Raw genomic sequence first — 72,089 nt, forward strand, 5'->3', positions numbered from 1 at the left:
ACTCACATGCAAGGAAGCCCTCCATGCAGTACAGGGCTGAACTAACAATCCTTTGCCAGCTACCCCTTAGCCAGTTTAATCTGGCTCAATTAACACATATGCTAAATATTAAAGCGCCTCATGTTATCATTGTACTACCACAATGATACAATAATACTTATGACACCAGGCTAATGTTTAAATAACAAAGTGCTATGGAGAGTCGGAGAGGTGAGCAAATAATACTACAAAAATAGAGAAGGAAATTAACAAGCACCTGGTACTAAAATAAACATTTGTTTACGAAAACCATGTCACTACACTATTTGCACTTCACGTAAAACAAGACAAGATGAAATCATTTGCACAAAAGTAAGCAAAATTTGTGCAATATTCCGCTGATCAATACTCGCTCCATTCTGAAATAGTCTACATTCTAGCCTCAAAATTTATTCTGAAATACTCTACATTCTAACTTTTAGTCAACGACAATACTGAAAACGAAGTGGTTTTACTCTCTCTATTGGATGTTGTTATTTTCCATGTAGCTTGGATTGGTTGTTTACATAGTATCTAAGTAGTACTAATAAATGCAATACTAGGTTGCACTGAAAACGAACTGGTTTTGCTCTCTTTATTGGATGTTGTTATTTTCCATATAGCTTGGATTGGTTGTTTACATATCTAAGTAGTACTAATAAATGCAATACTAGGTTGTTTTATTTTCTCTGAAATGTAGACTACTACAAATCAGAACGGAGGGAGTATAAGTGTACAACCAAACCCCTCACCATATTCTAAAACTAGGGACTGCGAAGGCAGCGAAGCCGGATTCATTCTCCAGTTATCTCACAAACAACAAACACACCCGACTAGTGCTTTGCTTGGGTAAAGGGAATTAGATTGGGAGCAGAACTCTAACAAACAGCATTAATCCATAAAGGCCCTAATCATCAACCTGATTCTGTGATTTACATGAACCATATAATCTGAGGGCGTTCCCATGCTGTAGCTTGTAGGGCATACTCAAAATGGTCGACCAATCTGAACATACTGACTAATCAACGACCGCATATGAGGAATTCCTAAGACGCGAGAAACAAAGAAAAATAACCCAGTATCGGAGAGTGAAATGAGTAGGATTTTTTTGGCAACATCAGAAGTACGTGCGAAGGAGACCAGAAAGTGGACAAGCACACCGGAAACTAGATGTGGCGATGCCGACGGGGCTGGGAGCGTGGCGGCAGGAAGGGCGTTCCCGACATTAGGGACAACTAGCAGCTCTGGTGGTGGAGGCTATGTCGGTCTTGGACGAAACCTACATCACGGTAAAGATTTTAGGGTATTTTCAAAACTAATTCAGATACCCGTGTCTCTAAAAGTATTCGGAGCAATCTGATTGAAGTGCCATAAAAGGTATTTAGGAACACTTTGAGATGTTCCCCTAAAGATTTAATTGAACTTAGAATTGCTTCATGCTATAGAGTATGGCTCTTTGAGCCACGGCATCATGAAAAAAAAAAACGTTATTTTCGAAATTACTTCTAAACAAGTTCATATTGTGTCAAACTTGTTAAAAAGAGTAGTTTCTGTCGAAGTCCTTGTTCGCGGGCCACGAAAATTCAAAAGTATAGCACAGGGTACATGTGTGGGACATGTTCAAGGATGGAATACGAATGAAGTCCCAGATCTGGGTGGGGACCATGAGCACAAAGACTAGGACGAACGGTACTTGAGTAATCTGCGAGACGAAATCCACATGGTGGGCTCTGCTCTGGTACCTGGTGGTGGCCGGCCTGTTTGATTCGAGCTGGTGTCCGTTTGCGCTGTTCCAGCCCAGGCCCCGTGGCCCCTGCAGGTCCAGGTCCAGGTCCAGGCTCTGCCCACATGAGAAAAGTGTGACTTTGTGAGATGCTTGTCAGCGACCGATGGTCGGCGCTGTAAATTCTCTGGATCCCTGCAGGATGTTCTCGCGGGCAAGGCGTCTAGAGCGGGCTCGTCCATTTTGAACACGAAACCTGTTGGGTTTGGTTTAGGTCATCTCCAGCGGCGCGACGCAAACGGACGCTGAGCGACCGTTTTCGTCCGCCGTGACCGGAAATACGTCTGGGGTTTGTTCTAGCGGGGCGACGCAAAGTGATCGGGCCGTCCGCGGAGACGCAAACCTGGCCCAAATATGCGTCAGGTTTGCGTCTCCGCGGACGCTCGGCGGTCGCGGAAAATGTCCGCGTTGGGTACATTCGGCCCGGCACGAAAGTGAGTAGATAAGCAAAATATTTTTTCATTACTATTGATTGGCCAAAAGGACCATCTTTACGGAGATGGTTAGTCGAGTTAACCTAAAACTACAACGGCCGTACCTACTCGCCGTCGCGCGGCCTACACCGGCCTCGGCTACTGCGCAGTCGCGCGCCCTACCATCGGCCGCCGGATGGGCCGGCCGCCGTCGTCGAAGCGGAGCGCTTCGTGCACTCCGCGCGCCGCGCACGCCGGCGAACGAACATCTCGTCCCCGCGCCCGCGCGCGTTCGAGGGCCTCGGCCGGTGAGCCGTCCCACGTGGCCGTCACCGCCGCAATGGCCACCTTGTAGCCTCCGCCTCCGCCGTCGCCCGGCCTCCTCCTCCTCTCGCCGCCGCTCGGACCGCCGCCGCCGGGCCTCCTCCTCCGCCGCCACGGACCGCCGCCGCCGCCGCGTCCGCTCCTCCGCCCGGACCGACCGCCCGGATCGCCGCCACATCGGCGATGAAGCGGGCCCCGTCCCTAGCCGCCGCCGCCACGGCCTTCGTCCCCGGCGGCGATGGTGACCTCCAGCCCTCCCGGTTCTCCTGCTCGACCCGCGCGGGAGCAGGGCCCCTACGCTGGAGCCGAGTCCGGGTCGGAGCACATCAACCCCTAGCCATGGCCGTCCGCATAGCCGGCGGCTTCCTCCTCCGCCACCCAAGCTCCGGCGGCGCCGGGCGTCCCCCGCCGTGGACTCGAAGGACGCGAGCGGAACCCGCCGGTCACCGGCGCACTCGGAGCGCCCGGGCACGGGGGGGGAGGTCATCGTCCGCGATGTCGGCGGATGACGGTGCCGGCCGAGGGGCCGCGATGGCCGCCCGCGCCTCCGCGAGCTCGGCCATGGCGTTGGCGATCTCCGCCCCGGTCGCCGCGAGGCGCCCTTCCGCGCGCTCGCCGCATCCGCCTCCGCGACCTCCGCTCCGCCTCCGCGACCTCTAGGTGCGGCTCGCTGGGCCTCAACGCCGGCGGCGCTACCTCGTCCTCCTCCTCCTCCGGGTGGAGCTGGCGGTACATGTGAACAACGTGCTCCCAACTCATGTGGTCCGCCATGGATGGATGGTAGGGTTAGCTAGAGGTGTGCCCGTCGCACCCGGTGGTGTCCACCATATATAGCCACGGCGGGGCGGTAAACGTCATTGGCGCGCAGGGCGTTTCCCGCGCGCGCGAAACGCCGGCGAAACTTGCCAATGTATTGGGCGCGCGCGGGAACGATCGTCGTCGCGCGGAACAGGACGATCGCCGCGGCGCAAGTCCTCGATGGGACGTAAAACACCATTAGCGACCTTGACGATGTCCCCGGATAAAATATGCGTCCGCACCGCTGGAGTTACCCCCGACGCAAACGATCGCCCTGGACCACAACGCGTCCGCGGGCCGACGCAAACGAACATTTTGGACGTCCGAAATGCGTCGGCCCGCTGGAGATGCCCTTAGGGCACGAGTAATGGTATACATAAGCTGCTCCATGTAAACAAAAAAAAATAACATGGTGACACTATAACTTTAGTCAGAAAAAAGAGAAAAGACCCCTCAAATATGACACTATGTATCTATTTCTCTCTCGAAAAATCATCATTTTAGGGTTAAGATCCCGCTTCCTGAAGAGGAGCTGAAGAGAAGGCTGCATCCTCATCTAAATCTACTTTGAACCACCCTAACATAGCTAAAGGTATAACGCAGTACCTCTAGGAAAGTACATTGAGCATGCCCTTATTTGGCTCGAGCCGCGGACGCAATATTGGCGAGTTCTTTCTCTGGCAGACCGAGCGGCCTAACGCCTATCTTTATATAATTTATATGTAGCAAATTTAATTTACATAGTGCGTAATGCAAATAAAAGTACATAGAAGCTAAAAAGGATCCAAAACCCCTATCTACTATTTATCGTCGTCCCTAGTCAGGTCCACGAGCACATGCATTTTCCACGGCCTTCATAGGACCGCCGATTTGTGCAGCTACGTTCCAAGGCCTTCCACTCGGTGATACCAAGATGATAAGGGGTTGCCCGATCTTCTCAGTAAGCACGGAGGTGATGATGATCACGGGATGAACACATCGAAGATAACTTGATGATGAAGTGAATGATAACTTGTATGACGCAACGAAGACTCTCGATTGGTCCCTGTCGCCAATGCAATAGCTCTCAACCCTGCAGGATATTCGCAACTCCACACACTTCCGCACGTAGCCGCCGACCACGAAGCGGTAAGTTGCAACCATCTAATTCTCAATGAAACAACAGATCACACAAGACTTTCAGTGTATACACCAAATCAATGCAATATGGTGTAGGAATTCGATAGAGTTGCAAAGCAATCAACTATGAACTAGGGTTTATTTTAAACGTGGTCTAAACCTAATTTGAGGGCGTCCTGGGCACTTATATAAGAGTTCAGGACGATCAGAAGTCGAAAATACACATAGAAAACCGCCCATATTGGATCTGGTCAAGACAAACTCGGACTCGACCGGCGTGGGGGCCGGTCGACCGGGACTGGGACCGGCCGGTCCGATTTGGACCGGGCCTGGGACCGGACGGTTCGATTTGTACCGGGCCTGGGACCGGGTCATGACCGGGGCGCCGAATTGTCTTACAGTACATCCTCCGGTTGGCACCAGTGCATGATCCGGTTGAAACCGGGCTCACCCGACGTGGGGGCTGGTTGGACCGGGACTGTGACCGGGTCGGCCGGCGTGGCAGCTGGTCGGACCGGGCCTGGCACCGGCCTGGACAGCTTCTTCTTCCTCCCTCGCGCATGCCTCCCGCTCCTCCCTCGCGCGTCCATGGGATGTCTTCATGCCCAACTTCACGTCCAGCTGCTTCTCTCCTCCTCGTGCGATGCTTGCTCCCTCTTCATATCTGATCATGCACAAGTAAAAGGACTTAGGCAGTATAAAGTTCTCATCAATCAAAGTATCATTTAGGAACAAGTTCACATGTTGTTTGAGTAGCTTCGCACGAGCCCTTGTAATGGGTCCAATCCTGACTTCATTGGACCTGAGCTTCACAGCAGCATCGTCTTCATCTTACAATGACGGAGGTAGCAGTGTAGTAGGGATGTCCTCATCACTTGGGCACCTCCTGGAGCTCGGATGCCTTCACGGGGAGCCTAAATGCCTCCTCCTCGTTGGACCCGAACGACATATGGAGGAGTTAGTCCACCATGCCCTCTTCATTTCCTTGTCCGTCAAGTACATGAGGTAGCCCAGGTAGTCATCTGTGTTGTCCCTGACCTCCTTGCCGGAAAAGAGCTCCCACTTGATCGCTGGCGGCTCCTCCATGTCCTCCATCATCATGTCCCCATATATGGGGCATCTCCTTAGTCGTACTCGTTGTCACCGAGGAACCCGACGAGACACCGTGGATCACTTTTCATGTTACAATAGGTGTCCACATCGACGAGTCCTCAAGCAGATCGAGATGCAACAGAGCTTGATGGCTCCTGATCTCCTCGCGCCGCGCCCGACCCTAGTGCGGCACCGGCATAATAGGAACCCTCTGTGCGCTGAGGTGCCACCCACTGGAGAGGTGGACGTCATCCCATCCCGCGCCCATCATGTTCTGGTAAAGCACCCACTGCTTCTTTGGCTTCGACCCCGAGGACCCGGCCTTGTGGTTGTTCTTGGGGTTCCTCCATGGCGGGATCTCTTGCCCATTGTAGTCTCGAGGGATTGCTGGTGATCTGAGGATAGGAGGGGCCGAGAGTGAGGAAAGGTGGCGTGGTGTGTGCGAGGCAGGCGAAGCCGCTGGGCTTAAAAATGAAGTGGACACAACCGCCATCATTGCGCGCTAGACTCCAAGCACCAGTGGCTTGATAGCGGCTCAAAAGACCATCGACGCCCGCTAGTCCTAGCGCTGGCGCTAAGGACGAAGCGGGTGGTGCCGTAGTGACCAGCGCATGCAGGAGGCGAAGCGATCGCTGTCGCACTTCCAGGAGGGCACATGTGGTAGAGGGAGGACACACGCGTTGTCTGCATTGCGTCCTCAACGAGGTATTTTCAGCCTAAATTTAGGCAGGAAATGGGTCGATGTGAACATGTTGGTTTGTTTGCGTCGGCCTACTAGGCTGTATTTTCCATTCCCTTGTGTCCACTCAGACCAAAACACATCGTTTGCGATCGGGCTACTAAAGATGACCTTACAACAACTCTAACTAAAATCCAAAAAACATTGTTGAGATATGCCGGTAAGGGTTTTTCTAGTTCTCATTGGACCGAGAACTAGCCAAGTTCTTAGTCAACCATTTAGCCGTATATTTATCTTGATTGATCTATCACCGTCTTAACTGAGCGACTCAAGGTTAGGGAGTTGAGTGTGGGTTTGAAGTGAGATTCTTTTAGTTACAAGTGGGATGGCATCTTGGGCTTTTCTACTAGAATTCAATTCCATGACGAGGAGACTCGTTAATCTTTGGTTCCTAGTGAGCAGCTCGATTGTGACCTTATTCCAGGCTAAATAGTGACAAATGAAAAGCTCCTTCCGCCATGGAACTCATCCGAAATATTGAGCTCTCCGGGGTATGAGCGAGCGAGCTAGCGTGGGCGGCAAATCCAAAAAAAATGAAGCACAAGGAATCGAAAGTATCTGAACAACACCATGCAGTGGTGGAGCTTAGTGCAGTTGGGGGGGGGGGGGGGCACCGCCCCCTCCCCCAACATGTTGATATTTAGGCTTTGAAGCCTTATAAACTAGCCTATTTGCCCCTCCCCCTCCCCCAATGATTTGACAAAATACACTCTAATTTTGAGCTCCCCCATGGAGTTGGTCCAAGCTCCACCACATGCACCATGGACATGATCTCTGGTCGGACCAACAAAGCAACAACACCAAATACTAACTGCGGACTAGCAGTACAAGGTCGTGGCGTAGCACGCCCTCGCCTGCGAGCAGGCGGTCGGACACGCGCAGCCATGACAGGAGCGGGCTGGCCGTGGCGCAGTTGACGGGCAGCGCATGCAGGAGGTGACCGTGAGGAAGAAGAAAATAATCTGAAAATAGAGCTGACATGTGGTTCTACGTGATTTTGAGGAGCAGTTTCCAGTATTTTTTTCTGGGGTTCGACTAAGAACTAGTAGAATGATGTCATATTTATTTGATTTGGAGCCATCTAATGTAATAATGCCAATCAATTAGTTAACCTAACATTAAGTGTGCTGTTTTTTCACGTGAATCTTGCTATTGTCGTCGCCTCAGGCCGGTTTGGTCTGCTGGGTCTCTTGCTTTCGCTGGCTTATTGTATTGTATTAGTTAACAGTATAATGAAACCCGTATGGCCTCTTCACAGCGATTAGAGTTTCCTGGCCGTCCGATCGGCCAATCTGACGGACCAGACCGTCTTCAGCGAACAGGACGGGCTTTCCCGTAACCGAACATGCGGCTCTTCCCGTTAAAAAGGCCTCCCTGTCGTCGTAGCGGCCCATTTTCGTTTTTAGGGCTGCTACTCCTAAAATTTAGTTAGGTACCAGCACAAAACTTGGGCCCCGAAACGGTCTATGGGCCTATGCATTTGGGCTTCGAACATACCGGTTGAGGCAGAAAAAAAACTCTTCCTCCTGCGCCTGTAGCCCTGTACTCCTCCGTCCCCCAAATCGTCCTCCACCTGCGCCTACGTTCTTCCTCCGCCTGCGACGCGTGCTACCGGAGCAGATGAAGAGCGACGGTACGTATGAAATTCACGATCTTGCGCTGTAACTTCAGACGCAGATTAAACGATTTTTCGGTTTAATTTAACCTGGATTTGTAGATTAGCGTTGACCAAATATTTTATTTGTCCGGCCTCGCCGCCGGCGAAGGTTGCCTCCCGCTTCAGGCCGTCTAGTGGGCTGCGATCAACGGAATCGCAAAAACGGCACCAAGCCCATCCGGATTGGAAAACCGGTTCTCCTTCTACACGGATTAATTGTACATCATGCCGCCGTAATCATGGATTCATGACACTGGTAACGCTGTAATGATCGATTCATTGCGTTGGTAATTTGGAACCATTAATCCGAGCGTTACTGTCAGTTCTCCCTTCTCTTTCAAGTATAAATATGTGGACACATCCAACGATCTTTCCTCACTACACCCGTCTCACATTCGACGTCCCATTACTCATCCGAGATGCTGCTTTCTTAGGTTGGTTTTTCTGGTTTCCTGATTGCATGTTCTTCATATCTGCTTACACTATAGCGAAAATTTCGCACCTAACCAACATATTCGTGCTTGCTTTCTTCTTCCAGGGATTGTCATCATCCTATTTTCCAGATTATTATTCCCGGACTCATCTCACCAGTGTGACCTTTATTTATTATTATTTCACAATGGCTGCTGGACAGGTACATTTGCTGACATATTCTTTTGAGATTATTTGTTCCTTACTTCTCCTTTAAACTAGCTTCATACTGTCTGCTAATACATACTTTCGAAAAATTAATCAAACATCTCAACATCCTTCTAGGTGCACAACCTAGCTTCCGTTCTTAGTGTATCCGCGCATATATCACAGGATATGCCTCTGTAGAAATAATGACAAAGCGTTCTCAAGCAAACCCAACTTAGCACGCGCACCTCGACTGCTCGAAGAATACTGGGAAAATGTCCATGTGATCTGCGACTACTTCAAGGTCCATGCTTCTGGATCCGGTTGATTATCTTGCATATGTTGTGTCATACTTTCTTTACAAGAATGTCGAAGCTTTATCATTTTTCAGCGTTCAGAATGTTATCCATTTAAATGGATTTTCATTTACTCATTTGGCCAGGACTGCTCCTGGGTTATAATTGTGCACTGAGTAATGATTGGAATTTATCTCTTGTTTAGGCATCCTGGAGACCGGTGCTGATATACAGACCATGGTGGGAGGTTGCATACAGATTGTACAATACTTCTAATGTTATTCAGTTGAAACCGATCCACATTTTTAGTTGGACAATGTTTGTATGCAGAACGGCTGTATTTTGAGTTATGTACAACCTCTGGAAAATACATGTTATGCAATCAATCTAAATGATTAAAAACTGTTGTTTCAACGGCTGGTTTAGAAATTCGTTCGTATTTATTCTTATTCATGGAAGCTAATTAATGTAAATTTTGACTGAATTATAGCATCTGAAGATACGCATCTGACATTACTATTGCATTTGAACTTGGAGTATTTCTTTCATGCTACAGGTTAGTAAGAATATGATGTCGAGAAGGTAAATACTTATTCACTTAATCTCTGAGTGCTTCAAGCTTTGACCAGTGTACAAAGTTCTGCAATATTGTTGAAATGTTGGTGAATCTAGAATCTTGCTTGTTCTTGGCAGTATCAGCGGCTCTCTGCCCTACTTTGCTTTTAAATTTAGAAGAAAAAAAATCATTTGTGTTTAAACGCTGTTCGTGCTAACATTTTTCTTGCCTTGATCTTTTCGATGCCGTACATTCAAGTGTCTGAACTCATGGTACTACCTTTTGCCATTATATGTTGGGTGTTCATGTTGGTTCCTTTGGTGATCTAGGTCGTGTGTGAAATTGGGCAACTCGGTCTAGGGAAAGAGAAGGCCATCAAAGAAGAGTTGCAAGTAATTAAGCATGTATGCAATGGGCCAATGGGACAGTTGTTTTCAGTTTGTACACATTTAAAAGATAGTTGGCTGATACCTTTAGTCTTTATATTACATGTGTTGCCTCTGTTTGCTAGGGCCCATATGTCGTCATATTTTCAGGATTAGATTGATCACCATATTGTTCTTACATTTTTTCTTGGTTGTTCTTGGAGATTTGTGCTTGCCTTTAGTTCTTGTTTTTTGCTTGAAATTCTAGCCTGCCCAACATCTGGGTTGACACCGTATATTTAGATGCCATAGTGCCATGGTGTGCATTGCTGATCATGCATAAAGAAGAATTTAAGTTACTCATTTTCCTCCTATGAGTTGAATCGTCTGAAATTTTGGTGCAAGTTTATTATTAAATGCTATATTTACAATTGAAAATCATTATGTTCTATGTTCGTCAGTGGACCTGTTTTGATATCATTTTTTTTGGGACAGGTAGCTCACCAGAAAATGGGTGAGAGAACAATTTCGTTTATTGGAAGGAGATACAAAAAAATTCTATTACATGACTTTTTTTGCTGGAATGGTGAGACTACTGCAGGTAAATAGAAATGATGTAGGAATATGTAAGAAATTTTCTACTCCCATTGTTGTTTTGAACAGTTTGGTATCACAGAGTGTAGTTAATTTTAATATTAACTATCTTTCTTATTGAATATCACCTTTCAGAATTTTAATTGTATTGAGATATTTATACAGTGCTTAACTTAGCTATTCAAATATTCGAGGTTCGTTGTTATCCATCAGTTTGTCTCTTTTTTACTTACTGCGAGCCTGCAAGGTATATGTCTCTTTATTTCCAGAAGTTTGATCTGGTTTTTGTGTTGGGCTGAGTAATGCTCGTGCCTGCCATTTTGTGGTGTCTGCAGTTATGGGCGAGAAGTACACAGTTTAATTTTTCTTGCGTCTTCCCTAAATGTACAAAAGGTATGCACTTGCTCGAAAATCAATCATATTACAAATTTATTGGTCTATTGTTCCTTGCATTTTTTGTTCCTGGTTTGTCGTGTAACAGTTTCACATGCTGAAGTTTTTGGCGGTTTGCAAAATCTGTGCACATCATGTGTCTGATCTTTTGCCTTGACTAAAATGCATGACATGTTATTTATCACAACACTTTCATACCAATATTTACTCAGCTATCATGTGTAGTTATTTCCTGAACTCCTTATAAGGGCTTTCACCTTCTTGCTTTGAGAAATAGCTTCTGAACTCAATATGAACATACAAGGAAGTGTCATACATCATTCATTCACCAATGAATATATTCCATCAATTAAGAAGTATGATGGTACCTTCAAGATAGACAATACCACTCATATTATCTGAAACTTCAAGGGACCCTTTAGTTTAAATATTCCAAACATATTCCAATTAGATGTCCTGAACATATTCTATATGGTTTGCTTTCATTATCATGCCAAAAATCCCATAGATAATATTTTAAATATGATTAGGTTTTTTTGTAATAGCTTTTTGGTGAAGCTTGTTTATGCTATTTACCATTTTTTTTGGCTTAGTTTTGCCTAGCTAAGCATTTTTTTTGTTAGATCTAGCAGTAAACATGTGGCATTTAACTGACTCATGTGCATGTTTTGTTAGTGATTCTGGTGAAGATTTGAATTGTACAGTTTCTCTTTGATTTGTTGTGGGAACTTTGATTTCTAGGTGGGAAACCTATGATATACACTTGAACAACTTGAAGTAGTGTTGCGGAACTGGAAGAGCAGCATATAGAAGGCATAGTTACTGTGTGCTTGTTGCATCCTTTTGTTTATCTCTCATACTCCAATACTTGGAGTAAAGGATCACATGATCTCAATTTTTTAACAAGTGTAATTTAGGTACTTATTTTGTATGTTCGCAATAATTCTCAAATACGACAAATTGTACTATGTATGTGTTTGTACTTGTCTCAAATTGGCAACAAGTAATAATCAAAGTTGATGTATAAAGTATAATTTGTAATGTACAAGGTTGGAAAATATAGTTGTTTGTCCTATACTAATTAATTTGTGGTTAAAATCCTCAATTGTGATGCAGGTCATAAGCTATGACATAAATATATGATATGATCTCACATAGATGACTATCAAAATATCATTAAAATGGACGGGCGCCGCAACGCGCGCTATCATGATCTAATTTTTTATATGATAGGTTGATGGTTTTGAGAAATGTACTACTTTTTTGTTTCTTTGATCCATATTACTTGTCACTAAAATGGAGTGTCTACAACTAAAATGTATCTACATACATTTATATTAATATTAAATAATATGAATCAGAAAGAATATGTTAATACTAGGATGCAATAGTGCCCTGAACAAATGTTTTTCTTCCACTATTCTTGTCGAAGTCTCCATGACGCAAAGTAAACTTTGCAATACTAGTCGTGCAACAATTGCACACGGTACGTAACTGAGTGCGTATAGGACAATTTCAGTCGGCATGGAACCGATAGAAAAATGTATCATCCCAGCTTATTTCTCAGTTACATCACCAAAAAAATTACCCGAACTCCCATTCAAAATGAATCACGATGCAAAACCGAAAAAAAGATTTTCTTGTGCAACCTCACTTGCAACCGAAAAGTCGCAGTACAAATTTTACGTGTAACTGAAAAATCACAGTTACAACCCCACTTGTAAGTGTGAAATTTCAGTCGCAACCTAACTTACAACTATTAAATTTTAGTTACAACCCCGCTTGCAACTATGAAATTGTAGTAGCAACCCTACGTGCAACTACGAAATCTCAGTTGCGACTCCACTTGCAACTGCAAAATCTCAGTTATAACCTTACTTGCAACTAAGAAAATCTCAGTTGTATCTTAGGTGCAACCCTACTTGCAACTAAAAAAATCACAGTGACAACTTAATTTGCAACTATGAAATCTCTTCCACTTGCAACTATGCAAATATCAGTTCCAACCTCATTTGCAACTATGAAATCTTAGTTACAACATGAATTGTAACGGTGAAATCTTAGTTACAACTTCAATTACAACTGAAAAATCTCAGTTGCACTTCCACTGTAACTGAAAAATCTCGTTGCCATCCCACTTGTAACTAAAAGAATCTCCCTTCAAACCGGGGTTTAGGGACGGTTGGCTCCGCCTATGAATGGAAATTCATCGAGAAATAACCCTGGCCTCGTGAATATCGGCGGAATTGTTCAGTTCAGATAACCTAAGTTTCGTTTTGAATCTCCAAGAAAATACATCTGTTTAAAATCGGTACATTACGTCTGATGACCGGAAAGTTGAAGAATTTGTCTCGCCTTCCTATCTGAACAATGTGTGCGCGCCCGTTTTTATACTTTGTATCTGTACCGTGACTCGTGAATAACCATGGCAACAGAGTCCGCTTTGAGCAAGAACCCCCCTATCAGCCATCGGATGAAGGTACACGAGATGACTACTCCTAATAAGCCTTGATCAATCACGGAGAAGAAGATGCAACAGAGTCGCCAACCATCGACGATGGAGGAGCCCGAGAAGACATGTTGTATCCTTAATCTTGACGACGATCTCATCGCCGAGATCTTCGTCCGCCTGCCGATCAGGACCGTCGCGCGCGCCTGCGCCGTCTGCAAGGACTTCCGTCGCGTTGCCTACGCGCACCGCCGCCCGCTGGAGATCCTCCTGTACACCATCAATGCAGCCGGCGCAGCAGACCGCAACGGCGCGCCGGACACGTGCCGCGTCGTCGATTGCCACCTGGAGGCCGTCTCAGTCTCCGCCTCCACCCGACGCCCGGCGCGGCGGCGTCTCGCGCATCTCCCGGCGTTCCTACCACGGTCGGAGCGTCCAGGCGAGGAGTACTGCGTGGCGCTGGCATCGTGCGACGGGCTGCTCCTGCTCGGGACGGCGGCCGGCGGGCAGTACGTGATCTGCAACCCCGCCATGTCGCAGTGGGCCGAGCTCCCGCGTCTGCGCCGCCGCCGCCTCCACGGCCTGCCTTGCTACGCGTTCCGGGAGTCCGGGTTCTACTTCCACGAGCCGTCGGGCGAGTACCGGGTCCTGTGTCACGTCACGGTGGACGAGGAGTCGCGGGCGGCGCGCTACTACGTGCTCTCCACGGGCGCCGGTAAGGCCCGCCGGCTGGACGGAGTGGAGGCCACGCCCGTCCACAGCAACTGCGTCCCCTCCGCCTGCGACATGATCACTCCGGCCGTGTTCCGCGGCCGCCTGCACTGGCTGCGGCACCCGGAGGCCGGTCCCGGCGGCGGCGAGATGGCGGTGTTCGACTGGGCGGACGAGACGTTCAGTAGGATGGCTTCTCCGCCGACCAGCGACGACGAGCACTTGACCAACCTGATCGTCGCGGACGGATGGCTCATGGCGTCCGAATTCCAGGACGGGGAGCTGGGCCTGGACGTGGACCTCTGGGTGCTCGGCGGTTACAGAGGAGGAGGTGGCGGCGCCGGGGAGGAGATCATAAGATGGGAGCGCCGGCACCGGGTGGAACTGCGGTGGCAGCAGGCCAGGACGATGCCGACGTGGCTGGATGTCGTGGTGGCCGGCGATGTGGAAGGAGACGTCGTCCTAGGAACCAGCAATGGCGTGGCGGTGTACAACGTGCGGAGCGGCGCGGCCAGGGTCGTCGACGTCGGGCCCGGAGCCGTTCGGCTGACGCGGCGTGCGCTCACGATCAGGGAGAGCTTTGTACGGCATGGTTTCTTCCAGACGCGGCCGCATCCCGGCTTGCCGTCCTTCCTACTATACCAGTGATACAGAGTGGGAGGGATGCGCGCGCCGCATCTTTATGTTTGGCAGGTATGCGCGCGCCGCCGCTGCTTTGGTGCGGTGCGGAACACTTGAAGGGCCTTGCGTCTCTGGGTGTCCGTCCTTAATTACCGGTGCGCGGCGGCTTTTTGATTCCTGCCCCGCGCTTCGCATACCGCGCACGTAAATCGGAGCGTCTATTGCGTGCGAGTCTATCGGGATCGCTCGCTCGCATGCTGCCAGCCTGGTTCACTCCACCATTAATTTCTTCTTCTTCTGGTGGATCAAAACATACCTCGATCGCTATCTTTTCTCTCACTCTCCAATCATTTTTTTTTATATTTCTTCACCGGATCCATCGACTTGAGCCCAGCTAGCTGCACGCGGCCTGGATCCTTTTTTTTCGCTCCACACAACACCCCGTCGATCGGAAATTCATCAACACACATACAGTACGCTTTTAATTTTTCCGCACGCTCGCCTCTAGTTGGCCAAAAATTAACACCAAATCAATCCATTCAACCAGAGATCGATTGCTTCTTTGCCTTTTCAAAGCTCCGCGTCTTTAAGCCCTCGTCTCACTACGTACTATGCAACACCACACCGGCCTAAAAGTTCCCTACCACACAAAATCAAAATCATCCATCCCAATTCTAAAACACGACAGCATGCATGCATATTCGCTCAGCTCGGCGCATACTTCTTCCTTTGCTTCTATTATTCATTTGCGGCGTTTTGCACATGATTGTTTGCCGAGTGGCGTTCAGCTCAATATGTAAGCGGCAAATACCAGCTGATGGTACATGTGTCTTCTGCGGGAGAACAGAGAGCATTCTCCATTATCTACCATTATGTCAATTCGCTCGGACGGTCTGGCGGGAAATTAAGCAGCTACTACCTCCGTTTCGAAGAATAAGACGTTCTCGTTTAAGTGCTTTTTGTTTGACTAATGATTACTTCAAATAGATAAAAAATGTTTCTATGAAATTAGCATCATTAAAAAGTGCTTCTCAATACGAATCCAACGATACTAATTACATACTCCCTCCGTTCCTTTCTATAATGCTTATAGATTTTTGGCATTTATTTCAGAATATAAGGTTGTAGCTTGGGCCCTCTACCGGTCAGCTCCCACACGACATGCGTGAAAATAATCCATACAAAAATGAAACAATTAATTGAGATTCCTAATGCATGACCCCAACGATTCCTTAGATTTAGAAAGCAATGTTTTTATTTCCTTAATATAACCTGGCTGCACATATATGTAGAGTCAACCAGAGAGATTGGTGAGATTTGTTATATTAGTTTAGGAAGTTACCGATTTCTCTCATTTTACTCTGATCTCAAATCATTAATCTAGGGGGTCTTGTGTAAAGAACATTTTTGTGCTAATTTCCGTGCCAAAAAACTATAGGCACTATAGAATGGAATGGAGGGAGTATAATATAATCAAGATTTTGTTGCTCAATTTTTATGATCAACGTTCGTCTTGAAATACGCGTGCGCCTTATTCCTTAAAATGGAGGTAGTAGTTCCACTGAATCTGAGCAGGAAGAGCTTCTCCACTGGTGGTGGCGCTACAGGTGAGCTTCTCCGACGAGCACTGCATTTCGCTCAGGAGGAAGGGATGGACAAGGTGATTTTTCAATCGGATTGTCTCTCTCTTATTTGGCGGCTCAACTCGATGACTTTGGATTGATCCACAGTTGGTATGGTGGTGGCTGGTGGAGGCTTCACATCGGTTTCTTTCCGCCATGTGAAACATGTCTTCAATGAAACGGCGCATGTTTTTAGCTAAATCGTGTGAGAATGTAAACTCTAGTTCTATTTTTCATTCTGTTCCGGATTGCATCCGAGGAACCTTTTGTATTGATGTTATTTAATCAGTAAAAGCTGCGTGTTCTGTCAAAAAAATATAAAAAATTCAACATAATAGGCGCAAATATTTCACTGGTAATTTCCTTTGTAAAGAAATAAAAGGTACCAGAAGAGCTTCCTGTTTTTTTTTTTTTTTTTTTTTTTTTTACAAATTCAACATACTGCCGACTTTTTTCCGCACAGTCGCCTCTAGTTCGCCAAAAAATAACACCAACTCGATCCATTCAAGGAGAGATCGATTGCTTCTTTGCTTTTTCAGCCGGACCGATGATCAACTCCAGCTCCGTGCCTTGATCAAGCCCTCGCACTACAGGAATGGCGCGCTGCGCCGACGGCCGTGGCGTACGCCGACGGCCAAATGTCGGGGCCGTCGGCGTACTGCCCGGTCAGCCCAGCTGCTCGAAGCGCCCCTCGGCGTATAGCGCCCCTCGGCGTATGACACGCTATGCCGAGGGTGGCCCTCGGCGTATCGTCGGCCCTCGGCATAGATTGAGGGTGCGACCCCGTCCCATCGCCCCGCGGCCATGCACCTAACTGGACCTTGACGGCGTGAAGCCTATGCCGAGGGCCACCGTCGGCGTAGCTGAAGCCAGTTTCTCCCGCCGAATCCTCCCGCCCCTCCCGCCAAAATGACGTCAGCTGTCTAGCCTATGCCGAGGGGCACCGTCGGCTTAGCGTCCATCTTTTTTTTCCTTTTTCCCGCCCATTTCTCCCGCCCAATCTTTCCCGCCAATTTTTCCCGCCATTTTCTCCCGCCGGCTTTTCTCGCCGTTTCAGCCCTCGCCTCCCTATATATACCCATGTGTTCTTCTCCAACAAAACACCACCACCAGCATGGTGTGGTGTTGTTTGTCTAATGTTGTACCCCCGGGGTCTTTCGGCTACACGCACATGCGCTGACGGCACTTAGGCATGTCCTGGACGTATAGGGCAGAACTCACCGGTGGGGTGAACCGGAGGAAAACCTTAGATAGCATGGATCCATACTTGCCACCACATGACCTAAAACAAAGGAAAAAAGTCCATTGCTAACCCTAACTCTAACCCTAACCCTAACCCTAGGGGTAGATTTGCGGGGTCCCCGCCCCTAGGGTTTCCCTAGATACAAACCACCGGAGCGTCCGAATCGCTGGAAACTCCCGCTACGGCTCATCCGGGACCTATTTCATTCCAAACCTATGGTTTCCATGTGCATATGTCCTAAACAAAGCAAAGAAATTAAAAAAATCCATTGGTGAACCCTCGCACGAAAAAAGCTATAGGGGTAGATCTGCAGGGGTCCCCGCCCTAGGGTTTCCCAAGATACGAGATCACCGGAGCGTCGGAATCGCTTGAAAACTTGCATTTGTCCCTAACATATGTGTACAAGTGTGATGTAAGGTTTGTCTAACCTTGCATGTACCCCGCGTTGACGATTTCCGCATACATGGGCCGACACTTGGTAAAATCCAGGATTTGTATGTGGAAACTCCTGCTACGGCTCATCCGGGGCCTATTTCATTCCAAACCTATGGTTTCCATGTGCATATGTCCTAAACAAAGCAAAGCAAATAAAAAAAATCCATTGGTGAACCCTCGCACGAAAAAAGCTATAGGGGTAGATCTGCAGGGTCCCCGCCCTAGGGTTTCCCAAGATACAGATCACCGGAGCGTCGGAATCGCTTGAAAACTTGCATTTGTCCCTAACATATGTGTACAAGTGTGATGTAAGGTTTGTCTAACCTTGCATGTACCCCGCGTTGACGATTTCCGCATACATGGGCCGACACTTGGTAAAATCCGGGATTTGTATGTGGAAACTCCTGCTACGGCTCATCCGGGGCCTATTTCATTCCAAACCTATGGTTTCCATGTGCATATGTCCTAAACAAAGCAAAGCAAATAAAAAAATCCATTGGTAAACCCTCGCACGGAGAAAGCTATAGGGGTAGATCTGCAGGGTCCCGCCCTAGGGTTTCCCAAGATACAGATCACCGGAGCGTCGGAATCGCTTGAAAACTTGCATTTGTCCCTAACATATGTGTACAAGTGTGATGTAAGGTTTGTCTAACCTTGCATGTACCCCGCGTTGACGATTTTCGCATACATGGGCCGACACTTGGTAAAATCCAGGATTTGTATGTGGAAACTCCTGCTACGGCTCATCCGGGGCTTATTTCATTCCAAACCTATGGTTTCCATGTGCATATGTCCTAAACAAAGCAAAGCAAATAAAAAAATCCATTGGTAAACCCTCGCACGGAGAAAGCTATAGGGGTAGATCTGCAGGGTCCCCGCCCTAGGGTTTCCCAAGATACAGATCACCGGAGCGTCGGAATCGCTTGAAAACTTGCATTTGTCCCTCTCCCGGTGGTTCTTCCGCAGCTTCTACCGGAAGGAATCGGCCCGGGCCGGTGTCTAGCGGCGACGAGCTCCTCTAGTTGTCGCATTGTATCTCTTATCGACACTATGGCACCATGTATGCACACTAGGGCACCACCATGTATGCACATTATGGCACTATGTATCCACTATGACACTATGTATGCACTTCATGTTATGTGTATTTGCACTTCATGCGAAGTTCCTGTGAATTTTATGTGAATTTTATGTGCTTTTATTATCTGCCAAATCTGGAAAACAGCAAAAAAACCAAAAAAAATGACCAAATGGTCCAAGCTACGCCGACGGCTTCCCTCGGGGTAGCGTCGACATGGACCAAATGGTCTCATGTACGCCGACGGCTTCCCTCGGGGTAGCGTGCGCCGGCGCTCGCCGGGCCTGCCGCGTGGCAGCGTACGCCGACGGCCTCACGCTCGGCGTAGCGTGCGCCGGCGTTCGCCGGGGCCTGCCGCGTGGCAGCGTACGCCGACGGCCTCACGCTCGGCGTAGCGTGCGCCGGCGCTCGCCGTGGCCTGCCGCGTGGCAGCGTACGCCGACGGCCTCACTCTCGGCGTAGCGCGCGCCACGGCTCGCCGGAGCCCGCCGCGTGGCAGCGTACGCCGACGGCCGCACCCTCGGCGTAGCGGTAACGACCGTCGGGTCGACGTCGTCCGTTAGCTTGCTACGCCGAGGGCTAGTACGCCGACGGGTGGTCGTCGCCCTCGGCCTTCGCCTTCTACGCCGACGGTCTCCTCTACGCCGACGGCCAGCTGGGCTGTCCCGAGGCTGACCTTGCCCGAGGAGCTATGCCGAGGGTCCCCGTCGGCGTACCATACGCCGAGGGCGAGTCGGTGGTACGCCGAGGGCCGCCGGCCGTCGGCACCTCGATGGATTCCTGTAGTGTCGTCTCTTCGATGAATCTCTACCTACGTACTACTACTATACTACGTACTACGTAACACCACACCAAAAAGTTCCCTACCACACAAAATCAAAATCCTTCATCCAAATTCTAAAACACGAAAGCGTGCATATTAGCTCAGCTCGCCTACTTCTTCCTTTGCTTCTAATAAAACAATCCAACATACTCGGCGCGCAATATTTCACTACTTTCCTTTGCAAAGAAAAGAAAAAGGTACTAGAAGAGCTTGCTGTTTTTTTTTTTACAAATAACATGCAACAATATTCAACTACTCGGCGGCAGCTATACGTACACTGCCGACAGCGCAGCAACCTATTCTATTCCTCCCCCGTTAATTAATCGTGGTGATGACGGAGGATAGGCAAACGGCGGATCAGGAGTCCAAGCGTTCCATTTAATGCACACCCAGATCGATCGTTTATTAGGCAAGCTCACGTACATGTACATGTAAGCCTTGCCGCCCCAAAATCCATTCAATCTCACGTACTCCCTCCTTGTATGGACCTGCAAACAGGTATGGATGTAGTACATGTACATACTATGCATGTAGTACAAGAAGCACACCCTGGTGATCATATATACCGTCCACCTCAATCTAGTCCCATTGTCCTCTCTCCCGGAACGCTCAGGATGCCCACCTCCACCGGCCAAGACGTTGGTTCCCTCTCTCCATCACTCCTATGGCAGGAAGGAGGGAGAACCTCGTTCCTCTTTTCTCTAGTTAGGGTTAGGTTTTGTCTGATGTGTTGCGTAGTTAGGGTGCTCGGAGCAGCGGCCGGACAAATAAATTTGCCTTAACTCTACTCCCACACCGGTGGCGACCTTCACGACGGCGTTTCAAAGTTGATGACAACATGTGCTAGTCGATTCTTCAGACGGATAGCTTGGTCTTCTCGTGGTTCTCCCGGTGTAGCGAGATCTGCTTTTCGACGTGTCGCTCGCGCCTGGCGTTATCCACGACGCTGGGGATCAGGGCAAGGTGGATGCTCTGGAGCGATGATGTCGGTCCGGAGGTGGTGGATTTGTTGTTGTTCCCCAACTTAATCTACGGGATGAGGTGGATCTTGGATCAAGGAAGCACTGGAATATATCCCAATCGACGTGCCACACCGACATGTGCCTCGCTGGTTGCAGCGGCCTTGTTCATTGACTAACAAAGCCTTGTTGGCGATGATGCTTCTTCGGATCTGGCAATGGTGGAGAGGCTCGCCATCTCCTCGAACGTGTTCCTAGGCAATGTTGGAGCTTGGCAGCGGCCGCTAGCTTCGGCGAGGGCATGAAAGCCTAGGGGATGGTTTTTTTTTCTATCCTTTAGGGTTCAATCTCCAAAGTTTACATGAAATCTATTTTCTTCTAGTCCGTCTTTCAATTTCCATATTTGTTTGTTGATGTAACTTGATTTTATATTAATGAATACGTGGTTGTTCTAAAAAAAAGTACAACCTAATTGGATAACTTCATGTGAAACCCAGTTCCATGGCCCCACAACATCTATCCCTAGCTTTTCATTTAAAAAAGGGAGAAAGCCCCTTCCCTATTGGATTTCTCTTTTCGTCAGGTGAGTAGCAAAACGAAAATAAAGAGAATATTCCATGTGACTTTAGGCTTTTTTATGTTAATAACATATGTCACAGGTACATGCAAAACCCAAAAGAGGCTAAGTTCTTGAAAAATGTGCGTCGACGGCCTCAAATTGGAAGTTTCATAGCCTATTTGTGAAGAGAATGTGACTGGAAGTTTTGTATTGCTTTTTCCTCTTTACACCACCCTTATGTACTCATATTAGGATCCTAAGTAAAAGGGTAGTCATTCCGACCCTTGCTTTCACGATTTCATGTGAAACCCTTTTCAGTGAGCCCCACGACGTCTATCTCGAAGATTTTGATTGAAATGGCGATTACATGTGATTTACGCTTTGTTTATATTATAGTAGGTTATAGGCACATGTAAAACCAAAAAGTGGTCATGTTCTTGAAAGAGGTGCGTCCTGGAAGTGGGTGTTTCATTTTATAAGTCTAGAATCTTTGTGTGTGTGATAATTCTATATGTGAAGTAAGTGGTACTTCAAGTGCGGGATACCACTCTCTCGCCTAGTTTGCTACCTCGATCACCCTAAAAAAATTCTCTCGTCACTCGGTTCCTACACACATGTCCATAGCCCATTCGACGGAATGCCTTGGGGATGTACGCTTGATTTCTTTATGAAGAAGTTAAGTAGCTTGAAACCAAGAGTCCTGATGAGTGTTCTTCATCATGCACCATCCTGCCTCCCCCTCCCCGCCGTCGAGGATTCCTTTGAGATTCTATGTGCAGGAGGGGTTCGTAGCTCTATTCACGACATCGAGTTGTCTTTGGCGACATCCTCTAACAGTGGTGTTGCACTTCTCGTCAGGTGAGAAGCACGATGCCGGTGTTGTTATATCTAGTGTCCTTGGTTAGTTGTCGGGGATGTGGTGCCGAGGGTGGGAGGCGAGGCGGCCGTCCGACGGACTTATGCCGGTGTGTGTGTTCAGCGAGCGAGCTCGATGAATAAGGAGGTAGCTTGGAGATGGCAGCACCAACATGTATGGAATCGTGGCGATGAATACGAGAGGCTACTTCGATTAACGGAAAGACTCCCAGAATTTTTGCACCAGAATTGAAACACGTACAGCCTCCTTGAATTAAGGCAAACTAGGAAGAGCGTGTCGCGTGGCATTGAAGAATTGAAGAAAAAGAAAAAGAAAAAGAAAACGAAACGAAACAAAAAGTCCCGGATTCACTTGTCGATCCCCATTCTCTCGGGCAGCCTTCAGTCCTCCCCCAGGCCGCCGACACGCACCGCGCCCAGTACCCGCGGCGGCCTTGTTCGCCGGAGCGCGCGTGGGTCGGTAGCACGACGCGCGGTGCTCCGTCGAGCTCGTCTGCCGGCGTCCGCGTCAGCGCGGCGATGGGGTTCTGCCCATCAGGACGCGACGGAGAGTCTCCGGGCGTTCGATTCCCACCCTTCGCGTGCGCCACCGACGGATGGCGGCTGCTGAGGCGCGCCCGCTCGACGTGCAGCTGGCGGCGCCACCATTCACCCAACTGCGACGCTTTCAACCGCCGCCGCCGTCGGCAGCACGCTCTTCCCGGCACCCGAATCAAGAGGCTCGCTCAAGGTATGAGTTTTGCATCATATATATAGTACTCTGCTTCTTCCCCAATTCAATTACGTACTTCAACATCATCTTCTTCTTCTTCTGCTCCGTCACCCCTATGGCAATCACGGTACTACTCCTGCCAGCTCGACTAGGTATAGACAAGTATTTTTTGGGTTGTCCCGTTTGAGGTGAAACCCAATCTGTTCACACACATGCTAGATTCTCACTATCCAAACAATGTTCTATGTATACTTTGTTTACACAAATGCATCCCTGTACACTCATTAATACTGTCTTGTATGCCAAGCCTTGAATTTTATTTGGATGGTTTCTGGATGTAGAAAGAATCTGCAATCTGCATGGACATTACTAAATTGTTTTCAGTATAACTGACTCTGGAGTTTAATTTCGCTGCGTTGTAATTGTATCTATTTTAATTACCATAACCAACAACATTTCTAAACTTTTGGTATGGGCTTGCTGGCTTGCTGCATGGGTCATGGTCAGGAAGTTGAGGTTTAGAGTTTGCTACTGCTAGTAATGTTTGCTTCAGCTTTAATCTTGACTTTGGGGGATTGCTATTTAAATTGATGGTTATGTTTATCCAGCTTTTTCAGGGCAGTAATCGAGATGTGCAGCTGGCCGGGAGGGAGCCAGGTTGGATGACCTGACCGTTTTGGCTCTGGCGGTGTTGCTGATGTGCTGTTTGCGGTCTGCCCTTGCTGTCATGCGATGGTGACATGTTCACCTCGGCAACAGTGGACTGTTCTTCGCCTGCATGGTATAGGTGAGCCATTGTCCCCATCCTCTAACGATGGTTAGCTACAGTTTGTTGAACTATTTATTGTAGGATAATGGAAGTCTTGATCCGCCATACATATTTCCCTGGTTGAGCTATTTCTGTGCATGATAAATTCGTTGAAGACATGATAAACTGATATTGTCCATTCTTTTTCCATTGACCATGGATTTTTGGCCCCTTCCTGATGGTTGTTCTACAATTGGGTGCCATGTTATAATCATCAAGGAAATTGGCTGTAGTATTCATGGTTTGTTTATTCACATTTGTTGTTGAATGCAGTAGGATCTATAGTAGAGCTTTATCTAGTCAACCTGGAACTGGCCAATTATCCAACATTTAGGAAACATGCTTATCTAATTAATTAGGACATAGAGTAGAATGGTCGTAAGCATCAGGTGGTCATTACATGCTAATCCTCTATACTCAGAAGAGTCATAAGCATCAGGTGGTCATTAGGAAGTTGCTACATTTTTTTTTCTATAGTAGAGTGGTTTTGTATGCTCCTCTACTTATCTCGTTTTTTGTTCAGTGGCTGATATAATTAACTTTCGAGTGCTCTTGTTATATATGCACTGGACAATAAACAATTTTTTCTATTGTAGAACCAAGTGTTGTTGCATGGATACTAATCCCCTCGTTTTCTACGACGCTCAAGGTGAACAAAGAGGGGATGACCTGTACATGCTCCCCCTCAAGGGACGCTAAACACAAAAAGCTGACCACCCGCAAAAGGTCCATCTTTTTACCTGAGTTGTCTTGTGCTCTAGCATAGTTTCCATGTTCGATCCAGGAACATATAGTTGACTTGTGGAAATTATTGCGCTTTTCTACAGAAGCATGTGTGTTCATTAAATGAAGAGGTCTACTGATTCCATCTGCCTCTGTGAACTCTAGCACGGGATGTCATACTGATGCCTATCCGCTGAACAGGCCAGGCTCTGTTTCCTTCGGCGTGCTCACCATGAACAAGGCGTAGCTGGTGAGCCATCCCTCGTACCTTGTCTTCACAGAGATGTGTTGTAGGACGAACCCATCTTCCAGGAAGCTGCCTGGTTGTAGAAAAAAATCTTCCCGTTCTATTGCTACCGCGGGTCTTATGCAATTGATCGGATCATATAGATATCCCTTCAACACAACATAGTTCATCGAAAAGATCTCGGATGACTCACCAAAGCACGAAAGCCAATTAGAAAATGGATTCCTATTTGAAAAGCGCCTAACCGCATGCATAAGCTCACATTAACCCGTCAATTTTGGATGATCTTTCACCGTTTTAGGATTTCAATCTTGAGTGCTGCCAGTAGCCTGGACAATCGAATGATATTGTGTAATTTGTTTGCTTCTCCATGCTGAAGTGTTGATTTTCAATCAGGATTATTACTTTCATTCCCATGCACACGTTATGTATATTTTTTGCCATTTGTTTGAGATTATCCATGTCTTGACTGTCTTGTAGAAATTTGCTTCAGCTTTGTGTTTAACTTACTTGGTCAGATTAATTTTGTGATGATGTAATGTAGTCTTTTGTCCCGCCTCCTGTACCTATAATTTGTTCATCTCCCACACATGGAGAGTTGGCTGGACAGAGAACTGAATCACTTTTTGTTCTTGCAGATGCTTGGCAACATACTAGTCTTCACCAAGACTGTCTGACCAGGAGCAAGATATCATGTGTTTTTTGCTGCCTTGTGGCTGGGCTGGCTATGCAAATTCGAAATATGTAGCATTTGAGGCATCATATGGGTTTAGTTGGACTACAATATGAAAAATATACCTGAAATGTTGCCTTGTTGTAACCTGGAGCTAAGTTGTTGAGGTAGGCCTACTAGTCACTGGTTAAAGATTAGTGGTTGTTGTGTACATTTTTGGAGCAAGGATGCATGCATGTACAAAGAAAGTCTCTTGTTGCCATTTAATTATTTGGATAATAGGATGTAAGAAACAATCTTGTAATGAAACTTTATTTTTTCAGGTTCAAAGCCTATGGTATTTTTCACCATCTTCGAAGACGTCACAGAAGGTGAGACTTTTTCCTCACTAGCATATCATATTCTAGATGTGTCGTTTCTTATATATCGCATATGTTGGTGCCTTAGAAGACTGAATATATTCTTTGTACATGAATTCTATGACTGTGAGTGCATTTGGATTACCACTGCATTTTTATGCGGATATATAACTTTGTTTGGCCGATGCAGCAGGTGTAGCCTGTCATGTTTGTGGAATATGTTTAATGCTATGTGCAATTGCAACTTGTAACAACAACTTGACAATTTTGAGTCTAATGTGTCCATGCCCTGCTGAAAAATTTCCATTGCCGCTTTTATTGGCTTGGCCAGTCCATTTTGTGTAGTACACTTTTGTTTGATTTCAAAATATACAAAGAGACATGCACACCAATCTATAGCTTATTCAGATCAAGATGCCTGAAAACGATTCCTGGAGTCCAATGAGTGATTGTAATACCAATAAGTGGTCACTTGTGGACCAACAGAATGTTTTTGTGCAGAAATACCAGACTTTGCCTTTTTTTCTCATGTTTATTCCTTGCATAATATCTACAGGAGTGGTGCTATTTGTTTCACTTGTGGTGACAATGCTCTCTGAGTTCACTTCCAATAGATAGATAAACACTTGGAGAGTTGTCTTGACAGAGAATTTCATTTCTTCAGAAGAAAGAGTGAAACTTTTCAGTCCAAGTTGTGTATTTGGTCATGGAATTTTAGATGTTCTACATGTCTCTGGTAGTTTCATATTTGACATGGCGCTGAGTATGCTATATCAGTGTGTAGAACTTTCTTGTACATGTTTTGTGATAGGATAACATACTATCCAGTTGAGCTTTATCTTAGTATTGTGTTATGTATTTTTTTTACGCTCATCATGTTGTGTATTAACCACGTGGTACGCTAAGTGCCCTGAATATGAGCACATCATGTGTCTGTGCTCCCATCAAATTCCAGATAGATCAGTGCATGGTACTACCGTATGCGTACATGTATGCATGTGTACATACTTGCTTTACTAGGTTTGGTGATATATTCTGGATTAAATAGAGGAGCTTGGACCCAGGAACTCATCCGGTTATGCATTAGATAGTGTTGACCCTAACTTTAGATTAGTTGCTTACGCATAGATGATTAGTAAGTGCAAAAGTTGTGAGCGAGGACCACATACTGAATATAAATGGATGTATGATATGTTTGATTAACATTTGAGAAATATCAGGATTCTGGGCATTTGACTTCTACCCATCGCAAGTATGAGCTTGTAACTAGTTATAGAAAAACTCGAGTAACTGATTCATTTCTTATTGCTATGTTGGCACAATGTCTTGTTACTATGACCATAGTTTAGGTGTGTTTGTCAGACTTATTTGTTTTCAGTATTCAATGGATCTTTTACTAAGATGAAATTTCGCACCCTGTTCCTGCATTTTTGGTGTCTTAGTCAGCCATTCCATCTTTCAATAATCCCTTCTGATATCCATTTCTCTCTTGTCAATATTCATGGTAGGGCTAGTCATCAATGTTTTGAAGTCCTGGCAGATAATGTTGTGTTAGATCATCAATCTTTTTTTATTAGACTTGGCCAACAAGCCCTAACACCGATAACATTTTTATTAAGACAAATGTTGGTCGAGCCTCGAACATGGGTGGCCTGGGTGCACACCTGTGTGCCTAGACATAGATCACCCTTGGTTCTGCCTCATTGAGGATTTATGAGATCACTATGTACAAACATATCTCTGATAGAAGCACCTTTGCATCTGAGCAACTCACGATTATATGCCTTTCTGAGATATGCATAATTATTTAATTTACATGAATGATTACTTGTATTGCCGTACCGCTTGCAGGTTTTGATATAATGATGACATCTCTTGTATGAGTAACTTTAAGTTTTTAAGAATGTTTTGTATACTTATAGTATCTTTAATCTGCAGGCGCCGATTGCCTGAAAGGCAAAAGGTGGCAGAAGATTGCACTCTCCTGAGCAGAAAAGAATGTACTATCGAGCAAGATCCTTGTGCAACATATGTCGACGGAGAAAGTCAATTCCAAAAGGCAGCCGAAGATTTCTAATGAAATGTTTCTTGCCCATTAGAGTGCTCTGGCAGATTCAAACTATTACAGGTATTACAAACATTGTTTTTTATTTATTTTGTCCTACTTATGCATGTTTCTTATTAACTGGCCCATTTGGTGTGATCTGTCTAGGATTATGAAGGAAGCGGAGACTAGCAAGCTAAAACTTACACTGGAGTACCTTGAGTAGGCCCGGCTTACCCTTGGCTTCAACTACTTCATCCTTGACCTCCCTCTCTGTTGTACCATGGCGGTGAGTTCACGGTGTGAAGGCATTGATGGCCTTCTTCTTCGACTCCATGTGTCTAGGCAAGTTTCTGGTTCCTGTCCTGAAGCTTTTAAATCTGCAACCACTATTTAGGTTGGTGTGGATGACTGGATGGTCTCTTTTCAATTTATAATAGTAATGCATTTTAGTGAGACGTTGATTCCATTTCCTTCTTACTTGTGTACATATATAGTTCGTAATAATATCATTTGGAGCACCAACATATAGGTCTAAATCAATTTTGTTCGTTCATAATGAATATGTATTGCCAATCATGTTGCCTAGAGAGAGTAATACGTATATCGATCGTAAGCATTGTGTGTCATACTATTGTTGTGGCATGTGCCTCTTGTATTATTTTAATGGATGCCAGATGCAGGCAGCAAACTGTCTTTGAAACTAAAGTTTGGTGCTACTGTCATCTTGTTTCCGCATCAGTTCGTTCTAATTGCGTGGATGATGTGACCTTTTTGTTTTTTGTTTGACAAGTTGTCTCAACAATGCTTAATTTGTGAGAGTGATGAATTCAATTGGATAAATCAAGTATAGACTTGAAGTACATCAACATGAAACCAAAACAGACTATTCTTTAGTAAACTTTACTCTTCTCATTGTGCTTCCCTGATTAATGATTTGGTAGTTTGGTAAGCTCATATCGACCTATTTTTGCACCGTTCGCTTGTTTTTAGATGAGTCACAACTTCTGCATTGACATTGTCCTGCTTTATTTAGCTATCATCCTTTTGGCGAAAAGCTGATAGTCATTGTTGTGCGCCTGTGCCACTCCAAAGAGTGACCATATGGTATTTCTCGAATGCAATATAAATTTAGGCACGAAATCTCTGGACATATTTGGATTGGCAAATAAATTTATTTCTCTTATTGTGATCTTGAAATTTGGGTGTTACTGTTATCGTTGGGCTACTTGAATATTTAGTGTACAGGGGCAACTATTTTGTCAGAGTTAAACAACATATATAGGTTTCTTCGTATGGATCTGGAAATGGGATTCTTTTGGTTGTTCAGGGACTTGCGTGTTTCGTGACTATTTCTTCTCTTGGTAGGAGCTGACTATAACTGCATGCAATTTGGTATACACTTGTGAAAATTGAGATTGGAAGGCATCACTGCATTTACACTGAACACAAACTCTACTTTTAGAATTACCGTCAGGTACCCATATGCACTCCTCAAGTCCTCAGTTCGCTTCTAAATATCGTGCAGAAGAATATGTTCCAAAAAAATGTATGCGCAAAAAAGTGCGGATATCCATTTATGGTTTCCAAATTCTTATTAGGCCTTACTTAACATTTGTATTTTTTTGAATTACACATTTACACTTAATAATACATCCTTGGCAATAGTCAAGAACTTTTTCCTGATAAGTTTTGTAGAATCAGTTGTTTTGATCTAGAGTTGATTAATCATTACTAGTTAGCTGATAGGGAAGTAATTTGATCTGTTTTCTGATATCGGCTTAACTTCATAATTGAGGCCGTGGACAGGCTATGCATTCAAATAATCAATTGAAGTTCTGTTATCTCATGTCATCACGGGGTTAGCACGGCACACAGAATGATAACGAATTACTTCATCGTCCATGCTCGCAAAAATTGCATGCCTTTCTGCTAACAATTCTGACATACCTATCCTGATTCCTATCCTGGTTGATATAATCAGCGATTTTAAACTTCAGTAACCCACGTACTTGTAGGAGTGCATTAACTTTTACATCTAGATTTGGAGACCTACAGCTACAAAATGACTTTATATTCCACATCATTATTTACTGAGTATCCTTGACACACGATTCTGTCTGCATTGTTTTTAAATTTTGAGCTACCTTTGCAGGCTTCCACTACTTCTGCTCTCGATGTCGTGCTGCGATGGCGGCAAGTTCACCTCGCCGCAACCGTGGTGACGGTGGCTTCTTCTTCGACTCTGTGAGTTTGGTGAGTTTCTAGTTCTCCCCTTGTCTCATGTATGTGGCCATTACAGAAAATGCCTATGGGGTGTTGGTATTTTTGAAATACTATTGGCTGGCGATTGTGATAGATCAAATAATATTAGCTATGCGACTTCTCTTTTGCATAAGCCGTAGATGCAATCATATTGTTTCTACTATTTTCACTTGAATCAGTGGAATCCTACTTTTGCTTTGTTTATTAAATGGATGAAACCGATGGAGCTTTCCATAAATTTCTATCCTTTCATCTATTTGCGAACTTATAGCCAATTCATAGAGCAAAAGGGGGGGGGGTCTTGTATAGTGGAGAACTGGAGATTCCTTGCATTGAAGGTTGGCGATAATAATATGCACTTCTCTGTGCACACATATTTGCTCTGTTGTGATGGCCTCGAACAACCTGCCACATGCCAAATCTGTAGAAGTGTTGGTTGCTCGTTTTTGCTGTCATTAGCCGATTTTGGTCTATTTCCTCATAGTTGCATGTAGTTATTTTTGTAAGTATACTTTTTTGGAACATTGTTGATTGGCTTAAATTTTGAATTGATTACATGAACGAAGTCACCTCGTGAGATGGAACTTTCTGAGGCATATATTATGTCTGCCCAAGCCAATCTTCCTTTCATTTACTGATGATATGTTCAGTGACCATATCTCTAAGCACACAATCCATATACATCTATGTACTGTCATTAGCTGATCCGTTCTTTGTTTCTTCAAGACATTGTACGTTTTTGACACGTAATTACTTCTATCTATCGCAAGTATCAGCTTGTCAATAGTTCTAAAAAATCTCGAGTATTTGAATCTTTTCTTATTGCTGTATTGGCACAATGTCTTGTTATTATGATCTCGATCACTCTTAGGACCATAGCTAGGGTGTATTTGTCAGACCTATCTGTGTTCAGTATTCAATGGATCTTTTACTAAGATGAAATTTTGCACCCTGTTTCTGCATTTTTTGGTGTCTTAGTCAGCCATTCCATCTTTCAATAATCCCTTTAGATATCCATTTCCCTCCTGTCAATATTCATGGTAGGGCTAGTCATTTATATCCCATATAGTTGTGGCACGGATGTACAACTGCAAAATGAATTTATGTTCCACATCATTATTTACTGACTATCCTTTACACACGATTTTGTCTGCATTTTTGTTAAATTTTGAGCTACCTTTGCAGCTTTCCACAACTTCCGCTCTCAATATCGTGCGATGGCGGCAATTTCAACTCGCCGCAACCGTGCTGACTGTGGCCTCTTCTTCGACTCCATGGGTTTGGTGAGTCTCTAGTTCTCCCCTTGTCTCTTGTATGTGGTCATTACAGAAAATGCCTATGGGGTGTTCGTTTGCTCGAAATACTATTGGCTGGCGATTGTGATAGGTCAAATAATATTAGCTTTGCGACTTCTCTTCTACATAAGCCGTAGATGCAATCATATTCCTTCTACTACACTTGAATCGGTGGAATGCTACTTTTGCTTTGTTTATTAAATGAATGAAACCGATGGAGCTTTCCATAAATTTCTATCCTTTCATCTATTTGCGAACTTATAGCCAATTCACAGAGCAAAAACGGGTCTGGTATAGCGGAGATTCTTTGCATTGAAGGTTGGCGATAACATTCTGCAGTTCTCCGTGCCACACAGATTTCCTCTGCTGTGATGGCCTCGAACAACTCGCCACATCACAAATCTGTAGAATTGTTGGTTGCATATTTTTGCTGTCATTTAGCCGATCTTGGTATGTTTGCTCTTAGTTGCATGTAGTTATTTTGGTAAGTATACTTTTTTGGAACATTGTTGATTGGCTTAAATGTTGAATTGATTACATGAACGAAGTCACCTCGTGAGATGGAACTTTCTGAGGCATATATTCTGTCTACCCAAGCCAATCTTCCTTTCATTTACTGATGATATGTTCAGTGACCATATCTCTAAGCATACACTCAATATACATTTTTGTACTGTCATTAGCTGATCCGTTCTTTGTTTCAAGTTGCTAGTTATGGTGTTGCACATTTTTGACACGTAATGGATTAGTTGGAATGATGAACCAATTAGATGTACAAGGTCAATCTTCATCTTTTTTTGAGTTGTAATCCACTGCTTTATCAAACGGGATAGTGGTTACAATCTGACTGAATCACATCTGCCAAAAATCCAGGTATTACCACAAAGCGAATCGAGTCTACTATGCTTAGCGCTTCCGTGGCACACAAGTGCACCTCTTTTTTTGCATCACGACCTAAGTAAAGAAGCTTGACTTCCTGGAAACGAGAACATAAACCCTTCATCTCACTAATGATGTGAGCACCTTCTATCCGCAATTGCTTATTATCCTGCCAAACCCTCTCGAGGGAGATGCAATCAGTTTGAATGATCACCTTTGAAATGCCCAGCCGAGCTGCAGCTTCAAGGCCTTCCCTGCAAGCCAGGATTTTGCTGATGAAGGGATCATCAACATGGCTGTGTCTCCTACATCCTGCCTCAACAAGCTCACCATAGTTGTTGCGGATAATGTAGCCTGGCCCAGCTACACTTGATTGAGAAATTAGTGAGCCATCAACATTCACCATACACCATCCAGACAGCGATTTTGACCATTTGCAAACTTCTTTTGAGCATCAGTTAGCTGCAGCGGTAGCTGCAGAAGAGCCATGCTCTTCAATCAGCTGCATGGAGCCCAAAGGCTTATACCGTTCTTCTCCATGCACATATTTATTCCAGCTAGACCACACACACCAGAGTACTGTGATAGCTACGGGGTCAACCTTCTAATCAGTACTATTTAACCTCAAGTTACATTGCTTATTTTGTTCTGATCCTTGGTGTGTCTTGCCATAAGTTCTTTATCAAGAATTTATTTCACTTGTTTTATTAGTTCACATATCCTAATTTTATCTTCAATTCAGTTGCTATGCACGCCTACATGGAGTACCTGCAATGGCCGTCATCAAGGACACGTCTATGCTCTTCTACAACAACGCCTTTATGCGTGTCCTCGGCTTCTCTAGCCCTGGCATCGGTGCGTCCTCGAGAACCATCGATATTTTGAAATGTGGATGTGATTCCTTGTAGGCAGGTCTGCATTTAGGTGAAACATCGATATTTTGAGTGCATCTGGTTTGGTCCTAGCTGAAACTGTGAGATATCAAATGCACTTTATGAGTTCTGGGAAAGGATGCTTATTCAGTTAGGGAATTACAAAGAACTAATCATGTAGGCAGTAGTTACAATAAAAAATTAGAAATGCTTGTTCTCATTTTTTCCATGAGATCATTTGATCAATTTGGCACCAAAGGTTACAATACTTTTGCAATAAAAATTTATGAGTTCTGGGATAGGATGCTTACTTGGTTATGGGGTTACAAAGAACTAATCATGTAGTTACAATAAAAGTTTAGGAATACTTGTTTTTGTTTTTTTCCTTAGATCATTTGATCAATTTTGCTCCAAAGGTTGCAATACCTTAGCAAATGTTCATGATATGCTACGCCACATTGTTATGTCAAAGGTTTTCCCTAGCTCTAACCATTCCATCAAGTTAAGAGATGATTATTTCGGACATAGTGGCTAGAGAAGCAATACCGTGAGGAGTATTGAATTCGTCTCTCACCAAATAGGGACATGTGGATTATCCGATTAAACAGGCTAATGTTATGATGTATCAAACAGTATTTGCTTTTTTGTTTTCGGTTTTGCACAATACATAGATGCAATAATACTGTTTCTACTACTGTAACTTCTACTTAGATGATTAAATTGATGATGGAGTTTTCCATAAATTGGTGTCCTTTCCTGTGTTTGTTTCAACATGTCAGGTGCAAAGTTGTTGTTTATCTTCTTCTTCATCAACATACTTACATCTGATTTTCGGCAGGCTAGTGTTGCAATGGCTAGGAAGGAGGTGGCTACTATTTTCCAAGATGGCTGGGAGGAGCAGCTTTAGGGAGCTGACCCATTTTTTATACGACAACAGCTACATCGGAGATGGAGTAATGGCATGACCATTCTGCTTTTTGTTTGGCTGCACAACTGGCTCGAAGGGGCTGCCAGAATGTTGTTGGCAAGATCCAGGAGCTGGCAAGCTGAAGAGGTTTAGTGAACTCCAGCATTGACGAAACCCCATCTATAATGCCACTTACTGCTCTGGCTCCGCTGGTTGGGTCCTCATGTGCCTCGTGTGTGGTTGTAGTCCTGGCCAGCCCTCTGCCTTTAGCAGCGGCGATGATGAAACCTGAATGGTGCAAGAGAATAATTGTACTGTAGATGATTTATTTTTGCATCGTGGTGGCGAGTACATGGCTTGGATGCAGAAGGAAGGCAATGAGCAGAACCCGCGTGCTCGCGCGCCCGCCCACACACAAGTGCAAATAGGTTGTTGTAATTTTTTGCCTTGCTGGAAGAGTGAGTTTGGGAAGAAAACATTAGCTACCCGAAGCATTAATTGTATGTATAGCTGGTAAAATTTTGGTGATGATCAAATAATCTATTTTGGGAATTTTTTATTGGTTGATGCCTGACGGTGCACATGAGAACTGTTGCATAGGTGTACCCATCAATATATATGAACCGAGCTCTTAGGCTACTATGTATATATATCACGAGGAAGCACATGCTGGAAAACCGTCTCTCTCAAAGCACACTGGGAAAAAATCTCTTAAAAACACCTCTTTTTACCTTCTGGTCATCCAACCAAGATAAAAAACGGAGCGCTATTAACAAGCAACTCGCTGATAAGAAAAGAAATCTATCAATCTGCATGCCACCACGAGATATCAGATCTGAAAGTTAGTAGCTCGAAATTAGTCGATTTGTTTTGGAGAAAAGAATTAGTCGATTATTAATTGGATTGACTGTACCTATTAATTAGGAGTCCCCTCGAGTTTTACGTGGGCGGTTCGTATTGTATCACCACCTAAGAGCATCTCCAACAGGCGCGCTATATAGGCCGCGCGGCATAAAAACGTCCGATATAGCGCGCGCGGGACAGAATCAGGCGCTCCAGCAGGCGCGGTAAACGGCGCGGTGCTGTAAAATTTTTAGGGCGCGCGGCGTTTTGCACAATCCGGAGCGGCATATCCGGCGCGTCGGCTACGGCGCGCGGCATCGCTCGTCCAACCGCGAAAAATCCCCCGCGCTGAAACTTCCTCCCCGCGTCGCTGCCCCGAGCCCAATCCGTCGTCTCCGCGCGCCGCCGGCGATCCCGACGATGGACGACCCCTCCGGCAACCCGCCGACCCCTCCCTACTCTGTCACACCCTCCGCCGCCGCCACTTCCGCCGCGCCGGCGCCAAACCCTAGCGGCGGCGCCGACGCCGGGAACCCAACGGCTGCCGCGCGGCGCGCTGTTCGTCCCGCCGCGCGGGGCACTACACGCAGGCGCTGCCGCGGCGCAGATGGCCGCGCAGGGCACCGGCAACGCGCGGCCCGCGCCGAGGAGGGGGAAGGCGCCGTCAACGAAACGGCCTCACGTCGGCCCGTTGGTCCGGTATCAACACCGTTGGTCCGGTATCAACACATATTGGATGAGGATGACGGAGTACTTCAATACAAACACAAGTGGGATCGAGCGAACCATGCGCTCACTTCGGTCCCGTTGGTCCGGTATCAACACCGATTGCCAAAAATGGGCGGGCGTGCAAGCCAACATCGATGTTCTCAATCCGAGTGGCACTAATGAGAATGATAGGGTAAGTGACTCTACTATGTTCACCATATGGCTCATATGAGAAGAATACGGTTGTACTTCATATGGCTCATCTATTTTCTTTTGCGCATATGTGTAGAACTCCATGGCTCAAGGATTGTTTAGGGATGTGGGAAAGAAGAACAAGAAAGGCAACAAGATTCTTGGCAAGCCATTCACCTTGCATCATTGCTATGAAGTGCTAGGGAATGAAGAGAAGTGGAAGACGCGCGGCAAGTTGGATGCGGCAACTATGGCGGCCAATGCTACCGGTGATGCAACAATCATCGATGATGATTCAAGTGATGAAGGGAAGAAGAGAAGCTCCACTCCTCACTCCATCAACAATGGGCGGAGGAATGTGCCCGGTAGGAAGACCGGCAAGGAAATGAAGGGAAGGAAGGCCGGAGATGATGACATTGCCATGGCTATGGAGAGGATTGCAAATGCAAGGTTGCAAGCAAATGAAGATAGAAAGATGCAACGAAACTTGGAGAAAGAGGCTATGGATGCTATTGAAGCTAGGAGAGCCGCTTTGGAGGAGAGGATTGCCGCCAACGAGGAGAGGAAGTTGGCTTTGGAGGAGAAGAGGCAAGCCACCGAGGAGCATGCACGCCTAGCGGAGGAGGAGAGGAAGCTTTTCTTGATGGATACTTCCCATATGGATGAGAGGCAAAAGGAGTACGTCAACCTTCTTCACGATGAAGTGTTGGCCAAAAAGAGATTGTTGCTAGCCAACATGAACACTTCCACCACCGGCATGTTTGGAGGAGGCATGTTTGGAGGAGGCATGGGAGGCATGGGCGGCATGGGAAGCATGCCCATGCCCACCATGGGAGGCATGGGCGGCATGGGAAGCATGCCCATGCCCTCCATGGGAGGCATGGCCGGCATGGGAAGCATGCCCATGCCCTCCATGGGAGGTATGGCCGGCATGGGAGGCTATGGAGGCATGGCCGGCATGGGAGGATCAAGCTATGGAGGAGTGTTTGGAGGGACCATGGGAGGCTCCGTGAGTGGTGTGTACGGGAGTATGGGAGCACCACCGGGAGGCTTCGTGTCTTCCATGAATGCTACTATTCCTCCTTCAACCCAAGATGACGAGGACGAAGAAGAAGGTGTTGACTTGGAAAATGCGGAAGTGTGATATGCATTTGTGATATGCATTGTTTCACTTTGTCCATTTGAACCATATGTCGTGTGTCATTGTTGAACTACGTCATTTTGTGTGTCCTTGTTGAACTATGTGATGTTGTTGCACTTTGTGTCATTTATTTCATGAATTGTGTCATTTCTTTCATGAATTGTGAATGCAAAATAGACTAGAAATCTGTTTTCCGCGCCCGCGCGCGCTGTATTTTGCAGCGCCCGGCGGAGGACCATTTTTCCTGCGCGCGCACGCGCTGTATTTTGCCGCGCCCGGCGGAGGAAAAAACGGCACAGCGCGCCATATCTGTTTACCGCGCGCGGATTCTTGGTTTTAGCGCGCCGCGATATAGCGCGCCTGTTGGAGATGCTCTAATGAGCGCCCCGTTTCATTTATGCTAGCAGCCTTGATCTGTGACACCAAGGCATATCTCATCCTACCAAGAGAGAGGAGAGAAAGGAATCACATGAAAACTCACCTGCTTTCCCGCTCCACATTTCCCCGGGTCAAAAATTCAAATCTGCCTTTCTAGCTCTATAAGTAGATCCCCGCTAGTCACATACCGCGCGTCGGTTGCGCGTGACTTTATGACTTAGACTTTGTCGAGGAGAGGAGAGGAGAGAAGAGGAGAGCCATAGCACTATGGAGGCAAGACTAACACCGGTGGTTCTTTGATGATCTTGGTTTCGTGAGACGGTCTGTCCGACTGCTTCCGGTTGAATCAATCTTTAAGGTTAGGCGAGATGCATCTTTCTGCTCCTAGGGTGATTTCTTTTTCTCCATCCCCGTCTTTCTGGATCATTTCAATGGGATCATTTCAATGGTAGACGTGAGATGTTGCAGATGGGAGGCTCTTCGGAGAAGCCACTCGCCGCCGATGAAGGAGATGAGGGGTTGAGTTGCCGTCTCTGCAGCACGCTGACCACGGAGGACGGGAGGAGCTGACTGGTTAAGTCGCAGTGCTGCCGACGTGGGACTAGCCAATCTTACGAGGTCTGAGGTATGTATTACGCCTTACCAGCCAATCTTCTAGCGTGTGTGGTCATAAGTTCTTAACAAGACTGGTTCTATTACCACACATTAGACTAATACCTTTGTAATTTTCCCTATGTTTTCTTTTACGGATCTATTCATCTTTTCAACTCCAAAATCTTCTCATCGCCGAGATCTTCGTCCGCCTGCCGATCAGGTCCGTCGCGCGCGCCGGCGACGAGCTCCCAGGTGGGGACTTCCAGGCAGGACCGGTTGGCCACTCGTAGTGCATCGTACGGCGTCGGCGGCGGTGGATCGATCGCGGCTGGATCAACCAGAGAGCGTGTTCGCCGCCCGCAAGCCGTTCGACAAAATGCGCGAGCCGTGCATGACCGCGCGGCGGCAGCGCCTCAACGAGGGTATTCGTTCGATTGCACCGGATCACCGGCGGGAACAAACAGCGACGCGGATCAAGGACACGCGCGTGCCTCCTTGGTGCTGGTTCGCCGGCGCTGCTTCCACTTTAGCTGGCTGGTTCGGTGGCGCAGGCACGCCCCCGCTGCGGCCGGCCGGCCGGCCGCTATGGGGGTGATCGGCATGTCACATGGGGGCCGCGCCATCGATTTGACTTCATCATGCGACGCTCACAGGTGAGCGTCAGCAAGCCAATAATTTTTGTTATTCTACCATCTCGTTTCAGAAGAACAATTTGATATTCTTGTCTAACGCAAAGTGCCCATCGGGACATCGGGTCATCACCATGTGTAATCCTTGGCTTCCACCACCACGCGAATACCTTGCTATCTCCGTCTACCACTAGTATATTCTACTAGCTAGCTAGCCGTCCGAGGTGCCTCGGTTAGTCTGCTGATTAGCACTTGTACAGTGAAAAGTCATTGATGGTTACTCAACTTCTTGACTACTGAGTGATAACATCCCCCCAGGTTCCTAGCTCCAACAAAGACAAATATTTAGGTTTTTTTTTATAAGTACAATCTTGGCAGTACGCATCGTGTCCTTTCACCCGCTGCCGTACGTATTATTAAGGATATCACACCGGCATCGCAACAAAGGATAGTTGTGGACTGCACCAGGTCCGATCGAGCAGCCTCCGGGACTATGCTGCCTTCACTGATAAATGGCTGCCGGGAAGGCTCCAAAATGATCGGCGAGGGACGGACAAGCAAAGCCACATCAGTGGCAGTGATCTTCCTGCTAATTTATCAGCGTGTTTGCTGAACTTTAGGTGGAGACGTTGATTTTTCTTATCAGTTACAGGTTTGCAGTTGTAAAGCTGCATATCAGACTTCGTATAGGAGCGCTGAATAATTGGTCTAGGACACAAGACCCATAGGATACGACGAGCTCAGGAACGGCATCACGCCATACTCCACATGGGAAAAACTCAACCTTGATCTACAACTAATATATACAAGCCGCCGTGCACCTTTCCCTTCTCCTCTCCGGCCGGCCACGCCGTCGAAGGAACAACACGGGATCGGGCCGGGATCTGGAGATGTTCAGCGACTCTCAACGGGGGCGCTCTCGTGGCAGAGAAAGAAAGAGTCTCCTCCTAATGCGCCATTTTCCTAATTAACTAGCTTGCTGCTGAATCCTACTGGAACAAGGCTATATATGTGTGCGCGCGCACGATCTGGACGTACCTAAATAAATTAGCCAGCCGAGCCATCGCTGTTATCCTACTAGACCAACAGTGTCCGGCATACGTACCCGTTCACGCTGCCGCTGAACCTCGCACGCGGTCCACTGCGCCTTCCGCCCGCCGGCGCACGCCAGGCTCCCATTAAACTTCAAAATACAAATATAATAACATCAGGATGAGATGACACATGAATCGGGCAAATCCATCATCAAAGTAATACCAGCCATGGAACTGATGGACCTCTCAACATCCATCTCATCTCGCTTACTGACCGACGACGACAAGGGCAGAGTGATCCCTCTCCTCTCCTCTCCGAGCAAGAGTCAAAGTCTAAGTCGTCACACACGACGCACGCGTTGGCCCAACCCCTCCTCTCATATTTATAGACTGCAGCATGAAGCCAAAGTTTGAGGTTTGAATTTCAAGGGATTAATTGGAGGGAATGCTATGGCGGGAGGAAAATGAAGTTCCACGAAATTTCAGCTCTCTCCCTCCCGGTCAGCTATTGTTAAGCACTGAGATTGCATGGACCGCCCAGATCGATCGATGCGCAATCATGTGCCACGGATCCGTGATGTGGAGGTGCCCATCATGAGCCGAAACTGCCGAGCGACCGTGATGGAGATTCATTCTCGATCGCAGCAGTAATTGCTCACAGATTTTCCTTTTTTTCCCTAACTATTCCTTCCATATTCTAATCACATCCCCGTGATCCGCGGCCGTGTTGATTATCTCATGGTAATTACCGATTGATTTGTTTCCTAATAACTGCTTCTGCATGCTAATCGCATCCCCATGTTGTGCGGAACTCTCCAATCGGTCGGTTGCAATATTAGCGGAAGCGCGAGCGCGGACACTTTGATACATTCGACGTGCCGTGTATCCAAATGCGTCTCTGTGCATGAATTTGCCTAAGGGTTGCAACATGCTCAGCTCGGTGGCCGTGAAATCCACGTAGCTACCACAATAAGAATACGGGCTCGTATACAGGCTGGTGACTCGTTTTCCTTAGCTTAGCTATGTTTTTTTTGGACCCTGATTAATCTTTTTTTTTTGCTACCATATGATCGACCAGTGTATTTCTTGGCTGTTGCTTCTAATAGTTAACAACCAAAACAGCCAGGTGAAGACAGATGAAATCATTTTTCCTTCGGCTAGCAACATCACCTGAAGGCAGCAGTCATCACTACAGGAATCAAATTCAGCATCACTTTTTTTTTTATCTCTGAAGGTTATACACAGGTTGATCTTCAATTCTTATACTTGTGTGGGTATAAATACAATAAAAAATACATCTAGTGGATCAACTGGTCGCCACCGGAACTCTCGAGCACACCGACCAGAAAACACACTGATTTACGCAAGTTGATAGTTGTTTCACTAGATACACACCGTGCAGCAGTAATGCACACTCGTTTTATCTCACTTCTCAAGCAGATGAACGACAGCCAGCAGGTCCTCAGACACATATCAACAAATATGATGGCTCCTCCCTAGTCCGCTCGCAGCTCACCACCGAAAACCACTACAGCTCAGTAGATGTAGGAGGACATGTCTTCTACAGCTAGCTTCTTCTATGTGTGGCATGTTGATGGATGAAACCTACAAGAAACCACACAGGATAATTAAACTCCATTCATCGGACTAACATTATCAACACATCTGTGGAAAGTCTTCTCGCCTCAATATTATTTGCCTCATTTAATGAGAAAACAGCCGAGTAAACAAGCTCTACTTCAAAGTAAAAACTGATGGCCCCAAAGAAACCAAAGTTTCCAACATGCATTCCTATCCAGCTTTACCTAGCTGTTTTCACACCTCAGCTGCCCTATTGCTCCCATAGATTGGATATACTCCCACATTTGGAACTGCGACATGGACATGCCAGGAGCATCGCTCAAAATGTTTGGCCACCAACAAGATGTGATGCAAACTAACAGGGCAAATGAAACACAGGTTTACATGTGTATTGTAAATACACAAAATTACTCTATGAAAGATACTCCGTTGTTTGTAATATGTCCAACCAATATGCGCAAAAATGGTACTCTATGGAAAGGCTGAAACATAATCTATAACTTATATTTGGACAGTACCACGAAATTATGGACCAATCAGTCCAGTTTACAAGTCAAAGATCGCAATATACAAGGACCAACTAGAGCACTTCGTCTAACTGAAACCATTCACCAAAATTCAGATTGGCAGAACAATAGAAGAGAAGCTAAAGGTAAGGCCAGGTTGCTAGTCTAGTACTAGGTCTACTTCAGTTTATAGCATAGCTAACAAATTGTTGTTTATGCCATAGCAAACTCATCACGAAGCAAACAGGCACATGCTCACACCCTAATATTCAGAAAATTGCCCGCAGAGCGATTGAAGGATTTAGTGAATCCTCTAATCACTTAGAGTGAAGAACTCTAACCAAAATGTGACAAAGGACATCGTTCTAGTATAAAACAATATTTATATAGGAAATCAAGTGAGTAGACCACAACTCACATTCCAGCAAAAACAGAACAAAAGAAGAATTATTCCGTCGGAACAACAATCACAAGTAGCAGAAAACTTACACATAATAAGTTCAGATTCAAGTACATCACAATCTGGAAGAAGTGAATATCTTGCAACTTGCAGAAAAACGTGTCAGAAGAAATAAATGAAACTTGTACCCATAAACATATATCAAGGATAGTTCCGGTGCACAATATTTCTGTTGTAGTAGCAGAAAAAGAGGGGCCATCCAAAGAGGTTCATTTGTTGTGTAAAACGCATCATGGCATGATTCAACACAAACAATAACTAGAAAGCCAGGTGGAATCAAACCTAATCCATAGTTACTGGAAACGAAAACCTCACGAGTTTCAGCAATTGCCAGAGAGAGAGAGGATGAAATCAAACATAAGTCATAGTTAATGGAACCTATAAGATCTAGTCCAAAGAAAGAAAAAAATACAAGACATTTACTGAGAAAGAAAGTGATCAAATATTTTGGCTGCCAAAATAAACAGTGACAAACTAGTCAAGTAATCTAAAACATAATTCAAGTACCTAAATATCCAAACAAAAAGCATAGAAATGAGAAACCATCTCTGCTATCAACAAAAATAGAAATAGAAATCAAGGCATACTTATCAGAACAAGAAGGAAGCTATCTCTGAAAATAGCTCATTCACTTCTCACCTCTTCTTCAATGCATTGGAGGCAACAGACTGCAACTTACCTCATGCTTTCATGGACAAAGGATTAAGGTGCCCCCTCCCGCATCACAAAATGCAGGGAAACCCACACTGATAATTTCACATGCGTAACAAGATCAAGCAGATGAGTGACTCCGCCTTGCACATCTCGGTTCTTTCATGCTTGCCCCTGCAAGCCAGAAATAAGAATGATGACTCATCTAACGTGATTTGCAAGTTTGGTATGTGCTGGGAGAAGAAGCAATGCCCAGACCGCTCACCACAGTGGTGCTAGTTTCACCTAGTTGGTGGTGAGTCAGTCAAGATAAAGTGAAAGTCAACAATTCTGCAAGAAAAAGTCAGTAATTGCACATCATAAATTTACAGTGAAAGTCAGTCAAGATAAAGAAATATCAGAGCTGAAAAGACAACAGCTATTGCCTCAGGGCTATAGTAGGGGCACAACACAGCATGGTTTACCCCGAAAAACTATAGTAATAGTATGTTTTGCATATACTCAACAATTCTGCAAGAAAAAAAAAGTGCACACATATAAACAATACTAACTATGAAAGTTCCCGCTGCAAAACTCTATATTCAAGACATATCAATCTATGGAAAGGTACTCCGCTGTCTGCAATCTGTCAAACTAATATGCGCAAAAAGGTACTCTATGGAAAGGCTCAAACATAATCTACAACTTATCTTTGGACAGCACCTCGAAATTACGGACCAATCAGTCCAAGTTACAAGTCAAAGATCATATACAAGAACCAACAAGAGCACGTCGTCTAACTGAACATGTTCACCAAAATTCAGATTGGCAGGACAACAACAAAGGACAAGCTAAAGGTCAGGCCAGGTTAGTACTTGCTCTACTTCAGTTTCTAGCATAGCTAAGAAATTGTTGTTTACGCCATAGTAAACTCATCACAAAGCAAACAAGCACATGCTCACACCCTAATATTCAGAAAATTGTGAAGTCTACAAGAACTCTACCAAAAGAGCGATTGAAGGATTAAGTGAATCCTCTAGTCACTTACAGTGAAGAAATCTACCTGGCCTTGATTGAATACTACGTCTAATGAGCCACCAAGGCCATCCCTATTTTTAGAAACCAGAAAATAACAGTACAAAAAGAAGCAACATTAAAACACTATGACAAACATTAAGTCGGAAATCACAGCTAAACTATGAACAATAAAGAGTTGGTACTGACACCTTGAAAAGCAATCAGTAGAAGTAGCAAGCATAAACGTACAACAATAAACTAATTCAATACACAACAAAAGCCTAATGAGATGGCACAACTAGCCATCTAGGTGTCAATTGCATAATATCAATAAATAAGTTGGTATGATGCTTGCTTCTCATATCTCACTCGGACAACAGGAGAGGAACAGTTAATTTTGCCTTGACGATTTGCAACCACATAAATGAAGAATAGAGTTTGATTACACAGCTACAAACGCATGTAGCAAAGCAGCAAATCGAGGAATTGGTAGGAAAAAATCAACCTTTGGTTGGTCGCGGTGCTCCTTGGACTCCTTAACACCAGGCGCTTCAGCCAGGATGCCCGCCAAGCTGCGCACGTGCATGTTAATGTAGCTCGCATGGGACTTCCTAGGTGGAAGGTGCAAGCTCCTTCTCGAGTCGATGAGATGAGCCACCTCCTAGCGCGCCAAGGCTGTGCAAGCAGCAACGCAGGCAATGAGGAAACTTCTCCACCAATTTGCCGCACCCATCCACTACTTTGGCTGCTCAAGAAAAATTCGAGAGCAATTAGAAGAGGCACATATAATAAAATTAACTAGCTAGTAGAGCTAGTTCCTACCATGCTAAAATTTGTAACAAAAAAAAATTAAGAAAATGGCTATTAGCAGTACATGACCTTTTTTCAACAACAGCAAAACAAGTTTGATAACATAACATTAATTATTCACAAGTTTCAACTTAGGGAAAAACAAAAGTGAACTGATTATCAAACTCGCCAATTCAGTTATCTATTTAAGTGCATATACGGATAGTAATGAGTACATAAACATGGCATGTGCTCCTAGTCGAGAATCCATGTGTGGAATTAAGTTTATATCAATAGTGCTTCCAGGTTCAAACTTATGCCTAACCTGAACAACTGTTTCTACCAACATCAGTAACATATCACTGCAAATACTGACTTCTTAATTAGCAAAAGTTTAAGTATCAAGGGGGCAACCTTACACATAAAAAGGATCACCTCACTGGTATGTTGCATTACATGACAAAGAAAGGTTAACTAATCAACTAGCACGCGGAGAACAGTTTAAATCAGTTGATAGCATCAATCACCTGTGCTTGTAGCAACATCAAAACATGAAGCTGAATTATGTGTCGCAGCCTCACAGGCTTTGGTGGCTGGCGCCGGATCACACCTTATGTCCTTTGCTGCCATGCTTTGGTCTATGTACAAACCTTATGTAGGAGCAGAAAGGTAGCTATGTGAGAATTTATGTGTACTACTTAGGTAACAGTAGGAATTAATAAGTTTGCTACTTTGTAGTTTTCACGCGAGTATGCGGCACCGGAACTCATGTGTGTCAGCCATGGTGGCGGCAGGCTGGCAAGCAGGAGCAGCTACTCGCTCTTTCTCGGCCAAGCAAGCTGGACCTCCTCCTCGAGCTGGGGCAATGCAGGCAGTGAGGAAACTCTCCACCAATTTTCTGCACCCATCCACTACTCTAGCTGTTCAAAAAAATAGATAGCAATTAGCACAACCGAGCATATAATAAAACAACTAGCTAGTAGAGCTAGTCCCTGCCATGCTAAACTCTGAAACAAGACAAAATGAAGAAAACGGCTGATAGCAGTGTGCTTGATATCTTTCAGCAATAGCAACACACATTTGCTAACTCAACATTAATTTGTTCACATGTTTCAGCTAAGAGCAAAACAAAAGCTAACTGACTAAAAAAGTAGATTTAGTTAACTGGTTAAGTGCATAGGAGGACATAGTTTGCTGACTCATCAAAACACATGATTGATACTTCATAAATTGTTCAAACACTTCAGTTCAGATATGAACTGATCTCTAACCATATCAACGACATCACCAACGGGACATACCATTACCAGAAAAGCACTACATATTGCTAAAGGTTAAATGGCTAGAAACAGGGCATTTACTCGGTGGCCAAAACAACAAGCCACTAACGGTAACGTCCTATTCAAATTAAAACCATCAGCTAGAACATGCCACTCCTAGATAAGACTGTCATTCTCACCTATCAATACAATACTGAATTCTACAGGCACAAAGCAGAGCAAGTTCTGTTCTCGACAAAGCAGAGGAAGTTATATGTAACTAGATAACCATATCACTAAGCATCGCCAAAAAAAGAACCATTCAAAAGAACATGTATTTCAATACATGCAAGGTAGTGTAATCTAGTGAGAGTGTCGTTCTATTCTTACCACGCCACGAGTGAGACAGTGCCACCGGCCATACGATGCCGACATGCCCTGCTTGTCCCACGTAGGTTGAACCAATGGCGCTCCTCTTTTCACCGAGCTCCACGACAGACTAGCTTCTTGCACATGGCATTTTATGTCAATGCATGAGAAACAAAAGCAATCAGGATGTACTTAAAAACTTATATGCCCTATAGTTGCAACATATGCCAGCAAAACATAAATACTACCTCCGTTTCAAAGAATAAGGCGCACGCGCATTCCAAGACGAACTTTGACCATAAAAATTGAGCAACAAAATCTTAATTATATTATATGTAATTAACACCGTTGGATTCGTATTGAAAAACACTTTCTAATGATGCTAATTTCATACAAACAATCTTTATATATTTGAAGTAATTCTTGGTCAAACAAAAAGCTCGTAAAACGAGGACGCCTTTATTCCTTGAAACGGAGGTAGTACAATCATCTCATGTCTCAGCTTCAATATGAGAGCATCACAACAAGAGTATGGAAATTGTAGAACCCACTTCATATTACAATTATATATATCCCGTTAGGTCTGACCGAACAAACCACATGCCATGGGGAACTATCCCATGTCATTTTATTGATCATATACTCATCAAGAACTCACCAGTAGCATAAAAAATATAGGACAACAAGTAAAACGGTATCATATCAAGTATTCATGTGAACCTGTCCAAGAAATTGATAAAACAATGAAGTAAAATAATATATAATTAATTCCAGCAACATGTATGGATAAAGAGCTGCTCTAGAGCTCATATACAAAAACCAGAAGGCAGAACAACTACAATTCTACACTTCACATACATTAGTAGAATTTAATTAACCATGTCATTCTATAAGAAGATCATCAACTACTGCTAATTAAGCATACACCTAAGCACCACTCCCATTTTTACAGAAAAGATCGATGAAACCTCAAACTTCATGTTATTGAAATTAAACACTCCAACCCAGCAAGGTAAATTAGCAACGGGCAGTTTCAACTAGCTTGAACCTATCTCCGCATCAACGATTGTGTGGCAGCCAACAATCACAAATTACGAAGGAGCAGTAGAAAACAATAGCTAAATTCACAAGCTTTGTGATCACGAACAATTGCATTGCATGGGCAGCCAAAACAACACAATTATTATCAAAAAGGCAACGAGATGCACCTATCCATTGCAGTCATTCTTGTCCCCAGCGACCGAGTGGAGGAAGTCATCCTGCCCATTATTATCCAACTGTAGGCGCGTTCGATATTCAGGACCAACAAATTATGTGATGGCAAACAAAGAGAATGATTATAAGAGAACACTAGTAATGAAACAAAGTCTGAAAGATAAACTAATACTATTGTTCATTTAACATACATCTAAGCAGTAGGAACACCCCTATTTAATAACCAACAGAGATGGACGAACATGAGGGTGCCAATAGAAAGCACTTGACCGAGCTACACACCATATCGGACTAAAACATATGTATCTACATTGTCATCATGAGAAGCAAACAACTACTTTAAAACCGAAATAACTTGAAGAGGAATCAAGTCCTTCAGGGAGTCGCGAGTGGAACTAGTACTAAAGAACAAGAGAAGAACAACCAATTCATGATGCTCTGGACATGAGACAAACTAGCATATGGCTCTCACCAAGCATGTCTCGTGTTCCCTGAGTGATGAAAGCAACCAAGTACAAAAAAAACAAGATAAAAAAGAGGAGCTTCCAAAAGATGGGGAAAAGAACCAAAGGGTGACATTGGAGGCCCGAATTAATAAATTAGTTGTCACCCAATGAGCTGCATGGTTAGCTGATCGCATGAAACCAAGGAAATTTTAAGGCTAGTTGTTGCCTATTTGCTGAGCTACGCATCAAACTAGCAACTATTTAGGATTCCCTTTGTGAAAGTATTAACAAAAAACTGAAATATTGAAGTTTAGCTAGCAGTATTAACCTGAAAAATCGCCATAACATCTCCACTTTTTCGGACAGTCACATCTCACAACAAATAAGCAACAATATAAATGTATTGACCAAATTCATTAAGCCAGCGAGGAAACACGAAGAGAAAGCACTGCTGGTAAAGAAATGACCTACTAGTTGATGCACTGCTGGGCACAACAGCCCTCGGAAATGTTCCATCAGAGCGTGCACACAACCCATGGCCAAATCAGGACTATACAATTATAGATCATACCGTCCAACACAGCATGACCAAACAAACATTCAATGGTGATGAAAAGCAAAAACTCACATCACATACTACGGCGTCAAGAGATGAAAAAATAGCCATATATAACTCATTGTTCTTGCTGGAGCTTTAAACACCCAATGCAAATGTCTTCATGGAAAACACAAACCTGAAATGAGTCCATGCAAGTCAAAAGGTTTCCACTCAGTTAATTTGTATACTACATAACTTGTAGCAGAAGATGCTAAATTAAAAGTGAATTATTGGTGCTTGCCCACTACACAAGAAAGAGTGCAAGCTGCTAGTGCTTTCCAACCAATTATCATTAGGAATATAGGAGAACCATGTTCCTTTCGAGTGTACCTAGAGTCTCCCTTCATGGACTCCTTCCCTTAACAAAACAGGCAAACAACAACATCAAAAACTCATTCTTGCTTGACTAGTGTAGATTAACCAGGATAATGAAAAATTGTGATGTGCAAAGGGAAAATCGTAATGCGATTTTAGTAGCAATTAAGTACCTACCTGGAAAACAATGCTTCGTTCATGCTGGCGGCAACAGCAACAACATATATGCTGAACAACTAGACATCATAAGCTAATAGCCGATATTTGTGGCTTGACAGGCCATTGCTTGGTGAAGATAGAGAAGAATCCGTCTTCTGTAGCTTCATATGCTTTTTTCAGAACATCAGCAAACATTGAATTTTGCTTTGATACGAACCCTGCGGTACAAAACAGTGAACAACAAAATAATTACTGCCACGCTATTTATCATTCAAGCAAAACACTACAGGGTGAACATAGCACCAAGCAATGAATATAATACTAATGCACATAGATCCTAGGTTGGCAATTACAGTTCAGATACTTGAAGAGGTTACCATTGATGTGGCAATCTGGTCTCTGGTCCACTACGCCCATCATAAACACCGACGAAAGTGCCATACGAGCCAAGGTCAAGAAAGCTAAGTGGACCTGACTCCGCCTATCACTAGTCCTCAAGTAAGTTATTGACCTGGACATCAGCCATGGAGAAGTCCCCATTTACATGGTGTCCTTATAACATAGAAGCCCGTCCAGCCTACTGGTAGCATCTAAGACGATACGAGCATGTTACTTGGACTACGGTCTCCAACACGCCCGTAACAAATTCATCAATGTCACTAACATCTCTCAGCAGTCATCCCGCCTGCATATGCCTCTCAGATCCCTCATCAATTCCCTAAGGAAATTGCAGTTTCACTTCTGAATGCACCAACATAATTCTTTCTTTTTTTTTCTGGAAAGAAAAAGAAAGCATGTATAAGTATATGAATCACAAGGTATGGCTCATTAATAATTCTGAAGTTCACGATTGCACTCGGTTTGGGAACACAATTTTATTTTCTTTGGTAAGTATAGGCATTTTCTACCATCTAACACTGAATATCAGCTCAGTAGTGTGAACAACACAAGCAGACGTGAGCAAATCTAGCGAAATTACCTATTTGTGTGCTTCCAGGCTCTACCACTTATACTAGAAGCAGTCGTCTAATGAGTACCCTACACTTTCTCTTTATTTCACTCTGAAATGATATATCATGGCATTCTATAATGCCTTAAAACTGTATTTACGTTGACAAGTTAAAGTAATGCAGTAAAAAGGAACAAAGTTACTGACATTTTGTAATATTCAGAAAACACTTTGTTCCTTCAGGCATTTTTATTTCCAGTGATAAATAAAAATACGAAGTAAGGCGTACTGAGCATGGCAATATAACCAAGCTACATGAGAGTTTCCACTAGAAGTAACTTGACGGTTGCCGTCATGGCCTCTTAGTATAGCAAAACAAAAAATGAGAGTTTCAACCGTAAACATCGACGCACATCGACACAGTAGGACATCTAAGTGATCCATCTGGTTGTGTGCATCAGCCAGCTATAGGTTCCAGATGCTACCCTCGATTTCATAGGACACAAAAGCAGTCATAACCGTACAAACATTAACCTGATTGTGTGAGATGAAAAGGAGGCATCAGAATAGCATACATCATAGTTTTTTTTAGCTAGCTGCTCAAAGGAATGGAGAATTTTCTAGTTGTTCCTTGCAGATTCCTATGAGGTAAAAGATATCCTTGTGTCCCGACTTCATCCTTCAAATATAGTCATCACGTTTGTCATCTGACTTGGAACTGAAAAGATACAAGATCAGTATCTTTGCCCCAGATTATAAAGCTGACTAATGGAATGCTAATACATGAAAAAGAAATCTCAAATCAAGTTACCTGCATCTTGTTTTTGTCTCTACTTATCAGAATGTTCATCAGCCACCACGATCTTGCGCTGCAGCATCGATATCATCACATTCCATCATGATCAATATCTTCTCATATATGAACATACATCAATATCTTCTCATCCATGAACATATATCAGTATCTCATCCAGAAAATCTTCTCACCAGGTTATAGCCATGTTCCTCCTGCATTGCAAATGCATATCAATGTCAATATAGAATTTGAGACAATAGCCAAGTATGAAGAGCAAATGAATTAAGGCATGTCTTAAAAAAGAATTACACATCTTGCAGTGCCTGAACTAAAATACATGGAGGTGTATCTTGGTATTTATTCCCTCCAAACGAGTCTACTTGCATGGTCGATCTTATGTATGTACCTGCTAGCTAGCTGCTCATATATTCAAGATATTGATGGAAGGCTCATATTCGCCCCTCTTAACTAAGAAAGAAAGCTCCAAATTACCAAAAGGCAACACTTAAGCAAAGAATTAAGGTTTTAGTTGTGATGTTGGAAACCCACCAAGAATTAATACTGAACACATGAGTAAATCAACCAAGAAAAGATAATTGGGTTTTTTATGATCAACCCACAACATACAAACCTATCACAGATGTACATGCTAGCTAGGTAGCTGCTCATATATATATAATTGGGTTATACCGTCGGCGTAGCTCGGCAGCGTCATCTGCCATTACACATGGCCAGTCGGCGGGGCCCAACGGTCCTAGCTATGCCGACGGTGACCCTCGGCCTAGCTGCAGGTATGCCGACGGTGATTCTACCCGACAGCCTTTCCTTAGCCCTCGGCGCTCGTGGCGCTCGTGGACTACGCTGACGGCCCTGACCTTTGGCCGTCGGCATAGCTCTAGGCCATCGACACATTACCGTTTTCCTGTAGTGTATTTAAGATATTGATGTAAAGTGGGTAGTGCAACTACGATTGACTCTGGAAAAAAACAATTTTCTCTGAAGAATCATACTAAAAGGATTTTCGGTATGCAACTGCACTCTCCGGAGTGCCAAAATTGGTCTTGACACACACGAATACAAACAAAAACTTCCAATTTTGATGCAATGAAACAACATGGCCTGCAGGGTTCAGATGAAATAGGTCAAACAATTGTGCCTAGTAAAGATCAAAGAACGATTATTGTAGATATTGAAATGAAAATGAAATTACTGTGCGTTGCATTCTTTGTGTTAGCGCACATAGCAGATATTTTCAGCCTATTTGCTACATCAACCCAGACCATCGGAACTACATCTAAAAAAAGAAGACAATCCAGTATGCCTCCAGAACCTCAAATAATGTACGATCGAGGATCCAACCATACATGGAAAGATCGTTTTTTTTTTCTTTCAGAAATGCATGCCTCCAGAAAGATCCTAGTAGACAGATAAAAGATAGAGGAGTCTCACGTCGGGCGCGGAGCAAGTCGGCGGAGATGGGAAGGACGCAGGTGAACAAGAGGCGGCGCACCTCCTGTCGGCGAGTCTTGGGAAGAGACGGATGGTGGAGGCGGTGGGTGAGAAGGACGGACGTGGACGGGATCGGACTATCGGAGGCCCTCCATCTCCAGGGCCAAACGCCGCACGAACCCGGCCTCTGATGGCGGATCGCGCGGCTTGGTGTCGCGTTCTGAGGATCTGATGGCGGAGGGATCGGCAGTGCGAGAGAGATGGAGATTGGAGAGGCGGCGGCAAGAGCAGGGGCTGGGTGGAGGTTGCAGAGGTCGCTGGGTCTGGCATATGTGTTTGGTCCAATACAATAATAATAGGCCCAATTAGAATTCTTGTCGCCAAATATTTTGAGAGAGACAATCGCGCGCGCGGTTTTGTTTGCATGTTTTCGTCGTCATAGATGCTGCCTTGATTCGGTCTAATTGATAATCTTTAGCTAGCACTCACCCTATTGTCTCTTTGCACCATCATTTTCTTTTCACCATGCGACAAGGAGCTTGTGGCGGCTGGCTTATCTCATGCTGCTACTTCGAGCTTTCTTGCGGTGGCCAAAGATTGGTCATCGATCATGTATGGACTAGATCATGGAGTTCTTCAGCGGAGGACCGATGCTGGTGGCCATCGCCGCCTTGCCTCTGCACCTTATGGTCGAAAGGCGACCCTCCTAAGCTTCTCCTTCCCAGAGACCAAGCAGTCCGAGGGGAAGGCCTTCAGCTCCAACCACGACGTCGGACCAAGTGGTTCGTCTTTGGCGCCGGCGTCTCTTTTGTGGTGGAGCGATGCATCGACGACCTTCAGCGGCGGAGCTGAGAAGGAAGGACCCGATTGCTTTTTCTACAATCTTTCTAGGATCCTTTCTGTAAAATTTCGATCCTCACCCAGAAATCCCCTGTTCTGTAGGGGTTTTTCTGCAAATTGTACTCTCCGCCTCGGTAATACTAGCAGCATCTAGGGTCTTCGGACCCTTTCCTTTGTTCAAAAAAAAAAGTATTGGTCTATTAGTAGTTTTTGTAAATTGATTTCCGATCTGATTTTTTTTTTTTTGGACTGGCCCGAGATATTTCAGTTAGTTTCACGAGTGTAATCAACTGATTGATAGATTGAACTCAACGTTTTCTTCTATATGCATGTGTCGGGTCATTAATTATTCTAGGCAATATATCTAGTTAACTTCTCGCTTTAATGACAAATCCGATGTACCACTCACGTGAACAAATGCTCACCCTTATATATCAAATGACGCAACACACAAACACGTCACCTAAATGTTGGGATGCTCGTATAAAAGTGCATGGTAAGCTTGATGTTGTGAGGTATGCCCCCTGACACGTCGACGGTCAACAACATCGGTAGCTGGGCACAAATGTGACCAAAGTCCACACACACAGACCAACACGACAAAACATCACACATTGTAGCCGCCACCCCGTGAAGACCACCCTCTTGCGTCGTCATCGTCTTGACATCCAATGCTTGCTCAAGGGGACAAACAATGCATGTCACATACACCCAGCATGCAAGCCTAGAAGAGCGGGGGCGGGTGAAGGGTCTCCCATAGAAGACCACGTCAGTGCCACCTTGTAGTGGGTGATGTGGAGTCGTCATAGGTATGTGCCCTACAACGAGACCGAGGTCGTGCCCGAAACGACCTCGCAGGCGGCCGTGGCGCTGGCGTTCCTGGCACCAACGGTGATCCACGAATGTCTTTAATTTAGTAGCAACCAATTAGCAATCATGTGATGTAGCTCCCACGCTAGCACACGTGAACCATGGACTATCAATGATGGAAACAATTAATAGCAAGCTAGCTGAATCTTTTTTAATTTTCTATTAAACTGAAGTAGGGTGTGCTCATGTACAATGGAGTCATGCATACACATTGGTTTCTCGATGGCTATCTTGGCTCCTTGACAACATTCATCTTAATTAATATTTTTTGCTCAAATACATTTCTTTATTAATACTTTTGCTTATTTCCAGCTCCAGCCTATAGTATTGGTAGACCATTTTACGTTTGAAGGCATGCATGCAATGTCACCATTTTGGTAGATGCTAACAAAATAAAAATATACAATTTGTAGCATTGACCTAGAAATGAATGTCTTCAACCGGATCAATTAGACCGGTGTGGACGGGAGGTGGGCGACAACAATCTTCTCCCGCCAAGACAAGTTCGTCGAGATGCATGTGTCCAGACGTGCACAATCAGAGTTAACCCAGAGTCCGCTCATAAAAGATACCATATCACCGACTCCTCGCGCCAAAACAAGGCAGGACTGCTAGCACCTACACCTAATTTTAAGTGTTTATTGGCTTTTAATCATTGACTCTAACATTATATACTCCTTTTGTCTCATAAAAGATGTCTTAACTTTGTCTAAATGTAAGTGTATCTAGAAAATATTTAGTGTCTAGATACATCCAAATTTAGAAAAATCTAAGATATGTTTCATTGGATGGAGGGGCTACGAGATTAGTACTCCATGATAAAGATCCAGGATTCATGAAGTCTTTTCATGTTATTCATGTGTTCCATTGCTTCACGACCCCCATAATGCAAATATGCCAACCTTTTCATAAAAAGTGGTGATTTTATGTGCCTATATTCTTGTTTGCTGATATAATATATTGTTGGAACAAGTCCTACTAAAAAGAGACCAAGTTTTTACACACACCGGTCTGGTTGCTTTGAAGTGGGAGTTTTGCACTTTAAGTCGGGAGATCTCAGGCAAGCTTGTCTTGTTTGTGAAGTAAGTGACACTTCAAAGTTTATATTGCTAGTTACTCTTTACAACAACCTTATGTATGTTTGCAACTGTTTTTCACATGCATTCGCTGTCCCCTTTTAAATGGCTTCCAAAATGGAATTACGTTAACTTTTCATACAAAGTGGTGATTTTATGCGGAAAGTATCATTTGCTCCTGAGCACCAGTGCTCTCATCGTTCAAATAAATTTAAAATCATGGTTTACAAGTTTTCAAAAAATCTGAAAATAATTCTGCACATAGTTAGTGTTGTACCACAAGCATGTAAAATCGTGACTTGAAATTCTTTGTATTGTGGGCTACACAAAAATGACAAATCTGATAAAATTTGGGGATTTGAAACATACTTCTACAGATCTACATTTTTGTTATTTTTTTACAGCTCAGAATACAAAGTATTTGGAATTGATATTTTACACGTTTGTGGGATAATTCATGAACTACATCCGAATATTTTTTTCAATTTTTTAAGACTCACAGATATGGTTTTGAATTTTTTGAACTAACCAGGAGCACTGGAGCTCGGGAGCACGAAATCTGCGTTCGATTTTATGTAACTTTAATCTTTGTTAATAATATACAATAGAGAAAAAGAACATGACCAAGTCAAATGGAAGCTAATTCAATACAAAATATGGTGTCATTTCTTCGAAGAAGGAGTTTTCCACTAATCCAAAAGCTTCGAGCTATTGGTGTTCGCAAAGGAAGTACCAATTCAAAGTTGTTAACTAGAATTAATGCTAACATTTTATACCCATATTATGTGTCATGCAAAAGAGCTCGGGCCTCCGTGCCGTAGACAGAGACCATTCCAAGTGACGTTAGACGAGACCCACGGCGTGTGGGATGGTGTCTAGTGTGTGGGATGGTGTCGGCGAGGCGCGTGCCACTTAAGTTGTCAATAAATGGAGACATGTGGATGATCAACTATTTCTCTTAGCTAGGGCTAATGTGAAATAAATATCCCCTAAAGGAGATACTACATGTTATTATAAATTTATGTTTATTTCTTTATGCTATAACTTCTATTGTTCTTGAGCGTGAGATTAAAACTCATAATCACGTGTAGAGACATAAACACCAAGTTGTTTATAGTCCCGCCTCTAGGGCCTGCTCATGTGTTATGTCATGGTCATGTTTTCTTGATTATGGTCATAGTTAAAGTAACAAGGATGACAACAACAATGTTGTAATAACAAGGGTAGTGAAGAAATCATGTTTTATGATATACATATACTACGAGGTCTTATTGTTACACGTTGTTAGTACTATCATCATGTCCTTGTCTTATGAATGAATCCTTAGACCATGAGAATATCAACTTTCCTTTGGAAGGTTGCTTTGGTTGGCATCAGATGTTTCCCGTAGCAGGGTGATCATATCAACGATGATCAAGTGCACTAAAAAAAATTATATGATTTTTTTTTACTGCACATCCAAAAAAAAAAGTACGGACGAGTGCAGTTTTAACATGTAGATAGCTATCTAGTCTTTCCTCCCATATGTGTGCTTCTCATATGAAAGTTCAAAGAACTTCCAACCACAACAAAGTTCCCCTTTAAATTTATATATCCAACATGACATTCTTATATTGTTATTCCACGCATTGTGCATCTATCTATTCATATTTATCTTAGGCCTCCATTTTATGTTGAAACATGAACTAGATTGAAGCAAAGAAGAAGTACGAGAGGGTGATGCAAAATTTAGATAGCTAATATCTTGGAAGTGATCATGTTAGCTTTTGTGGAGAACTATTCGATGATCCTTTCTCACCTTAATTTCTGTCGATCGAAAACAGAACCAACATGATTCGGTCTTTTATTTACGTGCATACCCAATAGTGTGGCTATGTCTTCTTCTTGAACATATCATTCCTCATCAGATGAGTCGTACGATGAACTCATCTACACACAAACGCGCATCGGGCTACTCATTCAACGAATGAAAACAAACACTGAAATGAAAAAAGGGTCGGTCGACCGGACGGCATACCTTCGAGCATCTTGCGTGTGCCTGGTGCCGGCCGAGCGCACAAGCCGGAGGGGGGCTACCACAGCAAATTCACGTGGGTGGCATCCAAATTGCCGCTGCGGGGCCGACAATTCAGCTAGTTGGACGCGAGTCACCTGATGTGGAGTGGCGCGGCTTAGGTTTCCCACGGCGGTGGCGGCGACAACTCGGTGTGGTAGGGTTGCCGGAGAAGAGGGGGTGACGGAATAGGCGACTGGGAACATGCACGGAGGATTCATCTCGGCGGTTGGCTTTCGCACGAGTTGCCTCGGTTTGCCGCGCAATAGAGCGAACACACCAAATATGCCGCACGATGGAGTGAACACATCAAAAAATTTTTTTACCGCGCCCTTGATTTTACAGTGCCTGCTGGAGCGCCGATTTGCACCCCTGCACCCAAAAAAAGCAAAAAACAAATTTGAGGTAAAAAAAAAAGCAATTTTCAGCACGTGGATCATTTTTAGGCACGTGTTGGAGATGCTCTTGAAAAGGACATGCCTTATTTACATGTATTTAATTTGGTCCACGTCATCAATCCGAGGTATTATGCATCTTAGCTGTCCATCGTTCTATGTAGGAGAAATTATCTCGGCAGACTCCGATTTTATATCTCCTTTTTTTCCTTCCTTTCTCTCTCGCGTTGTTAAGGAAAGGCATGTGAAATATTCTGGCTGGATTACCTCAATAATTGATAAGCACGGATGAAGGGGAAGGAGGACATATCCAGGTTAGGTAAACCAAGCAAATAAGGAACTGAATAAGACGCAGGCAATCCAATTAATTTTATTTCCATCACTCCCGTGAAATGCTCCCTACCATAAATAAAATACTATTTATAAACACACTTTAATAGGTAATATATCATCTCCCCTAATTACCGATTTGATACCATGGGTGTGGGTACTTGCTATTTCTATGGATTTTAATCACGATCTTGTCTACTTAATGCATGAGAGATTAGGGAATAAAACAACGAAAAATACGAAAAAGAGGCGACAATCTCGAAATTCATACGAAAGCCAAATGCTTGGCCTTCCATCTAAAATACCAAGCAGGGTTGAGCTACATTGTGCAGGGAGGTGGCGTGGTGGACGACAATGGAGGGTACTCTCCTCGGAGATACTAGCTAAGTATCATGTGATCTTGTGATGCCATATTTATTCATCCTTGGTCGAGCCCGTTTGTTGCAAGGCACGTACTGTGCAACGCCATCCTCGTCGTCCACTTTGTCCCCGATGGACCAGCAACATGCATGCTCCTCTCCAGGTTAACCATAATAGAAACCCATCTTCTATTCGTGCCGGCGCAGGGCTGTTGCCGCGAGGTAACTGAGCTTCCTCTTCCTAAATCAGTCGATTCATTGGATAGTTATTACTCCCTCATTTCAAAATGAGGTCGTTTATATTGTTATTCCATGCATTGTGGATCTATCTATTCATATTTATCTCATGTCTCCATTTTATCTTGAAACATGAACTAGATTGAAGCAAAGAATAAGTATGAGAGGGTGATGCAAAATTTAGATAGCTAATATCTTGGAAGTGATCATGTTAGATTTTGTGGAGAACTATTGGATGATCCTTTCCCGCCATAATTCCTGTCGACCAAAAATAGAACCAACATGCTTCGGTCTTTTATTTACGTGCATACACAATAGTGTGGCTATATCTTCTTCTTGAAGATATCATTCCTCATCAGATGACGTACGACCAACTCATCTACACACAAACGCGAATTGGACTACTCATTCAACGAACAAACAAAAACACTGAAATGAAAAGTGGTCGGTCCTCCGGACGTCATATGTTCGAGCACCTTGCATGCGTCCGCTGCAGGCCGGGCGCACAAGCCGGAGGGGGGGCTACAACAGCGAATTCACGTAAGTGGCGTCCAAATTGCCGCTGCAGGTCCGACAATTCAGCCGTTTGGACGAGAGTCACCTGATGGGGAGTGGCGCGGCCTAGGTTTCCCACGGCGGTGGCGGAGACGACTTGGTGCGGCAGGGTTGCCGGAGAAGAGGGGGTGACAGAATAGGCGACGGTGGGAACACACGTGGAGGATATTCAGCTCGGTGGTTGGCTTTGGCGCGAGTCATCTCGGTTTGCAGCGCGATGGAGCAAACACACCAAATATGTCGCGCTCGATAGCTGGTAATCCCGCACGCGTATTTTTTTTTGTACCGCGGGCTTGCGCATGCTGAAGCGCCGATTTGCACCCCTCACCAAAAAGAATGCAAAATAAATTTTGAGGTAAAAAAACATTTTTTAGGCGCGTGGATCATTTTTAGGCGCGTGTTGGAGATGCTCTTAAAAATGAAATGCCTTATTTACATGGATTTAATTTGGCCCACGTCATCAATCCGGGGTATTATGAATCTTAGGCGTCCATCGTTCTATATAGGAGAAATTATCTCGGCAGACTCCGCTTTTATATCCCTTTTATTTCCTTTTTTTTCTCTCACGTTGTTAAGGAAAGGCATGTGAAATATTCTGACTTGATTACCCAATATAATTAATAAGCACGGATGAAGGGAAGGAGGACATATCCAGGTTAGGTAAACGAAGCAAATAAGGAACTGAATAAGACGCGGGCAATTCAATTAATTTTATTTCCATCAGGCCCGCGAAATGCTCCCTACCATAAATAAAATACCATTTATAAATCACCCAGGTAATATATCATCTTCATCTCCCCTAATTGCTATTTTTACGGATTTTAATCACGATCTTGTCTGCTTAATGCATGAGAGATTAGGGAATAAAACATCGGCAAATACGAAAAAGAGGCCGTGGACAATATTTGAGTCGAAATTATTGGTCGCATCCCGATTAAAATCCCCATCTCGATTCCTCATTCTTCACATCACAGCCGCCGCCGCCGTCCATCACAGCTCCGGCCGGCCGGTCCTTCTCCTCACTCCCCATCTCCAGTCTGGCCATCCTCCTCCATCCCATCTCCGGCCAGGCCAGATCGAAGCGCGCATTGAGTGGTAAGGGCGAGTTGACGCGGAGAGCGCAGGAGCTCACCGGCGGATGGCCGTCGCCGGTGTCGACGAGGGCCTATTCGCAGGTTGTTGTTCCTCTCGACAAGAAGGCGGCGAGCAGACGGATCCAGCAACGTTCTCCTTAATCACCAACGGACGTGGCACCCGCCCGCCCGTCCGTCGGTGGTTGAGCAGCGCACCCGTCGAGGGCGTCCGGGGCCGTGGACGAGAAATTTGTCCAAGTCGTCTGCAACGTCCCGGAGCTGCCCCGAGCTCCGCGTCGTCTGCTCCGACGGCTATAGGCCTCCATCCCCCCGCACCTCACCCGTTGTCTGTCTCCATCGTACAGGTATAATAAACCCTCGCTCTGATTCTCCGAATTCTCCTCTCCCTCACCTGATTGTACTGTCTCACGTGTCCGAATTACATGGGGCTGCTCCTCAAAAGTCAAAATGCAGAAAAATGGGCAGGGACACACGAACCATGCTCCTAGTAACTTGTTTCGGTCAGATATGTTTGTTTGTTCAGTAGGCCATGTAGCTGGGGATCTGTACCCCATTCTTTGTTTACTGAATCATGTAGTTGGGGATCTGTATTAATGGTCAAATGTCTTTCATTGGTTTGAGCAATGTCTTTTGCCCAATTTCCCCTATATAGCAGTACGATACTAATGGTTTATAGCAAAGTTGGCTTTGCCATGGTCTGATGGTCATGCCGGGAAATTAGTTTGAGACTTGTAAATTAATGTAGGAAATTTTACTCCTGTATAAACATCTGGTGGTTGTTGTGCTTACTGCTTGCATGCTTCTTTACGTAGGTAGTGGCTGTACTCATCTAAACGAAACAGAAATGATATTAGCTAGAGTAAGTACCAATATATGCTTCGCTCGTGTCTGCTGATATTGATAATTTTGTGACACTAAACAAATCTGTTTCATCTTTTAATTGGTGGAATGCTTTGATGTGCAAACAAAGCTGTAGTATTTTTTATGTAGCCATCTCTGTTTTATTACATTAATGATCTTTTCTTCATTTTCTCAACTAGGTATAGGTACTAATGTATGCTGTATTGAAACAACAGATAGCCAGTGAGTGGAGTATCACGTCCCGATAATTCTTCTATTCTGGTTAATGCAAAACTCAATGGACTTTAGCCTGCACGCTTCAACCAAGTCGTCTCGGAGCTGCCCTGGCAACCGTCTACATCACTGAGGAAGACATGGACATGACGTCTTGGCCGTAGATGGAGCAGATCATCTGAAGTCCCAATAAAAGGTGACTCTTTTGTATCTTTGTTGTGACCTGGTTGCAGATATTGCTCTGCTTGCAGATAGTAGTTATGCGTTTGGCAGCAAAGTTTTTTTGAAGTATTTGATCAATACTACAGTTTTTTAAAATACTACAGTATCAAATACTTTGATGCGTTTGGTTGTGACTATAAACTGCAGTATTAATACTTTAGTATCTCTCAAACTGTAGTATTTTTGAAGTATTGAAAAAACAAGCTTGGGCCTCTTTTTTCTGAAACGGAGAAAGCCATAAAAACGTTCCAGCCTCTCTCTTATCTTAAGCTGCCATTGGCGCCCCCTATAGTCTTGAAGATGGGATCATTGCTAGCCACAAAGGATAATTACCTTTATCTTTCACCCGTTTGTTTGATCCGGTGGTGTCTGGCTGGCCGGCGAGGGAGTTGGTGAGGACAGGAACGCGACGACCACACTTGCAGACTCCTGAAATCAGCGAGACCTCGACGACGCATCAGGGGCGGTCATGTCCCCGAGCTGCTCAAGGTGGCCCAGCGGGGCTTTGATGATGGCGTTCTGTGTTCATTCTCGCGCCATGCAGCAGCCATGTACGGGGCATAACACTATGTCACTATCGGTCAAAGTGATCATCCATACATGCAATAGACATGCACGCATCATGGAGATCATACATACAATGTAACAATTGGTCAAAGCCTGAGAGGGACTGTAAAACAGCACTTGCCAAACGGTCTGTAGTTTTTGCCAAAACTGAGAAATACTATGGTTTCAAGAAACTGTAGTATTCTTCCCCATACACATAAATACTTTAGTTTTGTAATACTTCAGTTTTGGAAAAACTTTGTTGCCAAACTAGGCCAAAGTCTCACACTGCACTTTCAAGTTATCCTCAAACATATTTACTTCAGTTCAGACAATAAGCTGCACCAAAGTGCCAGGGATATCTTCATGCATTGATTCTTCTTGTCATTTCTTTGTATGCTACAGCAGAGAGAAGAGAAGTGTAGCTGCCCAGGAAGCATGGCGGCGTGACTGGCTTGCTCGCCTGAGTGCGCGTGCATCTATTGGATGGTGCGCGTGGCTCCGTCGAACTTGCCGGTCCGCGTCGCGCTCATGGACATCGGATTGACATGCAGCTGCCTGCACACTAGCAAGGGGGTGTTACTCACCAGGACACGACGGCGGCAATGCGAGCCAAGGGGGGGCTGTCGTGGCGCCACACTTTAGCAAGGAGCGACTCCTTTGAAGAGGGGGTGGCGTTGTTCGTCGGTCTCCACCTGAGGCTTCATCGCGTCCTCATGAGCACAATGGGGAGCCGCATCGATGAACAAGTCCGAGTGCATCGCTGCCTCTCTATTCTACTTCACCACTTCCTGTACATCTCACCAAGGTGTAGCTTCGGGTGGAGCAAGGTATACTTCTGTTCCTGGAGTCGCCAGAACAAACTCTCGGCTTCATGCTAGAGCTCCAGGTTACTCGGTTACGTGCTCCCTTTTTATTTAGCGTCAATACAAACTTGTAGTTTTCCATACTGTATGTTTCCAGGATTTTCTTACTTTAATTATGTAAAACTGCATGTAGGCTTTACTGGAGGGGAAGGCAGGATACAAAGGCTGCAAGTGGTTTATAAAGTTCAAGCAGTGTGTACATGGTGAAGCTACTCAGTTTAGGTGAGTCACTGACTCCCATGCATCTATGTTTCTGTTAGATGGTCCTGAACATCTGGTTTGTCATGTCGTTTTGCTTTCTATGGTTTTATTTCGCACTGCTATGTTGTGCTACTACGAGCTCCTAGTGTGGCTTATTTTGTAGGAAAATTTCTTGTTTATGAGATGATGTTGACAAGTAGAGTGCCCAAGTGATTGTTAAACTGGCATTCCTTTTTATTGCTTTCGTGGATTATCTTAAACTCTCTTAATCATTTGTCTTGATGGTTTAATGTGAATGATTGCATATTCGTGTACAAGTTTAAAATGTGAGATTAGTTTCCTCGAATGAAAGTTTTTTCATGTAGAACTGTTTTCATTCATAGCATTACTATGCCTAATTCGGGTCACTTAAATATTGACATAAGTCTTGAGTAATGGTACAAAATCAGTACTCCCTCCGATTCATATTAATTGACTCAATTTTGTCTAGATACGAATGTATCTAGTCAACAAACGCGTCCGTATCTAGACAAAGTTGACTCAATTAATTTGAATCGGAGGGATAATTCCGTTATCAGCAATAGAGCATTGGTCGTTGACATTATGCTAGCTCTTTGGTTATTTCTCTTCTTTATTTTTGAGTGGGGCTAGCTGGTACTGCATATATCATGATGGAGGGTACACACAGGTTATTGAGAGCCAATATATAAGGTTGTTGTATGTATATACTGATGAAGGGAAGATGCTTTTGTCACAGAAAAACACAAGTCAATAATTGTTCTATATACTAGTGTTCCAAATTGTGTGGTACAAGTTTTTATTGTTTTGATTGGGGTCCTAATTTATTATTCTAGATCTCGATCTGATGACTATCCGTTCTTGTTCAAGGATAATGAAGAGGAGGACGAGAAGACATGAAGGGTATCTGGACCCTGTAGCTGGTTGCAGCCTGCCTCACTTGGAAGCTGGAAGACCCTAAGACAAGGAGGAGACACCATCATATGCCTGCTTGGTCGAGCTATCTATGCGCAGCAGCTTCCTAGCACCTTTATCAGCTCTGCGATATGGCTTACAATGCATCGAGCCAAGATTTCAAAATTCGAAAGAGTTTTGTAGCGCAACAGTTTCATGCTGTAGATCGAGTTTCCTTTGTCGTGCATTGTTCTGTATTGCGGTATCTCCCTTTGATTAGACCCCTGATTGAGTTGAACTGTATGAGGTTGACATTCATTGTGCTTTAGTGTTTTTCTTATCAACCGGTGTTAATTCTTATTCTCTATGCCATGTGATTGCTGGAAATTTAGTGAAGGTCTTGCCAAAATTTCGAGCAATCTGGCCAACTGAACTTTAATTGATTTAGCTAGCTAAGCTTTCTATGTCATAGTGTGTATCTAGTCTGAAGATAGGAACCACCACCAAAAGAAAGTCTTCGTATGAAACTGTTAAGCGAATAATTCCAGCATATCAAAACCATGTCAGTATTTGTTTGAACAAAAAATGATGTCCGTGGCCCAACTTTAAACGGAGGAGCCGTTTCCAAGTGACTTGAGCGACATGACTCGATTTTTGGCGGGGAAACATGACGTGGAAAAGGAAAGGAAATGGTCTGGCATCATGGTCGGGTAATTAATCGCGTGGAATCCTGGACAATCTGTTTCGGTGAGATGAGATGAATCCTCCGTAATTGTAGGTACTAGTTGAAAATAGTTGCCTCATTCCATTAATCATGCCATTAACAAGCTCCTGGACGCAACTTTTATTTATTTAGATTTAAAGTGCAACCGTTTTATTATTACTAGGAAGAAAATCCCCAATTAAGTCGCATAATTAAATTCGGTTACTTGAAAATCGCGTGTGGAATCCTGGACAATCTGTTTTGGTGAGATGAATCCTCCGTAATTTTAGGTACTAGCCAATGGCGTGCGAGAAACTAGCTGGTGCATTGTTAATTGCTGCTGCTAACCGTCCAGAGAAAACGAAAATCACGCCGCCCGCCGCCTCCATGTCATTCCCCAACCACCGCCAGTCGCCCTCCGGCGCCGCCGCCTCCACAGGCACCTCCGATCCTCCTCTCCGCCTTGATCGGATCGACATGCCGCCACCGGCTTCCCCCACCACCCCTCCCCACAAGCGCCGACCCATCCTGGCAGACGAAAGAGGAGGCGCCGCGACCGGCCTGCTCGTCGCGTGCGTCGACTCCGTCGACCACGCCGGTCCGCGTCGTGCGCGTGGCTGAGGGAGCACGGGCGCGGTGCTGCACGCATCCGCGTGGGCGCCGGCGACCACGATGTCGGCCTGCTCGTTCCGGAGACGCCGCCGCCGTTCCAGGGGATCGTCGGCATCAGATAAATTATTCAAAGGTAGCAGCTTCTGCATCCCCTCTCCGTCCTTGCCTCGGCATAGCGGCTGATTCGACCAGTAGCATATATACTTGATCTGATTCGCCGTACGTGGAGCGCATCCAGAGCGAGTAGTAGTACCACATGACCCGCGCGCTGCCAATTCCCTGTTTTGGTTCGATTTCGTTGGTGCGTGGATAATGTCCTGGCGCGCTTGGGGTTCGGTTGCAGGAGCTGCCGGTACTGGCCGTTCATCGCCCGCTTGACCAGCTACATATTAGAGTGGTGGTTTCCACTGATTCCAAACGTGTATTTTGTATCTACCGTTGTCATTTGGGTTTAATGCAAACTATTCTCTGTTCTCGTGAGTGGGTATTGTGATTGGTGGGCCTATACCTGTGCAAATCATTCTTTGACGTGGAAATATTTTCTAAGTTTTACCATGGTGATCCTTCTTGATTTAGTTATCGGCGTTCTCTTGTTTGCCCTTTTATAGCGCACGGGTATAATCTGGTTATTTCATGGCAAGGTACTTGGTGAAATGGACCAGTAAATAAATGACATATCCTTTATGTTGTGTGATTCATCCATTTGTTTTGATTGGCGGTGCCCCTTTCTCATGTTGGTTACAATTTGGTTTTCTTTTGTCAATACCCTTTTTTTAAAAATAATTGTTGAATGCTAGTAGCAATACACACGTAGGCAGCAATATGCCAATACAATTTTGCATATATGCAGCACTTTCATCACATACATCGATTTACATCTATTGCTTGTGCTATCATTTTATTTAGAGGTTATCGGCTAATTATCATCCTACTTTCATTTCTGCACACTAACACAAAAAACCTTTTCCTACAGCTAATTGTATTGATGGGAGTGGTGGCCTCAGCCGGGACGTCTTGCACTAGCATGAGGAGCTACGGCAGGTTGAGATCAACATCTGCCCACCCATATATCATCTAGGTGCAGGCAGGTTTTGGGAGGCTTGCCAACTAGCATCTTGTAGCAGCTGAAAATCTCAAGGTCGTCTTGCTTTCATTGAAAATTCTCCATGCTTTTGAAATGTTCACTTTAGGTAGATACGCTGCCATTACTTGCTGCCAATCGAGCAACCAATGACGTGTTCCCTTGTTTCTCATTGATTGAAAAATCATGGACATTTGATGCATATAGGATGGGATATGATCAGAAAGGCTTATTCTTTCTTTGTTCTACTACATTCTTTCCGTCGAAAAATTATTGGAAACTTGTCATGTGTATTTGTCCATAAAGTTTGCTTTCTAAAGTTTCATTTCCTTTTTCCTGTTGTTGAAATGTGTACATATGTAGGCAGATGCTTTTGTTTCTTCATTCGGCGCCGCCGCGCGGCTCCATTGATCACGCCGGTCTGCGTCGTGCGTGTGGACGAGGGAGCGCGGTGCTGCACGCAGCCGTGGGGACGCCGGCGACCAGGAGGTCAAGCTACTAGTCCCGGAGACGCCACCGTCCAGGGGCTTGTCGCCGTCCGCTTCAAAGGTAGAAGCTTCCAGATTCCCTCTCTGTCCTAGCTTTGGTACAGCAGCTGATTCGGCTATTAGGAGGAGATTTGGTGCTAGTACATGATCTGATTCAATTTTCTTTGTGCGCCCAGGATTTTGCCGTGGCCGGCAAGGTCAGCTTGATCTGTCTCCAGAACGAGTAGTAGCATGTGACCCGCAAGGCAAGCTGCCAATTTACCAGTGATCTACTGCCAGTTTCATTACCGGAACTGCACTTGTTTGAATTACTAAAATTTTCTCAATGAACTGGACTAGTTTTCATTACTGGAACTGGGCTTGATCAAGTAGTTAATTCCCGAAAGTAGAGTGCATCTACACAAAGATAAATTCTTGCTGCATGTCTATTGCAATTCTCAGTTAGTGCTTTATCAATGCTATAAATTATTTCTTCAAAGTACCAGAAGTGTGTTCACTATACTGGTTAGTTTATCCTTTCAATGCCCACATTACATGCTGTTGTAGTTTCTTCACCTTTTAACTTATAATGAAAAGCTCAGTTTCTATGATGCAATGCGGTAATTAAATCAATCCTGCAACCTCGAGTTGAAAATTAATAAAGCAAGGAATTTTAGGTATATCACTAAACTTGGTTAATAGAGATTCTTGATAAATGTCACACTTCATCAATGATGCCTTACTCTGAGCACAATTTCGAGTTCAGTAACCCTTCACTATTATCAGGAACTTTAGCATACGACAGTCCCAGGTTCAGAGTTGCAGTGTGACAATTTTGTTTTCTTTGCAGAGGAGAAGAACTGATGCTGCTGAAGGGCAGAGGAGATGTGATGCTGATGGCATGTGAGGTGCTGCTACAGATCTCGAGGTAAATATCCTCTTTGTCCTTGCTTCGGTAGAACAACTGATTCGACTATTAGGGGAAGATTTCATACTAGTACATGATTTGATTCTAGTTTCTTTGCGTGCCAAGGGTTTCACCATGGACGGCAAGGGCAGCCTGGAGCGCCTCCAGAATGAGTAATACTACGTGATCTGCAAGGTTAGCCTGCCATCTTGATTCGATTCGGTGTGTTTCGAGCCGTTGATGTGGGGATAACGTCCTGATGCGCTTCTGTTTGGGTTGCACGAGCTACCAATGCTGATTGTGAATCGCCTACCAATATGTTGGAGTGGTGTAGTAGGGAGCTTCCACTGATTCCATCTGCGTATTTTGTATTTACTATCGTTCTCTTTAATGGAAAACATGTTGGGTTACGGGAGTGGTTTTTGTGATTGATGGGCTGGTATTGTGCTAATCGTTGATTTCTATGGTATGCAAATGGATATGAAGTTTGAGCATACGGCCGGTCTTTGATTTGTCATGGCGTGCTTTAACTTTGCCCATTTTTATCATATGAATATAAGGTTTGAACTGCTTATCTAAACTTCTTAATGCATTTGTATGGCTACTTATTGCTAATAATTCGATCCCTTGGCTAAGGAATTAGATTAAAACATTTTATATCTATCATCATTTATTTATGGAGTGCTACAATTGTCTGTGGTAGAAGCATTGTAGAACATAAGGTCTCCGATAACGCATATTTAGTCGATGCACCTCTATGTGTCTGAGATGGCATCACTTATGTTTTGGTTATCTTTGATTCATTCTTGGAAATTCTATGGACTTATGTGCAAAGAGATGTGATTTCTCATTGCTCTGTTGGTGAAATAAGCGATTGGTTTGATCTGTATGTTCTGATTCTGATGATAGCCTTTCTATTTAGGAAGAAATAGCTCTTATTTGTTGTGGTTCTAGATTTGGTTCGGGAGAATGGGTTTGTTCTGGTTCTGATGATGGCATGAATTATAAGAAGAGAATACTACTATGTTTGATCTGATTTTGACTTTTGTTGTTGAGCTGTCAAGAACATAGGCAACAGGATCCATGGTCATTTTCTTCCACTTTAGAGCTCTTTCTAGTCACTCTCGAATATTGCCAATTATCCTTATGGATAATGCTTATTTGTGAAGAATGATGTGCTTTATTTGTTTCCTCAATAGGTTGTCGTTGTGTTATATACAAATAATGGGACTGCACTTTTGTCTCTTGGCTGCAATGGTGTGGAAATGACAGTGCAGTGACAGAATCCCGGTGGCAAGGTAGGTTGGAGATTTTCACTCATTCTGATTTCAGTTGCAATCCTTTTTTTACTTACCTTCTGAATCATCTCTTCTATATCGTTAATCGGCTGCAGTTTCGGCTCAAGGGCAACTTGTAGCGCCTCCAGAAGGAGTAGCATGCCATCTGCAAGGTATGTTGCCAATTTCCAGTTCGTTTATGTTCGGTGTGGTTCGGTTCCATTGATATTACAACGTCCATATGCGCCACAGTTGGGCTGCAGGAGCCGCCGGTGCTGATTGTGAAAGGCTGATTGTTAAAACCTGCTTCCTCTACTTATGACCTGCATGGCCTGTTTGCTCATGATGCTTGTGGTAATAAGGTGTGATCTCTTCTATTGTTTCTGTTTGTTTTGTTATTTAGCTTGTAATGCAGCTTCAGAATTTGTTGCGGCGTGATGCATCTTTCAAATGTTACCACTGTTTTGTTAGTTTCTTATGCAGTTTTTGTCGTCTAAATGTTGGTCTGTTGTATGAGTTTGTTTTCCTATACGAGGCCAGGTAGGATCTGGTATCTTCCTTTCATATGAGTCTAGAACTCTAGCTAGGATCTCTATGAACAAGCTCAGATTCCATCAAGAGGTTAATGTTTCGTAATACTGCAGACTTGGAGATGTAATGGTGCAGTAGTTGTTTCCTTTGCTGCAACGATCATAGTTCTTGTTCTTAGATTGCGTATCTCCTTGGTTAGAGTTGTGATGGAGCTTGATTGTGTGGTTGGATGTCATATGAGTTGTGCTGTGTGCACTATTATTGTGAATTGATTGACCTGCGATTTGAATGTTGAAAAAAGGACAAAGGCCATGGAGAAATTTTGAATACCTGTGCTAATTAAACTTCCATTGATTTATATGCTATTTTGAAAAAAGGACAAACTCCCTTTCTCTTAATTTACTGCTATTTTTTCTTGTTGCTGCTGCTCTTACATATGTCTTGTTTGTCCGTCTGCATAATTATGGTGAACATATAATTGCGTGCACTAATCATGCACATTCTATTTGCAGTGTCGGTTTAGGTGAGTATCCATGGCCATCTGGAGCTTTGGATGATGTGTGATTCGGCTTTGGATGCTGGTTTAGGTTCTGGTTTGAACTTTTGTAACTAGTAGGACTTGGTCATTGGCAGTAATGAGCGCTTTCATTTGTTGATGTTTAGGACTAGTGACTATATATATATTTCCTAGTGTCCTGAGTTGGATTGCATGGTTGTATCTTGCATGTCCCTTAGAGTAGTGCAGCTGTGTGCACCTTGTTCTTTTTTTGGAGTATAATATTGTCTCATGTGTGATCTGGACATCCGGAAAAAACACCATAGGACATGCCTCATTTTTCCAGCTGAGATAGGTAGCACTCGAGAAAACAAAGCAAAATTTTTAAAATGATCATTCAGCTATGTAGTAATTCTGCAGTTATGATTTGGCATTGTATATGCCGAATGCATGCATTCCACTGGGATGGATACGAGTTTGGTGTCACGAAATAACTCAGGCTTTATCTGACCAGGTAGTTGGAATGCTCAGTGCTGATGCATATATAGTTGGCCTGGTACACATAAAGTATTTGGCTGTAGATTTTTTTGCTGGTTCAAAGTGTTTTTATATATAGTGTTGGAGAGCAGTACAAATTTGCTGAAGTTAACTGGTGTGCATGTGCAGGCGGGGGGTTGGTGACCCGGCCTGGCCTCGCGCGTCTCTGGCTGCTATTGGCGTGACCTGGACCTTCTGGCTCAGGTGGTTTGGTTCCTGTTTGTGTAATATTCGTGTGTTACAAGTGTTGTAATAATATTCGGCAGGCCAGGGAATGCACAACATGTAAAAGTTGTTACAACTTTAAATATTGGAAAATTTTGGGTAGGTTATGCGAAAATCTTGAAGAAATTGATGTAACTTTTGGTGTGTGAGCCAGCTTTTGTAGTAGAGTGCAGTGATGTTGGACCAAAAGACACGAGAGGTGTTTGTATTCTTTTCTTTTTTTGAGAGAGAATTTTTTTTTTGCGGGTCTGACTCAAAGGCTTCAAGTTTCCTTTCATTAAAAGGAAGAGAGGAGACCGCCTTGCTGCATCGGCGAAGTCAGTCCGGCTGGCCAAGAGCGTGGTCGATGCGTCTAGGTCCATCAGTAGGCCGGTATCCATGTTCAGCTATCGCAATATTCTCTGTATATGTAAAAAAGAATGTTGAGCTTTTTTTTTTAAACCTAAGGAGTATGGAGTACGATTTGTTCTCATCGATTTGCTTCAGTAAACACAAAAATTCCTCTATAAATTCTCCTATTCGTCGCTTGCGGAAGGCGGGGGCGTTGGGCATGGTGGCAGCCAAGTGTTGTAGTAATATTCGGCAGCCCCATCGTCTTCCCCCGCACCCTGAAGCTCTAGCAGGGCGCTCGCAGTCGTTTGTCGCTCCTACAGAGCCTTCCAAGCTCCGGCCAGATATACGGCGGCAGCAGCCTCCCGTCGAGGAGACCCTGGCTCCTTCTGTAGCTTGCATTGGTTGCGAAGTCGCCCGATAAGATGGTTCCACAACGAGTTTTCTGTCGATGTCTCTGGCGATATTCTTTTTTTTTGGTACAATAGCATAATTTTTTTTTTGCTACGTGCTCTCCGTCGAGATCTCCAACGGTGAGTCTCCGGTGTTCTGTCAGTGTCTTTCTTTTATTTTGTGGGCGAGTCCTCTTTTGCTATGTTGAAGAAAAAAAAAGGGGGGATTTTTTGTTGCAAGAAAGGACACGTGTTAGCACGAGGTGGCAGGGACGACCAGAAATGTCCATTTGTAAATGAAGCTCAGCCTCATTTTTTTGATCAAGGAAACGAGACTCGGCTTGTTTCCTTTGCTGCGCGCGCATATACGAGTAGTATTTTTTTTGGAGTTGCTGGCTGAACCAACAAATTAAGCTGACGGCGCACGGGCACGGGCACGGGCACGGGAGGGAGGAGATTAATGAATTAATTAATTAATTTATGATGCCAGCCTGGCCGCACAACGCGGATCGGATCCCACACGGCAGCCTGACTACACATTGCTCACGTGGCCGCTGTACGACCGCACCTCCTCGGGTCATCGACCGTGCGAGCGCTGTATGTGCTGATGAATTTCCCTTGGACGGTGTGTCGATCGTGTGGAGCGAAAAAAAAGGATCCAGACCGCACGGCGCGCGCAGCTAGCTGAGCTTAAGTCGATGGATCGGGTGAAGAAAAAAAAACAACCTAATGATGAAGGAATTAATGGTGAACTGAGCCAGGCTGGAAGCACGCGAGTGACCCGAAGCCGTGCAGTTGACCAAGCCGATGGACGCGCACGAAATGGACGCTCCAAGTTACGCGCACCACACTTCGACGCAAGGGCCTTGACAGTGGTGTTCTCTGTGCCGCACCACACTTTTCATGTACTGCCCGCCGG

At 44.6% G+C, this 72,089-nt stretch overlaps 5 long non-coding RNA genes, 3 other non-coding genes and 1 pseudogene across 9 annotated transcripts; 6 read left to right on the forward strand and 3 right to left on the reverse strand.

Annotated features, from left to right (window-relative positions):
• Positions 1-8,098: 8,098 nt before the first annotated feature.
• Positions 8,099-9,199, forward strand: LOC124686047. 2 transcript variants are annotated; one of them, XR_006997702.1, is made up of 4 exons: positions 8,099-8,377; positions 8,482-8,577; positions 8,700-8,865; positions 9,063-9,199. It is a non-coding gene; the product is annotated as an uncharacterized LOC124686047 (long non-coding RNA). The 2 variants fall into 2 exon arrangements; XR_006997701.1 differs by having other exon boundaries at positions 8,482-8,865.
• A 21,054-nt stretch (positions 9,200-30,253) lies between these two features.
• On the forward strand, positions 30,254-30,387 carry LOC124693861 (annotated as a pseudogene).
• A 114-nt stretch (positions 30,388-30,501) lies between these two features.
• On the forward strand, positions 30,502-30,593 carry LOC124693886. Its single transcript, XR_007000331.1, has one exon. It is a non-coding gene; the product is annotated as a small nucleolar RNA Z266 (small nucleolar RNA).
• A 948-nt stretch (positions 30,594-31,541) lies between these two features.
• LOC124693860 lies at positions 31,542-31,663 on the forward strand. The gene has a single exon (XR_007000308.1). It is a non-coding gene; the product is annotated as a small nucleolar RNA snoR86 (small nucleolar RNA).
• A 115-nt stretch (positions 31,664-31,778) lies between these two features.
• LOC124693885 lies at positions 31,779-31,870 on the forward strand. The gene has a single exon (XR_007000330.1). It is a non-coding gene; the product is annotated as a small nucleolar RNA Z266 (small nucleolar RNA).
• Positions 31,871-32,157: 287 nt separating this feature from the next.
• On the forward strand, positions 32,158-34,310 carry LOC124691374. Its single transcript, XR_006998929.1, has 4 exons — positions 32,158-32,282; positions 32,376-32,530; positions 32,889-33,001; positions 33,857-34,310. It is a non-coding gene; the product is annotated as an uncharacterized LOC124691374 (long non-coding RNA).
• A 6,348-nt stretch (positions 34,311-40,658) lies between these two features.
• LOC124691375 lies at positions 40,659-47,317 on the reverse strand. Its single transcript, XR_006998930.1, has 6 exons — positions 47,264-47,317; positions 46,077-46,189; positions 45,159-45,347; positions 44,955-45,077; positions 44,144-44,383; positions 40,659-42,816 (listed from the first exon to the last, which is right to left on the reverse strand). It is a non-coding gene; the product is annotated as an uncharacterized LOC124691375 (long non-coding RNA).
• LOC124691376 lies at positions 47,315-48,949 on the reverse strand. Its single transcript, XR_006998931.1, has 3 exons — positions 48,807-48,949; positions 48,645-48,672; positions 47,315-48,450 (listed from the first exon to the last, which is right to left on the reverse strand). It is a non-coding gene; the product is annotated as an uncharacterized LOC124691376 (long non-coding RNA).
• A 1,362-nt stretch (positions 48,950-50,311) lies between these two features.
• LOC124686048 lies at positions 50,312-52,070 on the reverse strand. The gene is made up of 3 exons (XR_006997703.1): positions 51,983-52,070; positions 50,549-50,745; positions 50,312-50,455 (listed from the first exon to the last, which is right to left on the reverse strand). It is a non-coding gene; the product is annotated as an uncharacterized LOC124686048 (long non-coding RNA).
• Between the last annotated feature and the right edge of the window lie 20,019 nt (positions 52,071-72,089).

This window comes from Lolium rigidum, chromosome 2, assembly GCF_022539505.1.
Source record: "Lolium rigidum isolate FL_2022 chromosome 2, APGP_CSIRO_Lrig_0.1, whole genome shotgun sequence".
Lineage (NCBI taxonomy): Eukaryota > Viridiplantae > Streptophyta > Magnoliopsida > Poales > Poaceae > Lolium > Lolium rigidum.